The sequence below is a fragment of the Pleurodeles waltl genome, chromosome 12, assembly GCF_031143425.1.
Source record: "Pleurodeles waltl isolate 20211129_DDA chromosome 12, aPleWal1.hap1.20221129, whole genome shotgun sequence".
Taxonomy (NCBI): domain Eukaryota; kingdom Metazoa; phylum Chordata; class Amphibia; order Caudata; family Salamandridae; genus Pleurodeles; species Pleurodeles waltl.
Window position 1 is genome coordinate 122,785,739 of NC_090451.1, and position 70,809 is coordinate 122,856,547.

General features: G+C 47.4%; 8 non-coding genes across 8 annotated transcripts; all 8 read right to left on the reverse strand.

The window, feature by feature from the left end:
- Nucleotides 1–3,455: 3,455 nt before the first annotated feature.
- TRNAI-AAU (transfer RNA isoleucine (anticodon AAU)) lies at nucleotides 3,456–3,529 on the reverse strand. The gene has a single exon. It is a non-coding gene; the product is annotated as a tRNA-Ile (tRNA).
- A 6,958-nt stretch (nucleotides 3,530–10,487) lies between these two features.
- TRNAI-AAU (transfer RNA isoleucine (anticodon AAU)) lies at nucleotides 10,488–10,561 on the reverse strand. Its single transcript has one exon. It is a non-coding gene; the product is annotated as a tRNA-Ile (tRNA).
- A 6,948-nt stretch (nucleotides 10,562–17,509) lies between these two features.
- Nucleotides 17,510–17,583, reverse strand: TRNAI-AAU (transfer RNA isoleucine (anticodon AAU)). Its single transcript has one exon. It is a non-coding gene; the product is annotated as a tRNA-Ile (tRNA).
- A 6,950-nt stretch (nucleotides 17,584–24,533) lies between these two features.
- On the reverse strand, nucleotides 24,534–24,607 carry TRNAI-AAU (transfer RNA isoleucine (anticodon AAU)). The gene has a single exon. It is a non-coding gene; the product is annotated as a tRNA-Ile (tRNA).
- Nucleotides 24,608–31,562: 6,955 nt separating this feature from the next.
- Nucleotides 31,563–31,636, reverse strand: TRNAI-AAU (transfer RNA isoleucine (anticodon AAU)). Its single transcript has one exon. It is a non-coding gene; the product is annotated as a tRNA-Ile (tRNA).
- A 6,947-nt stretch (nucleotides 31,637–38,583) lies between these two features.
- On the reverse strand, nucleotides 38,584–38,657 carry TRNAI-AAU (transfer RNA isoleucine (anticodon AAU)). Its single transcript has one exon. It is a non-coding gene; the product is annotated as a tRNA-Ile (tRNA).
- Nucleotides 38,658–52,627: 13,970 nt separating this feature from the next.
- Nucleotides 52,628–52,701, reverse strand: TRNAI-AAU (transfer RNA isoleucine (anticodon AAU)). The gene has a single exon. It is a non-coding gene; the product is annotated as a tRNA-Ile (tRNA).
- Nucleotides 52,702–59,634: 6,933 nt separating this feature from the next.
- TRNAI-AAU (transfer RNA isoleucine (anticodon AAU)) lies at nucleotides 59,635–59,708 on the reverse strand. The gene has a single exon. It is a non-coding gene; the product is annotated as a tRNA-Ile (tRNA).
- Nucleotides 59,709–70,809: the final 11,101 nt, after the last annotated feature.

Genomic DNA, 70,809 nt, shown 5'->3' on the forward strand with positions numbered 1-70,809 from the left:
TTCATCCTGATGGTTGATGAGTTTGGATGGCATCTACCTGCTTTTCTTTCACCTGGACTGGACGCGTATTTGACGTAGCGGCCAGTGATTGTCCTCTTACTGCCGCCATGGCATCCGCCCGCACCGCTGATAGTTCGTGTGATCGTGCCAAAACCAAAATGTCATCAAGGGGCATGCCTTGCTGGCGTAGGATGAGTTTCCTTAGTGCGTTCGATCGGCATCCTTGAATGATCTGTGCCCTAATCTCCTCCTGTTGATTGAGGCCTATGCACGAGCTTGCTAGCTTTCTTAGTCGTGCATAGAACATGTCCATTGACTCAACATCCGTTTGCTGAGCCTGCCGGAGTTTGAAGCGTTCAAAGTCTGAGTTCAGCTGTGGGTCAAAATGCTTGTTCAAGGCTTCCACTGCCGTGTTGAAATCCGCACTATCACCTGTGTTTGGGAGTGCATCAATCAGCTCTTGCAGTTCGTCTCCCCCCATGAGCAGCATGAGAGATCTGCGCACGGCCCCATCTGTCTCTCTTGCGGCGCAGAAGTAGTTTTCTAATCGGTTTAACCATAGGCACCATCTTGGCGATGCTGTGGCCGGATCAACCAGTTGGCTGAATGGGGGCAGCGCAGTGACTGAGGAGTGAGCACTGGTGCCTGCTTGCACAGGCAGCTGGGGGTTTTCTTGTGGTGGAGCACTCATGATGTCCCTAGTTATGTAGGCGCTTTGCTGTTTTGTTATAAGTTCATCTCTTGTAGTTTCTATTTATCGGAAGTGGTATCTCTCTTTTTTTTTCCAGGGAGTGTTTTGTGTACTCCACGTGGTGTACCCCTTCTTCTGTCCTCCCTCTTCTTTTTTCTTTAGGTTCTCCCTTACTTATTGTAATATTTGTAACAATTTTTTTTCTTCTGCCTCTCTTTTTTTTCTTGGGGCTTCTACCCTTCTTCTTTCTGCTCCTTTATGGGTTTTTTCATCAATTTCCTTTGTTGTTTCTATTTTCAATGTCCATCAGGGTTCCCTGCCCTTCCTCCTTGCTTGCACGGGGCTCCAACTCCTCTGGCTCTTCTGCTGCGTTCCCCTCCCAGGGGAATACATCCTGAGCGTCACGTTGCTTGGCAACGTGCGCGTGAGTGTTCAGACGTGCACAGCCCCGCTTGGTGTTGCCGGACTCCTGATAAGAGCGCTGCGTTGGAGCAAGCACCGGAGGTGAGATTGCCTTAATTCTTTTGTTGCTGCGCGCTGTCCAGGCCACGGCAGGGCTCTGTGGGACACCGGGCACAGCCGGGGGACTCGCGCAGGAGGCGGGGCGTACCTTTTAACATAGGGCATGGCGCTCCTCTTCCATGCGCCGCCGGGTGCCCGCCTGGCCACACGTCCTTGGGTGCTCTTCTTACACGGCGCGAGGTCGTAGTGATGGTCACGGTTTCTTCTTTTTTAGGAACATACGTGCAGCCTGGTTGGGGTCTCAAGGGGAACTACGTCAGCGCATCCCCGACTTTATTACGTGACATCGGTTCTGCGCTACGTCAGGACGCGCGGAACGTGATACAAAACAAAGGAGAGCCTGGGTGGCTCTCTACATCGTGCAGGATGCCATACGGCAGGAGTGATACCCTGTCACTGTGGGTGAGAACTTGCAGCCTTTCTTTAAGTGGGGAGAGGCAGGGTGCTGGGAGGCGAGTGGTGTCTCTAGAGGTGAGTAGGTGCAGTGTCTCTGGACTGGAGGTTGTAAGCGTCCGGGGACCTTTGAGATGAGACCTTCACCTTGGGGTATGCAGTGTCGGAAAGGCCAGATCATCTATTGCTCAGTAAACGCTCACTTCTGGGTGTTTCATCATCGGACCAGAATCTGGGTATCGGCTCTACTCAGGCCACATCCGCATCACACACCATTCTCGCCTCAAGCCCCTGATTCATGTCACCTACGTTTATCACAAATTGCCTTAACTTTTACAACCTCATAATTTAGCTTCTTCCGCTAGTAGCACCTGCCCGTCAAACTGAAATTCTGTGAAACAACTCCCCTCCACGGGTCTCCTCACTCCTAACCTTTACTTGACCACAATAAAGCGCTTCGACGCTTCGTCAGGTTGCTAAACGCTATGCAAATGCAATTACAACAATACAAGACACCTTGCTCTCCGTCTTGAAGCCATCAGATTATTTGGTGCTCCCAGTTACTGCCGTTGTATTGAATGCAGTGCAAGAATGATTTGCAGATCACAACACTGCGAGGTTTCGGGCTGGTTGCCGCAGGTGTTAGGATCCGGAGGACTCCAAAACGGCCCACACTCCCCCCGCCAGGAATACACGAGACGACAAGCTTTACTCGTTGGAAGAAGTATCTTTTATTTTCAAAAAGACATAATTCAAAATAACTCATAACTTCAACAAGCCAAACATCAAATAGCAAGTATAGCAAGGTTAGTCAATAGGGAAAACATTTTTATGGAAATTCTTGTGACCATAACCAATCTGACAGGATCCCTTCCTGTCCTGAACCACCATTTGGACCACACAGGTGACCCATGTCTCACCTGTATCCATAGGGGGGACGGTTACCCTGACTACACGGTACCTTGTCCTCTAGTTTCAGGTTCCGCCCCCCCTCCAAACACCAATCAGCCCTGGGGTGTAATGGGGGGAGCCAAGAGCTGGAGCCCCATGCTCTCCCCCAGCGATCTGAGGTCTCTTACCCCCTGATCTGGTGTGTACATCCGCTGGTTGGCTCAGAACTTCAGGATCCTATCCCAGATGTCCTCCTGGGGGCCCCACCTTGGGGACCCCCTCCTATTGTTTCTAGTCACATTTTTTATCTCCATTTCCCAACTTCTTTCCAAACTACTAAACATAAAGGAGAAGGTGGGTGGGACAATCGCGGGCCGCACAGCAGGTCCCGCCGCCGCCGCACACAGGAAAAGAAGGTCTAGCCTTCTTGGGGGGGGCCTTTATATAGCCCCCCACCAGTATGCGGCGGCCGGAACCAGTGCACGGCGAACGCCGGCCCCCACGTCAAGCCCCCTGCAGGATTGACTTCCGCCCTAACGCCTCGCGAGGCGTCAGGGCGGAAATCCGGCCGAACTCCGGCACCCCCGGCAGAAGGAAAGGGGGGAGTGCCCCAGGGCCTTGGAGGCCCCGTCTCCTAACGGGACGCGCCCCCCCACTGCGGAGCGGGCGCTTTTCCCTTCTCTATTTTGCTCTCTGCGGATGTTCCTTTTCTCCCCATCCCAGTATTCAAAGCCCTGCACCCCACATATGTCTTTCAAAGGCACTCTCTACTTTCACCCCCTCACGTCCCGTTTTAAGCACGACTTGCATGTTCTTCTCTTTCTGTATTTCCATCCTCCTGTTTTGAAATGTGTGCCGTTCTGCATGGATATATGTTTATGGTAGTAAAACAACACGAATTAGGAGGCAATACATTAGTGGTAAAATGGCGTTAGAGCTTTTCCTAAAACGTAACCCTTGGCCCGTACGGGGATCGAACCCACGACCTTGGCGTTATTAGCACCACGCTCTATCCAACTGAGCTAACCGGCCAATGCGTAACCCTACAAAATGTTCACTTAAGTACGTGAGACACAGCTCAACACTTCCCTCTGTTCAGTAGTTTACAGTTGAAAAGTATACATTCATAAGCTTAACTGTGCCAAGAAGTTCAATTGCCTTGTCTACTACTCAAAAGCAGCGTGGAAGTCTGCTAGGGTCACCACTAAACACCAAACAATGCTGCTACCAAACCTGCAAGTACACAGACATACTCACCCACATTCTCTCATCAAAAAGAGGATTCTTTTTTTGTTTACATTCTTGATGATTTAGCATCATGTCGATGTCTCCAAAAATGACATCATGTGACCTTTGCCCCGTTTAGCTCATCACTGGCAATATCATCACCGTCATTCAGGAGGGGACTGTCGCCTGACCTCCCAATACATTTTCCAGGCTATAGTCAATACTAATGTACATGTCTGCAAACAGTTAATCTGGTTTATTGTGAAAAGGCACTACATCATACCACTGATAAACAAATGCTATTAGTGTAATAAGAGGCAAGTCACTTACCATCTAGACCTAAACATGGGCTCGATTCTTACTGCAAATGAAGGAACATTATAGTCCATCAAATGAAATACAAGAGATTTTTGTACAGTGTACACCCTCAACTCACATACTTGATGAAGTCTTTTGATGCGATAATGAAAAAAAGGGGTTCAGTGAAATAAAATATTTGCCTAAAATCACAATATTTGGTCAAGCCAGAAGCCATGACTGATCCCAAGATCTGTTTCACATGACATAATTCAGCCATTAAATGGATAGCTCTCCTTTTTAACAATAATGATTTATGCTTTCTTTTAATTCTTGACTTGTGAGGGAGAGCATGAATCAGACAAAAGCCATATGAATACCTGGCTCGTTTTGAGCTTGAGATTCCAAGAGCACCTTGAGCAGAGCCAGGCCTCTGGTTCGAAACTTCAGTGGCTCACCCAACCCCTGCAGACCACAGGCTTGCTTCCATCTAATTCTTCTGCACTCTGCAGAAGAGAGAAGAAATGTAATGTATATGCTATCCTTCCATGAAGCTCAGCAGTCTGGTCTGATATGGCAAGACGGTACTTACTGAACATTTGAAAGGGCTCAACTGGTGCTGAAATTGGAAAACATTTACTCCGGGAACCCATAACTTAGCAGTTATGGTCAGGCAAAGGAAAGGGGATAGAGTCACGAGGGGCGGAGTTTGAAAAGCAGAATCTGACAGTCAACGTATACATCTATTAAAAAACTTCTGCTACAAAGAGACTGGAAACAAGGACATGTGGGAAAGTATAGCTGTTCTGCATTACTTAATTGGTCACAGAGAGGCTGCATTTTAAAACATCTTGCAGGGTTAAGACGCATGCTATAGCAATCACTGTGTGCCCAGCAGTTCTGAGAGCATTATAATAGTAGTAAGATATCTTGCAATATTGGGAGAATTCTTTGTTTTATCCAGTCAATGTTTTGACTCATAGAGTAGCATAGAAGGTTAATGTGGCTGCTTCCAAGCACATTATGTAACATGCAGATCACAGATTTTTTTTTATTTTTGTTACATTTAGATAGGTAAGTGGGCTACTGCTTTGAGCACTGAGGTAATTTTGGTACTTCCTGTTCAAACGTTGCAAGCCTTCTAATCTAGCACCGTGTTCTATTTACCAGGATTGACTTGAGTTTAAATCCTTATTGGGTTTTTACCCACAATATGTTATTCTAACATTGCAAAGAAGAGTTTCTTTGGGAAGTACTAAAGAATTATTAGTATAAACAACTACAATCACAGTGTTTCTCCTGACTGTCACTCTTAACATAAAATGTCTACAAGTATTGGTGATATGTGATTCCTAAACCTCATAAGCAATAACCCTCACTGCTTTAGCCTGTACAATGAATTATACAGCTGTATAATTTATGCTGGGCCGGCTTTAGGGCGGTGTGGCCGCACCACATGCTGACCTGGATTGGGGGCGCTGACCTCAAGGGGCACTGTGTTTAGCAATGACTTATGAAACTTGTCATTTAAAACCACCTTCTGAAAAGTTCCTTGTGTTAGGGTCTCAAGGCGCTGGGGGGGGGGGAGCTACTGGTCATTTAAACAATGTCTTGAGGTGTTTCCTGAACGTCAAGAGGTCTTCAGTCTGGCGAAGATGGAGTGGTAGGGAGTTCCAGGTCTTGGCGGCTAGGTAAGAGAAGGATGTTCCTCCGGCGGTGGTGCGGAGGATGCGGGGGACGGAGGCGAGGACGAGGCTGGTGGAACGAAGATTGCGGGTGGGAGTGTGGAAGGTGAGTCTGTCATTTAGGTAGGCTGGACCTGTGTCGTGGAGGGCCTTGTGTGCGTGGATGAGGAGCATGAAGGTGATCCTTTTCGATTTTGTTAGCCAGTGTAGATCTCTGAGGTGGGGGGAGATGTGGTTGCGGCGTGGGACGTCAAGAATGAGGCGGGCAGATGCGTTCTGGATTCTTTGCAGCTTTGTTTGGAGTTTGGTTGTTGTTCCTGCATATGGGGCATTTCCATAATCCAACCGGCTGCTGACCAGGGCGTGGGTGACGGTTTTCCTGGTTTCGACGGGGATCCACATGAAGATCTTGCAGAGCATGCGGAGAGTGTTGTAGCAGGCAGAGGAGATGGCGTTGACCTGCTGAGTCATGCTGAGTGTGGGGTCCAAGATGAATCCCAGGTTGCGTGCGTGTGTGAGGGTGCGGATCCTAGGGAGGTGGGCCACCAGGAGTCGTTCCATGCTGAGGGGTTGGTGCCAAAGGTGAGGATTTCTGTTTTGTCTGTGTTTAACTTGAGGCGGCTTGATTCCATCCAGCTGGCGATGGTGTGAAGTCCGTTGTGGAGGTTGTTCTTTGCAGTTGTAGGGTCTTTTGTGAGGGAGAGGATGAGCTGAGTGTCGTCTGCGTAGAAAACCATGCTGATGTGGTGGATTTGTGCGATGTTGGCGAGGGGGGCCATGTAAACATTGAAGAGCGTGGGGCTGAGCGATGATCCTTGGGGGACGCCACAGATGATTCTGGAGGCTTCTGACAGGAACGGTGGGAGCCGGACTCTCTGGGTTCTGCCTGCGAGAAATGACGAGATCCGGTCGAGTGCCTTGTCGTGGATTCCAGTGTTGTGGAGGCGTGTGCGGAGAGTATGATTGAATACCGTGTCGAAGGCTGCGGAGAGGTCCAGGAGGATGAGTGCTGCTGTTTCTCCTTCGTCGAGCATGGTCCTGATCTCGTCTGTGGCAGCAATAAGTGTGGTCTCTGTGCTGTGGGTTTTGCGGAATCCGGATTGGGAGGTGTTGAGCACCTTGCTGTCTTCCAAGAACCGGGATAGTTGGCTGTTCACGTTTTTTTTTCGATGACCTTGGCTGGGAAGGGGAAGAGGGAGATCGGCCGGTAGTTCTTGGGGTCGTCTGGGTCTGCCTTTGGTTTCTTCAGCAGGACGTTGACTTCTGCGTGCTCCTATCTTTCTGGGAAGGTGGCTGACTCGAAGGAGCTGTTGATGGTGTTGCAGAGGTGGGGAGCAATGATGATGTTTGCTTTATTGAAGATGTTGTGTGGGCAGGGGTCCGATGGTGATACGGAGTGGATGGAGGCCATGGTGTTGGCGGTGTCTTCTATGTTGACAGGGGTCCAGGTGTGGAGGAGGTGGGTGTTGCTTTGGGCGTGGGGTCCGTGGGTGTTTGTAGTCAGCTGGTGGGTCTGGGGGTTGAAGCTGTTGTGGATTTCTTCTATCTTTCAACGGAAGTGGGTTGCAAGTGAGTTGCAGAACTCCTGTGATGGCGGGGGTTCGTTGGAGCAGGTTCTGGGAGTGGAGAGCTCTTTGATGATGCCGAAGAGCTCTTTACTGTTGTGAGCGTTGGTGTCAATGCGGTTTTTGAAGTGGGACCTTTTAGTGATGCGGACCAGTTGGTGGTGTTTGCGTATGGCATCTTTGAAAGCAATGTGGTTGGAGTTGGTAGGTTCAAGGTGCCAGGTTTTTTCCATTCTGCGACATAGCCGTTTGGATTCCTGTATGGCTGGGGTGAACCAGCTGTCCTTGATTCTGTGGAGGGTGTTTGGGGGTTCTTTGAGCGGTACGAGGGTGTTGCCGCAGTGTTCTATCCAGCGATGCAGGTTGGTGGTGGCTGTGTTGAGGTCCTGGGTCCCAGGGGGTGGGGCCCGGGCGAGGGTGGAAATCAGCTGATCCGTTGATATTTTGCTCCATTTGCTTCGGGGGGGTTGTGTGCGGTGGTTGTGAGTGACTTGCCATAAAGTAGCATAGAGGGTTAATATGCCTGCTGCAAAGAACAGAAATATATTTTATGTGGATAGCTTAGAGTGATAGTAACGCCAGCCTTTACCAGCACATTAAAACAAATGAATGCATGTAAAAGGGGGCTACGGAGAGATGAGGGTCACATTTGTGGGTGCTAGTGAGTGAATCCGAGGAGATGGTCATGGGGGGGGGATGCCAAAAAGGACTGCCGCACAGGGCACCACCAGCGATAAAGCCGACTCTGAATTTATTGTGCATGTGTGCTTGATGTAAACTGCTTTGTCAGCATACACTGGGACAAATAGTGCTATAAAAGAATAAAAATAAAAAAAAATGCCATTTATATCAATATTTGCGTAATTAGTCATACAGGCGGTTAAATCTTGCATTTTTACAGCGCTAACAGATCTCTTACATTTGGAGCTCAAAAAAGTTAAAAACTTGCTTCTAAATCCTAGCTTCTCTTAGGTACTTGCGAAGAGATAACATGGTGTGTTCCGTTGTTTTCTTCCATTGCTTCGGTGCCTAGGTGTTCAACTCCATTAACTTCCATCCAGTATTAAACTCAAACAAAAAGAGGGCTAATAGCGCTTTTAGTCGGCCTTTGTTTAAGCCTTGCTGAAGGAGTTAATAAGAAAGCCCACTTACAAGCTGCTGCACTGAACGTTTTCAAACGCTTAGAAAACGGGGACCACATCACCCAAGTCCGTGTTGCACCCTCAGTCCCACCCTTACTCTTCAATTATCAAGGGGCTGCAGAGGATGTTCCCCCTGCGCTAAACTCTCAAGCAAAACCCCAAACTACCGCCATCACGTTTAACAGCGACTGCTCCTGTGCAGCTATCTGGCACTTCACAAGGAATAAAGCCGACCTAAACCTAACATACTCTTTTGCCCAGCGAGTGCCAAAATAATTACACTTGGAAATGTACTATACAGGTGTAACTGTTATTTGGACAGATTAAAAAATATGGGCAATCTACTTCAACATGGATGGTTTAAGGGGAAAATAAGGAGGAGCAGAGGAAGGGCCATGCAAACCTACAAAAAACCTACAGAAGTGTAAGGTAAGCAAGAACAATAAATAAGTCAAGTAAAATAAGTAAGGTAGGTATGTAAGGTAAGTAAGTTATGTAAGTAAATAAGTAAGGGAAGTAAAGTAAATAAGTAAAGTATAACTTTTGTAAAGCACGCAATAGCCAAGGCGTCTTAGTGCGAATTAGCTTTAGGGTGTCATAGTGTCCCTGGTGGGGCAAAAGCCCAGGGTCTTTTGTCTTTGGAGGTGTGGGAGTGCAGGAGGTCCAAGGTCCACGGTGGTGGTGGTGGAGAGGAGGAGCAGGGTACCTGGAGAGAGGTTTAGGGTCTCTGAGGGTGAATGTTCTCAGGAATGAGACCTGTGCAAGGTTCCTCGGTATGCAGGATGCATAAAGGTCGGGATGCAAGACCTCTAGAGGTACGTGGTTCCTGTAGGAAGGGAACTTGAGAATCCCTGGGGTGTGGAAGGTGCAGGGTCCCTGAGAGATGGACTTCCTCTGAAGCTGATGAATGTGCAGGGTCCCTGTTGGTGACAGAGGTGTTGGGTGTCTATATATAAGAGAGGTACAGGGTCCATGAGGTGGGGAAGTGTAGTGTCTCTGAAGATAGGGGTTGAGGAGGTAAGCACGGGCGTGCGGGGTCCCTGGGATAGGAACTTTAGGGTCCCTGGAGGCAGAACTGGTGCATAATCCCCAGCCGTGGGGGAGTCATGCTTAGTCTCTGTGGATGGCTGGTGTGCAGGATGCCATACGGTAGGAGTGATGCCCTGTCCCTGTGGGTGAGAACTTGCAGCCTTTCTTTAAGTGGGGGAGAGGCAGGGTGCTGGGAGGCGAGTGGTGTCTCTAGAGGTGAGAAGGTGCAGTGTCTCTGGACTGGAGGTTGTAAGCGTCCAGGGACCTTTGAGATGAGACCTTCACCTTGAGGTATGCAGTGTCGGATCATCTATTGCTCAGTAAACGCTCACTTCTGGGTGTTTCATCATCGGACCAGAATCTGGGTATCGGCTTCACTCTGGCCACATCCGCATCACACACCATTCTCGCCTCAAGCCCCTGATTCCTGTCACCTACGTTTATCACAAATTGCCATAACTTTTACAACCTCATAATTTAGCTTCTTCCGCTAGTAGCACCTGCACGTCAAACTGAAATTCTGTGAAACAACCCCCCTCCACGGGTCTCCTCACTCCTAACCTTTACTTGACCACAATAAAGCGCTTCGTCAGGGTGCTAAACGCTATGTAAATGCAATTACAACAATACAATACACCTTGCTCTCCGTCTTGAAGCCATCAGATTATTTGGTGCTCCCAGTTACTGCCGTTGTATTGAATGCAGTGCAAGAATGATTTGCATATCACAACACTGCGAGGTTTCGGGCTGGTTGCCGCAGGTGTTTCTCTATTTTGCTCTCTGCGGATGTTCCTTCTCTCCCCATCCCAGTATTCAAAGCCCTGCACCCAACATATGTCTTTCAAAGGCACTCTCTACTTTCACCCCCTCACGTCCCGGTTTAAGCACGACTTGCATGTTCTTCTCTTTCTGTATTTCCACCCTCCTGTTTTGAAATGTGTGCCGTTCTGCATGGATATATGTTTACGGTAGTAAAACAACACGAATTAGGAGGCCATACATTAGTGGTAAAATGGCGTTAGAGCTTTTCCTAAAACGTAACCCTTGGCCCGTACGGGGATCGAACCCGCGACCTTGGCGTTATTAGCACCACGCTCTAACCAACTGAGCTAACCGGCCAATGCGTAACCCCACAAAATGTTCACTTAAGTACGTGAGACACGGCTCAACACTTCCCTCTGTTCAGTACTTTACAATTGATAAGTATACATTCATAAGCTTAACTGTGCCAAGAAGTTCAATTGCCTTGTCTACTACTCAAAAGCAGCGTGGAAGTCTGCTAGGGTCACCACTAAACACCAAACAATGCTGCTACCAAACCTGCAAGTACACAGACATACTCACCCACATTCTCTCATCAAAAAGAGGATTCTTTTTTTGTTTACATTCTTGATGATTTAGCATCATGTCGATGTCTCCAAAAATGACATCATGTGACCTTTGCCCCGTTTAGCTCATCACTGGCAATATCATCACCGTCATTCAGGAGGGGACTGTCGCCTGACCTCCCAATACATTTTCCAGGCTATAGTCACTACTAATGTACATGTCTGCAAACAGTTAATCTGGTTTATTGTGAAAAGGCACTACATCATCCCACTGATAAACAAATGCTATTAGTGTAATAAGAGGCAAGTCACTTACCATCTAGACCTAAACATGGGCTCGATTCTTACTGCAAATGAAGGAACATTATAGTCCATCAAATGAAATACAAGAGATTTTTGTACAGTGTACACCCTCAACTCACATACTTGATGAAGTCTTTTGATGCGATAATGAAAAAAAGGGGTTCAGTGAAATAAAATATTTGCCTAAAATCACAATATTTGGTCAAGCCAGAAGCCATGACTGATCCCAAGATCTGTTTCACATGACATAATTCAGCCATTAAATGGATAGCTCTCCTTTTTAACAATAATGATTTATGCTTTCTTTTAATTCTTGACTTGTGAGGGAGAGCATGAATCAAACAAAAGCCATATGAATACCTGGCTCGTTTTGAGCTTGAGATTCCAAGAGGACCTTGAGCAGAGCCAGGCCTCTGGTTCGAAACTTCAGTGGCTCACCCAACCCCTGCAGACCACAGGCTTGCTTCCATCTAATTCTTCTGCACTCTGCAGAAGAGAGAAGAAATGTAATTTATATGCTATCCTTCCATGAAGCTCAGCAGTCTGGTCTGATATGGCAAGACGGTACTTACTGAACATTTGAAAGGGCTCAACTGGTGCTGAAATTGGAAAACATTTACTCCGGGAACCCATAACTTAGCAGTTATGGTCAGGCAAAGGAAAGGGGATAGTCACGAGGGGCGGAGTTTGAAAAGCAGAGTCTGACAGTCAACGTATACATCTACTAAAAAACTTCTGCTACAAAGAGACTGGAAACAAGGACATATGTGAAAGTATAGCTGTTCTGCATTACTTAATTGGTCACAGAGAGGCTGCATTTTAAAACATCTTGCAGGGTTAAGACGCATGCTATAGCAATCACTGTGTGCCCAGCAGTTCTGAGAGCATTATAATAGTAGTAAGATATCTTGCAATCTTGGGAGAATTCTTTGTTTTATCCAGTCAATGTTTTGACTCATAGAGTAGCATAGAAGGTTAATGTGGCTGCTTCCAAGCACATTATGTAACATGCAGATCACAGATTTTTTTTTATTTTTGTTACATTTAGATAGGTAAGTGGGCTACTGCTTTGAGCACTGAGGTAATTTTGGTACTTCCTGTTCAAACGTTGCAAGCCTTCTAATCTAGCACTGTGTTCTATTTACCAGGATTGACTTGAGTTTAAATCCTTATTGGGTTTTTACCCACAATATGTTATTCTAACATTGCAAAGAAGAGTTTCTTTGGGAAGTACTAAAGACTTATTAGTATAAACAACCACAATCACAGTGTTTCTCCTGACTGTCACTCTTAACATAAAATGTCTACAAGTATTGGTGATATGTGATTCCTAAACCTCATAAGCAATAACCCTCACTGCTTTAGCCTGTACAATGAATTATACAGCTGTATAATTTATGCAGGGCCGGCTTTAGGGCGGTGCGGCCGCACCACATGCTGACCTGGATTGGGGGCGCTGACCTCAAGGGGCACTGTGTTTAGCAATGACTTATGAAACTTGTCATTTAAAACCACCTTCTGAAAAGTTACTTGTGTTAGGGTCTCAAGGCGCTGGGGTGGGGGAGCTACTGGTCATTTAAACAATGTCTTGAGGCGTTTTCTGAACGTCAAGAGGTCTTCAGTCTGGCGAAGATGGAGTGGTAGGGAGTTCCAGGTCTTGGCGGCTAGGTAAGAGAAGGATGTTCCTCCGGCGGTGGTGCGGAGGATGCGGGGGACGGAGGCGAGGACGAGGCTGGCGGAACGAAGATTGCGGGTGGGAGTGTGGAAGGTGAGTCTGTCATTTAGGTAGGCTGGACCTGTGTCGTGGAGGGCCTTGTGTGCGTGGATGAGGAGCATGAAGGTGATCCTTTTCGATTTTGTTAGCCAGTGTAGATCTCTGAGGTGGGGGGAGATGTGGTTGCAGCATGGGACGTCAAGAATGAGGCGGGCAGATGCGTTCTGGATTCTTTGCAGCTTTGTTTGGAGTTTGGTTGTTGTTCCTGCATATGGGGCATTTCCATAGTCCAACCGGCTGCTAACCAGGGCGTGGGTGACGGTTTTCCTGGTTTCGACGGGGATCCACATGAAGATCTTGCAGAGCATGCGGAGAGTGTTGTAGCAGGCAGAGGAGATGGCGTTGACCTGCTGAGTCATGCTGAGTGTGGGGTCCAAGATGAATCCCAGGTTGCGTGCGTGTGTGAGGGTGCGGATCCTAGGGAGGTGGGCCACCAGGAGTCGTTCCATGCTGAGGGGTTGGTGCCAAAGGTGAGGATTTCTGTTTTGTCTGTGTTTAACTTGAGGCGGCTTGATTCCATCCAGCTGGCGATGGTGTGAAGTCCGTTGTGGAGGTTGTTCTTTGCAGTTGTAGGGTCTTTTGTGAGGGAGAGGATGAGCTGAGTGTCGTCTGCGTAGAAAACCATGCTGATGTGGTGGATTTGTGCGATGTTGGCGAGGGGGGCCATGTAAACATTGAAGAGCGTGGGGCTGAGCGATGATCCTTGGGGGACGCCACAGATGATTCTGGAGGCTTCTGACAGGAACGGTGGGAGCCGGACTCTCTGGGTTCTGCCTGCGAGAAATGACGAGATCCGGTCGAGTGCCTTGTCGTGGATTCCAGTGTTTTGGAGGCGTGTGCGGAGAGTATGATGGCATACCGTGTCGAAGGCTGCGGAGAGGTCCAGGAGGATGAGTGCTGCTGTTTCTCCTTCGTCGAGCATAGTCCTGATGTCGTCTGTGGCAGCAATAAGTGTGGTCTCTGTGCTGTGGGTTTTGCGGAATCCGGATTGGGAGGTGTTGAGCACCTTGCTGTCTTCCAAGAACCGGGATAGTTGGCTGTTCACGTTTTTTTTTCGATGACCTTGGCTGGGAAGGGGAAGAGGGAGATCGGCCGGTAGTTCTTGGGGTCGTCTGGGTCTGCCTTTGGTTTCTTCAGCAGGACATTGACTTCTGCGTGCTCCTATCTTTCTGGGAAGGTGGCTGACTCGAAGGAGCTGTTGATGGTGTTGCAGAGGTGGGGAGCAATGATGATGTTTGCTTTATTGAAGATGTTGTGTGGGCAGGGGTCCGATGGTGATACGGAGTGGATGGAGGCCATGGTGTTGGCGGTGTCTTCTATGTTGACGGGGGTCCAGGTGTGGAGGAGGTGGGTGTTGCTTTGGGCGTGGGGTCCGTGGGTGTTTGTAGTCAGCTGGTGGGTCTGGGGGTTGAAGCTGTTGTGGATTTCTTCTATCTTTCAACGGAAGTGGGTTGCAAGTGAGTTGCAGAACTCCTGTGATGGCGGGGGTTCGTTGGAGCAGGTTCTGGGAGTGGAGAGCTCTTTGATGATGCCGAAGAGCTCTTTACTGTTGTGAGCGTTGGTGTCAATGCGGTTTTTGAAGTGGGACCTTTTAGTGATGCGGACCAGTTGGTGGTGTTTGCGTATGACATCTTTGAAAGCAATGTGGTTGGAGTTGGTAGGTTCAAGGTGCCAGGTTTTTTCCATTCTGCGACATAGCCGTTTGGATTCCTGTATGGCTGGGGTGAACCAGCTGTCCTTGATTCTGTGGAGGGTGTTTGGGGGTTCTTTGAGCGGTACGAGGGTGTTGCCGCAGTGTTCTATCCAGCGATGCAGGTTGGTGGTGGCTGTGTTGAGGTCCTGGGTCCCAGGGGGTGGGGCCCGGGCGAGGGTGGAAATCAGCTGATCCGTTGATATTTTGCTCCATTTGCTTCGGGGGGGTTGTGTGCGGTGGTTGTGAGTGACTTGCCATAAAGTAGCATAGAGGGTTAATATGCCTGCTGCAAAGAACAGAAATATATTTTATGTGGATAGCTTAGAGTGATAGTAACGCCAGCCTTTACCAGCACATTAAAACAAATGAATGCATGTAAAAGGGGGCTACGGAGAGATGAGAGTCACATTTGTGGGTGCTAGTGAGTGAATCCGAGGAGATGGTCATGGGGGGGGATGCCAAAAAGGACTGCCGCACAGGGCACCACCAGCGATAAACCGACTCTGAATTTATTGTGCATGTGTGCTTGATGTAAACTGCTTTGTCAGCATACACTGGGACAAATAGTGCTATAAAAGAATAAAAATTTAAAAAAATTCCATTTATATCAATATTTGCGTAATTAGTCATACAGGCGGTTAAATCTTGCATTTTTACAGCGCTAGCAGATCTCTTACATTTGGAGCTCAAAAAAGTTAAAAACTTGCTTCTAAATCCTAGCTTCTCTTAGGTACTTGCGAAGAGATAACATGGTGTGTCCCGTTGTTTTCTTCCATTGCTTCGGTGCCTAGGTGTTCAACTCCATTAACTTCCATCCAGTATTAAACTCAAACAAAAAGAGGGCTAATAGCGCTTTTAGTCGGCCTTTGTTTAAGCCTTGCTGAAGGAGTTAATAAGAAAGCCCACTTACAAGCTGCTGCACTGAACGTTTTCAAACGCTTAGAAAACGGGGACCACATCACCCAAGTCTGTGTTGCACCCTCAGTCCCACCCTTACTCTTCAATTATCAAGGGGCTGCAGAGGATGTTCCCCCTGCGCTAAACTCTCAAGCAAAACCCCAAACTACCGCCATCACGTTTAACAGCGACTGCTCCTGTGCAGCTATCTGGCACTTCACAAGGAATAAAGCCGACCTAAACCTAACATACTCTTTTGCCCAGCGAGTGCCAAAATAATTACACTTGGAAATGTACTATACAGGTGTAACTGTTATTTGGACAGATTAAAAAATATGGGCAATCTACTTCAACATGGATGGTTTAAGGGGAAAATAAGGAGGAGCAGAGGAAGGGCCATGCAAACCTACAAAAAACCTACAGAAGTGAAAGGTAAGCAAGAACAATAAATAAGTCAAGTAAAATAAGTAAGGTAGGTATGTAAGGTAAGTAAGTTATGTAAGTAAATAAGTAAGGGAAGTAAAGTAAATAAGTAAAGTATAACTTTTGTAAAGCACGCAATAGCCAAGGCGTCTTAGTGCGAATTAGCTTTAGGGTGTCATAGTGTCCCTGGTGGGGCAAAAGCCCAGGGTCTTTTGTCTTTGGAGGTGTGGGAGTGCAGGAGGTCCAAGGTCCACGGTGGTGGTGGTGGAGAGGAGGAGCAGGGTACCTGGAGAGAGGTTTAGGGTCTCTGAGGGTGAATGTTCTCAGGAATGAGACCTGTGCAAGGTTCCTCGGTATGCAGGATGCATAAAGGTCGGGATGCAAGACCTCTAGAGGTACGTGGTTCCTGTAGGAAGGGAACTTGAGAATCCCTGGGGTGTGGAAGGTGCAGGGTCCCTGAGAGATGGACTTCCTCTGAAGCTGCTGAATGTGCAGGGTCCCTGTTGGTGACAGAGGTGTTGGGTGTCTATATATAAGAGAGGTACAGGGTCCATGAGGTGGGGAAGTGTAGTGTCTCTGAAGATAGGGGTTGAGGAGGTAAGCACGGGCGTGCGGGGTCCCTGGGATAGGAACTGTAGGGTCCCTGGAGGCAGAACTGGTGCATAATCCCCAGCCGTGGGGGAGTCATGCTTAGTCTCTGTGGATGGCTGGTGTGCAGGATGCCATACGGTAGGAGTGATGCCCTGTCCCTGTGGGTGAGAACTTGCAGCCTTTCTTTAAGTGGGGGAGAGGCAGGGTGCTGGGAGGCGAGTGGTGTCTCTAGAGGTGAGAAGGTGCAGTGTCTCTGGACTGGAGGTTGTAAGCGTCCAGGGACCTTTGAGATGAGACCTTCACCTTGAGGTATGCAGTGTCGGATCATCTATTGCTCAGTAAACGCTCACTTCTGGGTGTTTCAAAATCGGACCAGAATCTGGGTATCGGCTTTACTCTGGCCACATCCGCATCACACACCATTCTCGCCTCAAGCCCCTGATTCCTGTCACCTACGTTTATCACAAATTGCCTTAACTTTTACAACCTCATAATTTAGCTTCTTCCGCTAGTAGCACCTGCACGTCAAACTGAAATTCTGTGAAACAACCCCCCTCCACGGGTCTCCTCACTCCTAACCTTTACTTGACCACAATAAAGCGCTTCGTCAGGGTGCTAAACGCTATGTAAATGCAATTACAACAATACAATACACCTTGCTCTCCGTCTTGAAGCCATCAGATTATTTGGTGCTCCCAGTTACTGCCGTTGTATTGAATGCAGTGCAAGAATGATTTGCATATCACAACACTGCGAGGTTTCGGGCTGGTTGCCGCAGGTGTTTCTCTATTTTGCTCTCTGCGGATGTTCCTTCTCTCCCCATCCCAGTATTCAAAGCCCTGCACCCAACATATGTCTTTCAAAGGCACTCTCTACTTTCACCCCCTCACGTCCCGGTTTAAGCACGATTTGCATGTTCTTTCTGTATTTCCATCCTCCTGTTTTGAAATGTGTGCCGTTCTGCATGGATATATGTTTACGGTAGTAAAACAACACGAATTAGGAGGCAATACATTAGTGGTAAAATGGCGTTAGAGCTTTTCCTAAAATGTAACCCTTGGCCCGTTCGGGGATCGAACCCGCGACCTTGGCGTTATTAGCACCACGCTCTAACCAACTGAGCTAACCGGCCAATGCGTGACCCCACAAAATGTTCACTTAAGTACGTGAGACACGGCTCAACACTTCCCTCTGTTCAGTGGTTTACAGTTGATAAGTATACATTCATAAGCTTAACTGTGCCAAGAAGTTCAATTGCCTTGTCTACTACTCAAAAGCAGCGTGGAAGTCTGCTAGGGTCACCACTAAACACCAAACAATGCTGCTACCAAACCTGCAAGGACACAGACATACTCACCCACATTCTCTCATCAAAAAGAGGATTCTTTTTTTGTTTACATTCTTGATGATTTAGCATCATGTCGATGTCTCCAAAAATGACATCATGTGACCTTTGCCCCGTTTAGCTCATCACTGGCAATATCATCACCGTCATTCAGGAGGGGACTGTCGCCTGACCTCCCAATACATTTTCCAGGCTATAGTCACTACTAATGTACATGTCTGCAAACAGTTAATCTGGTTTATTGTGAAAAGGCACTACATCATCCCACTGATAAACAAATGCTATTAGTGTAATAAGAGGCAAGTCACTTACCATCTAGACCTAAACATGGGCTCGATTCTTACTGCAAATGAAGGAACATTATAGTCCATCAAATGAAATACAAGAGATTTTTGTACAGTGTACACCCTCAACTCACATACTTGATGAAGTCTTTTGATGCGATAATGAAAAAAAGGGGTTCAGTGAAATAAAATATTTGCCTAAAATCACAATATTTGGTCAAGCCAGAAGCCATGACTGATCCCAAGATCTGTTTCACATGACATAATTCAGCCATTAAATGGATAGCTCTCCTTTTTAACAATAATGATTTATGCTTTCTTTTAATTCTTGACTTGTGAGGGAGAGCATGAATCAGACAAAAGCCATATGAATACCTGGCTCGTTTTGAGCTTGAGATTCCAAGAGGACCTTGAGCAGAGCCAGGCCTCTGGTTCGAAACTTCAGTGGCTCACCCAACCCCTGCAGACCACAGGCTTGCTTCCATCTAATTCTTCTGCACTCTGCAGAAGAGAGAAGAAATGTAATTTATATGCTATCCTTCCATGAAGCTCAGCAGTCTGGTCTGATATGGCAAGACGGTACTTACTGAACATTTGAAAGGGCTCAACTGGTGCTGAAATTGGAAAACATTTACTCCGGGAACCCATAACTTAGCAGTTATGGTCAGGCAAAGGAAAGGGGATAGTCACGAGGGGCGGAGTTTGAAAAGCAGAGTCTGACAGTCAACGTATACATCTACTAAAAAACTTCTGCTACAAAGAGACTGGAAACAAGGACATATGTGAAAGTATAGCTGTTCTGCATTACTTAATTGGTCACAGAGAGGCTGCATTTTAAAACATCTTGCAGGGTTAAGACGCATGCTATAGCAATCACTGTGTGCCCAGCAGTTCTGAGAGCATTATAATAGTAGTAAGATATCTTGCAATCTTGGGAGAATTCTTTGTTTTATCCAGTCAATGTTTTGACTCATAGAGTAGCATAGAAGGTTAATGTGGCTGCTTCCAAGCACATTATGTAACATGCAGATCACAGATTTTTTTTTATTTTTGTTACATTTAGATAGGTAAGTGGGCTACTGCTTTGAGCACTGAGGTAATTTTGGTACTTCCTGTTCAAACGTTGCAAGCCTTCTAATCTAGCACTGTGTTCTATTTACCAGGATTGACTTGAGTTTAAATCCTTATTGGGTTTTTACCCACAATATGTTATTCTAACATTGCAAAGAAGAGTTTCTTTGGGAAGTACTAAAGACTTATTAGTATAAACAACCACAATCACAGTGTTTCTCCTGACTGTCACTCTTAACATAAAATGTCTACAAGTATTGGTGATATGTGATTCCTAAACCTCATAAGCAATAACCCTCACTGCTTTAGCCTGTACAATGAATTATACAGCTGTATAATTTATGCAGGGCCGGCTTTAGGGCGGTGCGGCCGCACCACATGCTGACCTGGATTGGGGGCGCTGACCTCAAGGGGCACTGTGTTTAGCAATGACTTATGAAACTTGTCATTTAAAACCACCTTCTGAAAAGTTCCTTGTGTTAGGGTCTCAAGGCGCTGGTGTGGGGGAGCTACTGGTCATTTAAACAATGTCTTGAGGCGTTTTCTGAACGTCAAGAGGTCTTCAGTCTGGCGAAGATGGAGTGGTAGGGAGTTCCAGGTCTTGGCGGCTAGGTAAGAGAAGGATGTTCCTCCGGCGGTGGTGCGGAGGATGCGGGGGACGGAGGCGAGGACGAGGCTGGCGGAACGAAGATTGCGGGTGGGAGTGTGGAAGGTGAGTCTGTCATTTAGGTAGGCTGGACCTGTGTCGTGGAGGGCCTTGTGTGCGTGGATGAGGAGCATGAAGGTGATCCTTTTCGATTTTGTTAGCCAGTGTAGATCTCTGAGGTGGGGGGAGATGTGGTTGCGGCATGGGACGTCAAGAATGAGGCGGGCAGATGCGTTCTGGATTCTTTGCAGCTTTGTTTGGAGTTTGGTTGTTGTTCCTGCATATGGGGCATTTCCATAGTCCAACCGGCTGCTAACCAGGGCGTGGGTGACGGTTTTCCTGGTTTCGACGGGGATCCACATGAAGATCTTGCAGAGCATGCGGAGAGTGTTGTAGCAGGCAGAGGAGATGGCGTTGACCTGCTGAGTCATGCTGAGTGTGGGGTCCAAGATGAATCCCAGGTTGCGTGCGTGTGTGAGGGTGCGGATCCTAGGGAGGTGGGCCACCAGGAGTCGTTCCATGCTGAGGGGTTGGTGCCAAAGGTGAGGATTTCTGTTTTGTCTGTGTTTAACTTGAGGCAGCTTGATTCCATCCAGCTGGCGATGGTGTGAAGTCCGTTGTGGAGGTTGTTCTTTGCAGTTGTAGGGTCTTTTGTGAGGGAGAGGATGAGCTGAGTGTCGTCTGCGTAGAAAACCATGCTGATGTGGTGGATTTGTGCGATGTTGGCGAGGGGGGCCATGTAAACATTGAAGAGCGTGGGGCTGAGCGATGATCCTTGGGGGACGCCACAGATGATTCTGGAGGCTTCTGACAGGAACGGTGGGAGCCGGACTCTCTGGGTTCTGCCTGCGAGAAATGACGAGATCCGGTCGAGTGCCTTGTCGTGGATTCCAGTGTTGTGGAGGCGTGTGCGGAGAGTATGATGGCATACCGTGTCGAAGGCTGCGGAGAGGTCCAGGAGGATGAGTGCTGCTGTTTCTCCTTCGTCGAGCATAGTCCTGATGTCGTCTGTGGCAGCAATAAGTGTGGTCTCTGTGCTGTGGGTTTTGCGGAATCCGGATTGGGAGGTGTTGAGCACCTTGCTGTCTTCCAAGAACCGGGATAGTTGGCTGTTCACGTTTTTTTTTCGATGACCTTGGCTGGGAAGGGGAAGAGGGAGATCGGCCGGTAGTTCTTGGGGTCGTCTGGGTCTGCCTTTGGTTTCTTCAGCAGGACATTGACTTCTGCGTGCTCCTATCTTTCTGGGAAGGTGGCTGACTCGAAGGAGCTGTTGATGGTGTTGCAGAGGTGGGGAGCAATGATGATGTTTGCTTTATTGAAGATGTTGTGTGGGCAGGGGTCCGATGGTGATACGGAGTGGATGGAGGCCATGGTGTTGGCGGTGTCTTCTATGTTGACGGGGGTCCAGCTGTGGAGGAGGTGGGTGTTGCTTTGGGCGTGGGGTCTGTGGGTGTTTGTAGTCAGCTGGTGGGTCTGGGGGTTGAAGCTGTTGTGGATTTCTTCTATCTTTCAACGGAAGTGGGTTGCAAGTGAGTTGCAGAACTCCTGTGATGGCGGGGGTTCGTTGGAGCAGGTTCTGGGAGTGGAGAGCTCTTTGATGATGCCGAAGAGCTCTTTACTGTTGTGAGCGTTGGTGTCAATGCGGTTTTTGAAGTGGGACCTTTTAGTGATGCGGACCAGTTGGTGGTGTTTGCGTATGACATCTTTGAAAGCAATGTGGTTGGAGTTGGTAGGTTCAAGGTGCCAGGTTTTTTCCATTCTGCGACATAGCCGTTTGGATTCCTGTATGGCTGGGGTGAACCAGCTGTCCTTGATTCTGTGGAGGGTGTTTGGGGGTTCTTTGAGCGGTACGAGGGTGTTGCCGCAGTGTTCTATCCAGCGATGCAGGTTGGTGGTGGCTGTGTTGAGGTCCTGGGTCCCAGGGGGTGGGGCCCGGGCGAGGGTGGAAATCAGCTGATCCGTTGATATTTTGCTCCATTTGCTTCGGGGGGGTTGTGTGCGGTGGTTGTGAGTGACTTGCCATAAAGTAGCATAGAGGGTTAATATGCCTGCTGCAAAGAACAGAAATATATTTTATGTGGATAGCTTAGAGTGATAGTAACGCCAGCCTTTACCAGCACATTAAAACAAATGAATGCATGTAAAAGGGGGCTACGGAGAGATGAGGGTCACATTTGTGGGTGCTAGTGAGTGAATCCGAGGAGATGGTCATGGGGGGGGGATGCCAAAAAGGACTGCCGCACAGGGCACCACCAGCGATAAAGCCGACTCTGAATTTATTGTGCATGTGTGCTTGATGTAAACTGCTTTGTCAGCATACACTGGGACAAATAGTGCTATAAAAGAATAAAAATAAAAAAAAATGCCATTTATATCAATATTTGCGTAATTAGTCATACAGGCGGTTAAATCTTGCATTTTTACAGCGCTAACAGATCTCTTACATTTGGAGCTCAAAAAAGTTAAAAACTTGCTTCTAAATCCTAGCTTCTCTTAGGTACTTGCGAAGAGATAACATGGTGTGTTCCGTTGTTTTCTTCCATTGCTTCGGTGCCTAGGTGTTCAACTCCATTAACTTCCATCCAGTATTAAACTCAAACAAAAAGAGGGCTAATAGCGCTTTTAGTCGGCCTTTGTTTAAGCCTTGCTGAAGGAGTTAATAAGAAAGCCCACTTACAAGCTGCTGCACTGAACGTTTTCAAACGCTTAGAAAACGGGGACCACATCACCCAAGTCCGTGTTGCACCCTCAGTCCCACCCTTACTCTTCAATTATCAAGGGGCTGCAGAGGATGTTCCCCCTGCGCTAAACTCTCAAGCAAAACCCCAAACTACCGCCATCACGTTTAACAGCGACTGCTCCTGTGCAGCTATCTGGCACTTCACAAGGAATAAAGCCGACCTAAACCTAACATACTCTTTTGCCCAGCGAGTGCCAAAATAATTACACTTGGAAATGTACTATACAGGTGTAACTGTTATTTGGACAGATTAAAAAATATGGGCAATCTACTTCAACATGGATGGTTTAAGGGGAAAATAAGGAGGAGCAGAGGAAGGGCCATGCAAACCTACAAAAAACCTACAGAAGTGTAAGGTAAGCAAGAACAATAAATAAGTCAAGTAAAATAAGTAAGGTAGGTATGTAAGGTAAGTAAGTTATGTAAGTAAATAAGTAAGGGAAGTAAAGTAAATAAGTAAAGTATAACTTTTGTAAAGCACGCAATAGCCAAGGCGTCTTAGTGCGAATTAGCTTTAGGGTGTCATAGTGTCCCTGGTGGGGCAAAAGCCCAGGGTCTTTTGTCTTTGGAGGTGTGGGAGTGCAGGAGGTCCAAGGTCCACGGTGGTGGTGGTGGAGAGGAGGAGCAGGGTACCTGGAGAGAGGTTTAGGGTCTCTGAGGGTGAATGTTCTCAGGAATGAGACCTGTGCAAGGTTCCTCGGTATGCAGGATGCATAAAGGTCGGGATGCAAGACCTCTAGAGGTACGTGGTTCCTGTAGGAAGGGAACTTGAGAATCCCTGGGGTGTGGAAGGTGCAGGGTCCCTGAGAGATGGACTTCCTCTGAAGCTGATGAATGTGCAGGGTCCCTGTTGGTGACAGAGGTGTTGGGTGTCTATATATAAGAGAGGTACAGGGTCCATGAGGTGGGGAAGTGTAGTGTCTCTGAAGATAGGGGTTGAGGAGGTAAGCACGGGCGTGCGGGGTCCCTGGGATAGGAACTTTAGGGTCCCTGGAGGCAGAACTGGTGCATAATCCCCAGCCGTGGGGGAGTCATGCTTAGTCTCTGTGGATGGCTGGTGTGCAGGATGCCATACGGTAGGAGTGATGCCCTGTCCCTGTGGGTGAGAACTTGCAGCCTTTCTTTAAGTGGGGGAGAGGCAGGGTGCTGGGAGGCGAGTGGTGTCTCTAGAGGTGAGAAGGTGCAGTGTCTCTGGACTGGAGGTTGTAAGCGTCCAGGGACCTTTGAGATGAGACCTTCACCTTGAGGTATGCAGTGTCGGATCATCTATTGCTCAGTAAACGCTCACTTCTGGGTGTTTCATCATCGGACCAGAATCTGGGTATCGGCTTCACTCTGGCCACATCCGCATCACACACCATTCTCGCCTCAAGCCCCTGATTCCTGTCACCTACGTTTATCACAAATTGCCATAACTTTTACAACCTCATAATTTAGCTTCTTCCGCTAGTAGCACCTGCACGTCAAACTGAAATTCTGTGAAACAACCCCCCTCCACGGGTCTCCTCACTCCTAACCTTTACTTGACCACAATAAAGCGCTTCGTCAGGGTGCTAAACGCTATGTAAATGCAATTACAACAATACAATACACCTTGCTCTCCGTCTTGAAGCCATCAGATTATTTGGTGCTCCCAGTTACTGCCGTTGTATTGAATGCAGTGCAAGAATGATTTGCATATCACAACACTGCGAGGTTTCGGGCTGGTTGCCGCAGGTGTTTCTCTATTTTGCTCTCTGCGGATGTTCCTTCTCTCCCCATCCCAGTATTCAAAGCCCTGCACCCAACATATGTCTTTCAAAGGCACTCTCTACTTTCACCCCCTCACGTCCCGGTTTAAGCACGATTTGCATGTTCTTTCTGTATTTCCATCCTCCTGTTTTGAAATGTGTGCCGTTCTGCATGGATATATGTTTACGGTAGTAAAACAACACGAATTAGGAGGCAATACATTAGTGGTAAAATGGCGTTAGAGCTTTTCCTAAAATGTAACCCTTGGCCCGTTCGGGGATCGAACCCGCGACCTTGGCGTTATTAGCACCACGCTCTAACCAACTGAGCTAACCGGCCAATGCGTGACCCCACAAAATGTTCACTTAAGTACGTGAGACACGGCTCAACACTTCCCTCTGTTCAGTGGTTTACAGTTGATAAGTATACATTCATAAGCTTAACTGTGCCAAGAAGTTCAATTGCCTTGTCTACTACTCAAAAGCAGCGTGGAAGTCTGCTAGGGTCACCACTAAACACCAAACAATGCTGCTACCAAACCTGCAAGGACACAGACATACTCACCCACATTCTCTCATCAAAAAGAGGATTCTTTTTTTGTTTACATTCTTGATGATTTAGCATCATGTCGATGTCTCCAAAAATGACATCATGTGACCTTTGCCCCGTTTAGCTCATCACTGGCAATATCATCACCGTCATTCAGGAGGGGACTGTCGCCTGACCTCCCAATACATTTTCCAGGCTATAGTCACTACTAATGTACATGTCTGCAAACAGTTAATCTGGTTTATTGTGAAAAGGCACTACATCATCCCACTGATAAACAAATGCTATTAGTGTAATAAGAGGCAAGTCACTTACCATCTAGACCTAAACATGGGCTCGATTCTTACTGCAAATGAAGGAACATTATAGTCCATCAAATGAAATACAAGAGATTTTTGTACAGTGTACACCCTCAACTCACATACTTGATGAAGTCTTTTGATGCGATAATGAAAAAAAGGGGTTCAGTGAAATAAAATATTTGCCTAAAATCACAATATTTGGTCAAGCCAGAAGCCATGACTGATCCCAAGATCTGTTTCACATGACATAATTCAGCCATTAAATGGATAGCTCTCCTTTTTAACAATAATGATTTATGCTTTCTTTTAATTCTTGACTTGTGAGGGAGAGCATGAATCAGACAAAAGCCATATGAATACCTGGCTCGTTTTGAGCTTGAGATTCCAAGAGGACCTTGAGCAGAGCCAGGCCTCTGGTTCGAAACTTCAGTGGCTCACCCAACCCCTGCAGACCACAGGCTTGCTTCCATCTAATTCTTCTGCACTCTGCAGAAGAGAGAAGAAATGTAATTTATATGCTATCCTTCCATGAAGCTCAGCAGTCTGGTCTGATATGGCAAGACGGTACTTACTGAACATTTGAAAGGGCTCAACTGGTGCTGAAATTGGAAAACATTTACTCCGGGAACCCATAACTTAGCAGTTATGGTCAGGCAAAGGAAAGGGGATAGTCACGAGGGGCGGAGTTTGAAAAGCAGAGTCTGACAGTCAACGTATACATCTACTAAAAAACTTCTGCTACAAAGAGACTGGAAACAAGGACATATGTGAAAGTATAGCTGTTCTGCATTACTTAATTGGTCACAGAGAGGCTGCATTTTAAAACATCTTGCAGGGTTAAGACGCATGCTATAGCAATCACTGTGTGCCCAGCAGTTCTGAGAGCATTATAATAGTAGTAAGATATCTTGCAATCTTGGGAGAATTCTTTGTTTTATCCAGTCAATGTTTTGACTCATAGAGTAGCATAGAAGGTTAATGTGGCTGCTTCCAAGCACATTATGTAACATGCAGATCACAGATTTTTTTTTATTTTTGTTACATTTAGATAGGTAAGTGGGCTACTGCTTTGAGCACTGAGGTAATTTTGGTACTTCCTGTTCAAACGTTGCAAGCCTTCTAATCTAGCACTGTGTTCTATTTACCAGGATTGACTTGAGTTTAAATCCTTATTGGGTTTTTACCCACAATATGTTATTCTAACATTGCAAAGAAGAGTTTCTTTGGGAAGTACTAAAGACTTATTAGTATAAACAACCACAATCACAGTGTTTCTCCTGACTGTCACTCTTAACATAAAATGTCTACAAGTATTGGTGATATGTGATTCCTAAACCTCATAAGCAATAACCCTCACTGCTTTAGCCTGTACAATGAATTATACAGCTGTATAATTTATGCAGGGCCGGCTTTAGGGCGGTGCGGCCGCACCACATGCTGACCTGGATTGGGGGCGCTGACCTCAAGGGGCACTGTGTTTAGCAATGACTTATGAAACTTGTCATTTAAAACCACCTTCTGAAAAGTTCCTTGTGTTAGGGTCTCAAGGCGCTGGTGTGGGGGAGCTACTGGTCATTTAAACAATGTCTTGAGGCGTTTTCTGAACGTCAAGAGGTCTTCAGTCTGGCGAAGATGGAGTGGTAGGGAGTTCCAGGTCTTGGCGGCTAGGTAAGAGAAGGATGTTCCTCCGGCGGTGGTGCGGAGGATGCGGGGGACGGAGGCGAGGACGAGGCTGGCGGAACGAAGATTGCGGGTGGGAGTGTGGAAGGTGAGTCTGTCATTTAGGTAGGCTGGACCTGTGTCGTGGAGGGCCTTGTGTGCGTGGATGAGGAGCATGAAGGTGATCCTTTTCGATTTTGTTAGCCAGTGTAGATCTCTGAGGTGGGGGGAGATGTGGTTGCGGCATGGGACGTCAAGAATGAGGCGGGCAGATGCGTTCTGGATTCTTTGCAGCTTTGTTTGGAGTTTGGTTGTTGTTCCTGCATATGGGGCATTTCCATAGTCCAACCGGCTGCTAACCAGGGCGTGGGTGACGGTTTTCCTGGTTTCGACGGGGATCCACATGAAGATCTTGCAGAGCATGCGGAGAGTGTTGTAGCAGGCAGAGGAGATGGCGTTGACCTGCTGAGTCATGCTGAGTGTGGGGTCCAAGATGAATCCCAGGTTGCGTGCGTGTGTGAGGGTGCGGATCCTAGGGAGGTGGGCCACCAGGAGTCGTTCCATGCTGAGGGGTTGGTGCCAAAGGTGAGGATTTCTGTTTTGTCTGTGTTTAACTTGAGGCAGCTTGATTCCATCCAGCTGGCGATGGTGTGAAGTCCGTTGTGGAGGTTGTTCTTTGCAGTTGTAGGGTCTTTTGTGAGGGAGAGGATGAGCTGAGTGTCGTCTGCGTAGAAAACCATGCTGATGTGGTGGATTTGTGCGATGTTGGCGAGGGGGGCCATGTAAACATTGAAGAGCGTGGGGCTGAGCGATGATCCTTGGGGGACGCCACAGATGATTCTGGAGGCTTCTGACAGGAACGGTGGGAGCCGGACTCTCTGGGTTCTGCCTGCGAGAAATGACGAGATCCGGTCGAGTGCCTTGTCGTGGATTCCAGTGTTGTGGAGGCGTGTGCGGAGAGTATGATGGCATACCGTGTCGAAGGCTGCGGAGAGGTCCAGGAGGATGAGTGCTGCTGTTTCTCCTTCGTCGAGCATAGTCCTGATGTCGTCTGTGGCAGCAATAAGTGTGGTCTCTGTGCTGTGGGTTTTGCGGAATCCGGATTGGGAGGTGTTGAGCACCTTGCTGTCTTCCAAGAACCGGGATAGTTGGCTGTTCACGTTTTTTTTTCGATGACCTTGGCTGGGAAGGGGAAGAGGGAGATCGGCCGGTAGTTCTTGGGGTCGTCTGGGTCTGCCTTTGGTTTCTTCAGCAGGACATTGACTTCTGCGTGCTCCTATCTTTCTGGGAAGGTGGCTGACTCGAAGGAGCTGTTGATGGTGTTGCAGAGGTGGGGAGCAATGATGATGTTTGCTTTATTGAAGATGTTGTGTGGGCAGGGGTCCGATGGTGATACGGAGTGGATGGAGGCCATGGTGTTGGCGGTGTCTTCTATGTTGACGGGGGTCCAGCTGTGGAGGAGGTGGGTGTTGCTTTGGGCGTGGGGTCTGTGGGTGTTTGTAGTCAGCTGGTGGGTCTGGGGGTTGAAGCTGTTGTGGATTTCTTCTATCTTTCAACGGAAGTGGGTTGCAAGTGAGTTGCAGAACTCCTGTGATGGCGGGGGTTCGTTGGAGCAGGTTCTGGGAGTGGAGAGCTCTTTGATGATGCCGAAGAGCTCTTTACTGTTGTGAGCGTTGGTGTCAATGCGGTTTTTGAAGTGGGACCTTTTAGTGATGCGGACCAGTTGGTGGTGTTTGCGTATGACATCTTTGAAAGCAATGTGGTTGGAGTTGGTAGGTTCAAGGTGCCAGGTTTTTTCCATTCTGCGACATAGCCGTTTGGATTCCTGTATGGCTGGGGTGAACCAGCTGTCCTTGATTCTGTGGAGGGTGTTTGGGGGTTCTTTGAGCGGTACGAGGGTGTTGCCGCAGTGTTCTATCCAGCGATGCAGGTTGGTGGTGGCTGTGTTGAGGTCCTGGGTCCCAGGGGGTGGGGCCCGGGCGAGGGTGGAAATCAGCTGATCCGTTGATATTTTGCTCCATTTGCTTCGGGGGGGTTGTGTGCGGTGGTTGTGAGTGACTTGCCATAAAGTAGCATAGAGGGTTAATATGCCTGCTGCAAAGAACAGAAATATATTTTATGTGGATAGCTTAGAGTGATAGTAACGCCAGCCTTTACCAGCACATTAAAACAAATGAATGCATGTAAAAGGGGGCTACGGAGAGATGAGGGTCACATTTGTGGGTGCTAGTGAGTGAATCCGAGGAGATGGTCATGGGGGGGGGATGCCAAAAAGGACTGCCGCACAGGGCACCACCAGCGATAAAGCCGACTCTGAATTTATTGTGCATGTGTGCTTGATGTAAACTGCTTTGTCAGCATACACTGGGACAAATAGTGCTATAAAAGAATAAAAATAAAAAAAAATGCCATTTATATCAATATTTGCGTAATTAGTCATACAGGCGGTTAAATCTTGCATTTTTACAGCGCTAACAGATCTCTTACATTTGGAGCTCAAAAAAGTTAAAAACTTGCTTCTAAATCCTAGCTTCTCTTAGGTACTTGCGAAGAGATAACATGGTGTGTTCCGTTGTTTTCTTCCATTGCTTCGGTGCCTAGGTGTTCAACTCCATTAACTTCCATCCAGTATTAAACTCAAACAAAAAGAGGGCTAATAGCGCTTTTAGTCGGCCTTTGTTTAAGCCTTGCTGAAGGAGTTAATAAGAAAGCCCACTTACAAGCTGCTGCACTGAACGTTTTCAAACGCTTAGAAAACGGGGACCACATCACCCAAGTCCGTGTTGCACCCTCAGTCCCACCCTTACTCTTCAATTATCAAGGGGCTGCAGAGGATGTTCCCCCTGCGCTAAACTCTCAAGCAAAACCCCAAACTACCGCCATCACGTTTAACAGCGACTGCTCCTGTGCAGCTATCTGGCACTTCACAAGGAATAAAGCCGACCTAAACCTAACATACTCTTTTGCCCAGCGAGTGCCAAAATAATTACACTTGGAAATGTACTATACAGGTGTAACTGTTATTTGGACAGATTAAAAAATATGGGCAATCTACTTCAACATGGATGGTTTAAGGGGAAAATAAGGAGGAGCAGAGGAAGGGCCATGCAAACCTACAAAAAACCTACAGAAGTGTAAGGTAAGCAAGAACAATAAATAAGTCAAGTAAAATAAGTAAGGTAGGTATGTAAGGTAAGTAAGTTATGTAAGTAAATAAGTAAGGGAAGTAAAGTAAATAAGTAAAGTATAACTTTTGTAAAGCACGCAATAGCCAAGGCGTCTTAGTGCGAATTAGCTTTAGGGTGTCATAGTGTCCCTGGTGGGGCAAAAGCCCAGGGTCTTTTGTCTTTGGAGGTGTGGGAGTGCAGGAGGTCCAAGGTCCACGGTGGTGGTGGTGGAGAGGAGGAGCAGGGTACCTGGAGAGAGGTTTAGGGTCTCTGAGGGTGAATGTTCTCAGGAATGAGACCTGTGCAAGGTTCCTCGGTATGCAGGATGCATAAAGGTCGGGATGCAAGACCTCTAGAGGTACGTGGTTCCTGTAGGAAGGGAACTTGAGAATCCCTGGGGTGTGGAAGGTGCAGGGTCCCTGAGAGATGGACTTCCTCTGAAGCTGATGAATGTGCAGGGTCCCTGTTGGTGACAGAGGTGTTGGGTGTCTATATATAAGAGAGGTACAGGGTCCATGAGGTGGGGAAGTGTAGTGTCTCTGAAGATAGGGGTTGAGGAGGTAAGCACGGGCGTGCGGGGTCCCTGGGATAGGAACTTTAGGGTCCCTGGAGGCAGAACTGGTGCATAATCCCCAGCCGTGGGGGAGTCATGCTTAGTCTCTGTGGATGGCTGGTGTGCAGGATGCCATACGGTAGGAGTGATGCCCTGTCCCTGTGGGTGAGAACTTGCAGCCTTTCTTTAAGTGGGGGAGAGGCAGGGTGCTGGGAGGCGAGTGGTGTCTCTAGAGGTGAGAAGGTGCAGTGTCTCTGGACTGGAGGTTGTAAGCGTCCAGGGACCTTTGAGATGAGACCTTCACCTTGAGGTATGCAGTGTCGGATCATCTATTGCTCAGTAAACGCTCACTTCTGGGTGTTTCATCATCGGACCAGAATCTGGGTATCGGCTTCACTCTGGCCACATCCGCATCACACACCATTCTCGCCTCAAGCCCCTGATTCCTGTCACCTACGTTTATCACAAATTGCCATAACTTTTACAACCTCATAATTTAGCTTCTTCCGCTAGTAGCACCTGCACGTCAAACTGAAATTCTGTGAAACAACCCCCCTCCACGGGTCTCCTCACTCCTAACCTTTACTTGACCACAATAAAGCGCTTCGTCAGGGTGCTAAACGCTATGTAAATGCAATTACAACAATACAATACACCTTGCTCTCCGTCTTGAAGCCATCAGATTATTTGGTGCTCCCAGTTACTGCCGTTGTATTGAATGCAGTGCAAGAATGATTTGCATATCACAACACTGCGAGGTTTCGGGCTGGTTGCCGCAGGTGTTTCTCTATTTTGCTCTCTGCGGATGTTCCTTCTCTCCCCATCCCAGTATTCAAAGCCCTGCACCCAACATATGTCTTTCAAAGGCACTCTCTACTTTCACCCCCTCACGTCCCGGTTTAAGCACGACTTGCATGTTCTTCTCTTTCTGTATTTCCACCCTCCTGTTTTGAAATGTGTGCCGTTCTGCATGGATATATGTTTACGGTAGTAAAACAACACGAATTAGGAGGCCATACATTAGTGGTAAAATGGCGTTAGAGCTTTTCCTAAAACGTAACCCTTGGCCCGTACGGGGATCGAACCCGCGACCTTGGCGTTATTAGCACCACGCTCTAACCAACTGAGCTAACCGGCCAATGCGTAACCCCACAAAATGTTCACTTAAGTACGTGAGACACGGCTCAACACTTCCCTCTGTTCAGTACTTTACAATTGATAAGTATACATTCATAAGCTTAACTGTGCCAAGAAGTTCAATTGCCTTGTCTACTACTCAAAAGCAGCGTGGAAGTCTGCTAGGGTCACCACTAAACACCAAACAATGCTGCTACCAAACCTGCAAGTACACAGACATACTCACCCACATTCTCTCATCAAAAAGAGGATTCTTTTTTTGTTTACATTCTTGATGATTTAGCATCATGTCGATGTCTCCAAAAATGACATCATGTGACCTTTGCCCCGTTTAGCTCATCACTGGCAATATCATCACCGTCATTCAGGAGGGGACTGTCGCCTGACCTCCCAATACATTTTCCAGGCTATAGTCACTACTAATGTACATGTCTGCAAACAGTTAATCTGGTTTATTGTGAAAAGGCACTACATCATCCCACTGATAAACAAATGCTATTAGTGTAATAAGAGGCAAGTCACTTACCATCTAGACCTAAACATGGGCTCGATTCTTACTGCAAATGAAGGAACATTATAGTCCATCAAATGAAATACAAGAGATTTTTGTACAGTGTACACCCTCAACTCACATACTTGATGAAGTCTTTTGATGCGATAATGAAAAAAAGGGGTTCAGTGAAATAAAATATTTGCCTAAAATCACAATATTTGGTCAAGCCAGAAGCCATGACTGATCCCAAGATCTGTTTCACATGACATAATTCAGCCATTAAATGGATAGCTCTCCTTTTTAACAATAATGATTTATGCTTTCTTTTAATTCTTGACTTGTGAGGGAGAGCATGAATCAAACAAAAGCCATATGAATACCTGCTCGTTTTGAGCTTGAGATTCCAAGAGGACCTTGAGCAGAGCCAGGCCTCTGGTTCGAAACTTCAGTGGCTCACCCAACCCCTGCAGACCACAGGCTTGCTTCCATCTAATTCTTCTGCACTCTGCAGAAGAGAGAAGAAATGTAATTTATATGCTATCCTTCCATGAAGCTCAGCAGTCTGGTCTGATATGGCAAGACGGTACTTACTGAACATTTGAAAGGGCTCAACTGGTGCTGAAATTGGAAAACATTTACTCCGGGAACCCATAACTTAGCAGTTATGGTCAGGCAAAGGAAAGGGGATAGTCACGAGGGGCGGAGTTTGAAAAGCAGAGTCTGACAGTCAACGTATACATCTACTAAAAAACTTCTGCTACAAAGAGACTGGAAACAAGGACATATGTGAAAGTATAGCTGTTCTGCATTACTTAATTGGTCACAGAGAGGCTGCATTTTAAAACATCTTGCAGGGTTAAGACGCATGCTATAGCAATCACTGTGTGCCCAGCAGTTCTGAGAGCATTATAATAGTAGTAAGATATCTTGCAATCTTGGGAGAATTCTTTGTTTTATCCAGTCAATGTTTTGACTCATAGAGTAGCATAGAAGGTTAATGTGGCTGCTTCCAAGCACATTATGTAACATGCAGATCACAGATTTTTTTTTATTTTTGTTACATTTAGATAGGTAAGTGGGCTACTGCTTTGAGCACTGAGGTAATTTTGGTACTTCCTGTTCAAACGTTGCAAGCCTTCTAATCTAGCACTGTGTTCTATTTACCAGGATTGACTTGAGTTTAAATCCTTATTGGGTTTTTACCCACAATATGTTATTCTAACATTGCAAAGAAGAGTTTCTTTGGGAAGTACTAAAGACTTATTAGTATAAACAACCACAATCACAGTGTTTCTCCTGACTGTCACTCTTAACATAAAATGTCTACAAGTATTGGTGATATGTGATTCCTAAACCTCATAAGCAATAACCCTCACTGCTTTAGCCTGTACAATGAATTATACAGCTGTATAATTTATGCAGGGCCGGCTTTAGGGCGGTGCGGCCGCACCACATGCTGACCTGGATTGGGGGCGCTGACCTCAAGGGGCACAGTGTTTAGCAATGACTTATGAAACTTGTCATTTAAAACCACCTTCTGAAAAGTTCCTTGTGTTAGGGTCTCAAGGCGCTGGGGTGGGGGAGCTACTGGTCATTTAAACAATGTCTTGAGGCGTTTTCTGAACGTCAAGAGGTCTTCAGTCTGGCGAAGATGGAGTGGTAGGGAGTTCCAGGTCTTGGCGGCTAGGTAAGAGAAGGATGTTCCTCCGGCGGTGGTGCGGAGGATGCGGGGGACGGAGGCGAGGACGAGGCTGGCGGAACGAAGATTGCGGGTGGGAGTGTGGAAGGTGAGTCTGTCATTTAGGTAGGCTGGACCTGTGTCGTGGAGGGCCTTGTGTGCGTGGATGAGGAGCATGAAGGTGATCCTTTTCGATTTTGTTAGCCAGTGTAGATCTCTGAGGTGGGGGGAGATGTGGTTGCGGCATGGGACGTCAAGAATGAGGCGGGCAGATGCGTTCTGGATTCTTTGCAGCTTTGTTTGGAGTTTGGTTGTTGTTCCTGCATATGGGGCATTTCCATAGTCCAACCGGCTGCTAACCAGGGCGTGGGTGACGGTTTTCCTGGTTTCGACGGGGATCCACATGAAGATCTTGCAGAGCATGCGGAGAGTGTTGTAGCAGGCAGAGGAGATGGCGTTGACCTGCTGAGTCATGCTGAGTGTGGGGTCCAAGATGAATCCCAGGTTGCGTGCGTGTGTGAGGGTGCGGATCCTAGGGAGGTGGGCCACCAGGAGTCGTTCCATGCTGAGGGGTTGGTGCCAAAGGTGAGGATTTCTGTTTTGTCTGTGTTTAACTTGAGGCGGCTTGATTCCATCCAGCTGGCGATGGTGTGAAGTCCGTTGTGGAGGTTGTTCTTTGCAGTTGTAGGGTCTTTTGTGAGGGAGAGGATGAGCTGAGTGTCGTCTGCGTAGAAAACCATGCTGATGTGGTGGATTTGTGCGATGTTGGCGAGGGGGGCCATGTAAACATTGAAGAGCGTGGGGCTGAGCGATGATCCTTGGGGGACGCCACAGATGATTCTGGAGGCTTCTGACAGGAACGGTGGGAGCCGGACTCTCTGGGTTCTGCCTGCGAGAAATGACGAGATCCGGTCGAGTGCCTTGTCGTGGATTCCAGTGTTGTGGAGGCGTGTGCGGAGAGTATGATGGCATACCGTGTCGAAGGCTGCGGAGAGGTCCAGGAGGATGAGTGCTGCTGTTTCTCCTTCGTCGAGCATAGTCCTGATGTCGTCTGTGGCAGCAATAAGTGTGGTCTCTGTGCTGTGGGTTTTGCGGAATCCGGATTGGGAGGTGTTGAGCACCTTGCTGTCTTCCAAGAACCGGGATAGTTGGCTGTTCACGTTTTTTTTTCGATGACCTTGGCTGGGAAGGGGAAGAGGGAGATCGGCCGGTAGTTCTTGGGGTCGTCTGGGTCTGCCTTTGGTTTCTTCAGCAGGACATTGACTTCTGCGTGCTCCTATCTTTCTGGGAAGGTGGCTGACTCGAAGGAGCTGTTGATGGTGTTGCAGAGGTGGGGAGCAATGATGATGTTTGCTTTATTGAAGATGTTGTGTGGGCAGGGGTCCGATGGTGATACGGAGTGGATGGAGGCCATGGTGTTGGCGGTGTCTTCTATGTTGACGGGGGTCCAGCTGTGGAGGAGGTGGGTGTTGCTTTGGGCGTGGGGTCTGTGGGTGTTTGTAGTCAGCTGGTGGGTCTGGGGGTTGAAGCTGTTGTGGATTTCTTCTATCTTTCAACGGAAGTGGGTTGCAAGTGAGTTGCAGAACTCCTGTGATGGCGGGGGTTCGTTGGAGCAGGTTCTGGGAGTGGAGAGCTCTTTGATGATGCCGAAGAGCTCTTTACTGTTGTGAGCGTTGGTGTCAATGCGGTTTTTGAAGTGGGACCTTTTAGTGATGCGGACCAGTTGGTGGTGTTTGCGTATGACATCTTTGAAAGCAATGTGGTTGGAGTTGGTAGGTTCAAGGTGCCAGGTTTTTTCCATTCTGCGACATAGCCGTTTGGATTCCTGTATGGCTGGGGTGAACCAGCTGTCCTTGATTCTGTGGAGGGTGTTTGGGGGTTCTTTGAGCGGTACGAGGGTGTTGCCGCAGTGTTCTATCCAGCGATGCAGGTTGGTGGTGGCTGTGTTGAGGTCCTGGGTCCCAGGGGGTGGGGCCCGGGCGAGGGTGGAAATCAGCTGATCCGTTGATATTTTGCTCCATTTGCTTCGGGGGGGTTGTGTGCGGTGGTTGTGAGTGACTTGCCATAAAGTAGCATAGAGGGTTAATATGCCTGCTGCAAAGAACAGAAATATATTTTATGTGGATAGCTTAGAGTGATAGTAACGCCAGCCTTTACCAGCACATTAAAACAAATGAATGCATGTAAAAGGGGGCTACGGAGAGATGAGAGTCACATTTGTGGGTGCTAGTGAGTGAATCCGAGGAGATGGTCATGGGGGGGGATGCCAAAAAGGACTGCCGCACAGGGCACCACCAGCGATAAACCGACTCTGAATTTATTGTGCATGTGTGCTTGATGTAAACTGCTTTGTCAGCATACACTGGGACAAATAGTGCTATAAAAGAATAAAAATTAAAAAAAAATCCATTTATATCAATATTTGCGTAATTAGTCATACAGGCGGTTAAATCTTGCATTTTTACAGCGCTAGCAGATCTCTTACATTTGGAGCTCAAAAAAGTTAAAAACTTGCTTCTAAATCCTAGCTTCTCTTAGGTACTTGCGAAGAGATAACATGGTGTGTCCCGTTGTTTTCTTCCATTGCTTCGGTGCCTAGGTGTTCAACTCCATTAACTTCCATCCAGTATTAAACTCAAACAAAAAGAGGGCTAATAGCGCTTTTAGTCGGCCTTTGTTTAAGCCTTGCTGAAGGAGTTAATAAGAAAGCCCACTTACAAGCTGCTGCACTGAACGTTTTCAAACGCTTAGAAAACGGGGACCACATCACCCAAGTCTGTTTTGCACCCTCAGTCCCACCCTTACTCTTCACTTATCAAGGGGCTGCAGAGGATGTTCCCCCTGCGCTAAACTCTCAAGCAAAACCCCAAACTACCGCCATCACGTTTAACAGCGACTGCTCCTGTGCAGCTATCTGGCACTTCACAAGGAATAAAGCCGACCTAAACCTAACATACTCTTTTGCCCAGCGAGTGCCAAAATAATTACACTTGGAAATGTACTATACAGGTGTAACTGTTATTTGGACAGATTAAAAAATATGGGCAATCTACTTCAACATGGATGGTTTAAGGGGAAAATAAGGAGGAGCAGAGGAAGGGCCATGCAAACCTACAAAAAACCTACAGAAGTGTAAGGTAAGCAAGAACAATAAATAAGTCAAGTAAAATAAGTAAGGTAGGTATGTAAGGTAAGTAAGTTATGTAAGTAAATAAGTAAGGGAAGTAAAGTAAATAAGTAAAGTATAACTTTTGTAAAGCACGCAATAGCCAAGGCGTCTTAGTGCGAATTAGCTTTAGGGTGTCATAGTGTCCCTGGTGGGGCAAAAGCCCAGGGTCTTTTGTCTTTGGAGGTGTGGGAGTGCAGGAGGTCCAAGGTCCACGGTGGTGGTGGTGGAGAGGAGGAGCAGGGTACCTGGAGAGAGGTTTAGGGTCTCTGAGGGTGAATGTTCTCAGGAATGAGACCTGTGCAAGGTTCCTCGGTATGCAGGATGCATAAAGGTCGGGATGCAAGACCTCTAGAGGTACGTGGTTCCTGTAGGAAGGGAACTTGAGAATCCCTGGGGTGTGGAAGGTGCAGGGTCCCTGAGAGATGGACTTCCTCTGAAGCTGCTGAATGTGCAGGGTCCCTGTTGGTGACAGAGGTGTTGGGTGTCTATATATAAGAGAGGTACAGGGTCCATGAGGTGGGGAAGTGTAGTGTCTCTGAAGATAGGGGTTGAGGAGGTAAGCACGGGCGTGCGGGGTCCCTGGGATAGGAACTGTAGGGTCCCTGGAGGCAGAACTGGTGCATAATCCCCAGCCGTGGGGGAGTCATGCTTAGTCTCTGTGGATGGCTTGTGTGCAGGATGCCATACGGTAGGAGTGATGCCCTGTCCCTGTGGGTGAGAACTTGCAGCCTTTCTTTAAGTGGGGGAGAGGCAGGGTGCTGGGAGGCGAGTGGTGTCTCTAGAGGTGAGAAGGTGCAGTGTCTCTGGACTGGAGGTTGTAAGCGTCCAGGGACCTTTGAGATGAGACCTTCACCTTGAGGTATGCAGTGTCGGATCATCTATTGCTCAGTAAACGCTCACTTCTGGGTGTTTCATCATCGGACCAGAATCTGGGTATCGGCTTTACTCTGGCCACATCCGCATCACACACCATTCTCGCCTCAAGCCCCTGATTCCTGTCACCTACGTTTATCACAAATTGCCTTAACTTTTACAACCTCATAATTTAGCTTCTTCCGCTAGTAGCACCTGCACGTCAAACTGAAATTCTGTGAAACAACCCCCCTCCACGGGTCTCCTCACTCCTAACCTTTACTTGACCACAATAAAGCGCTTCGTCAGGGTGCTAAACGCTATGTAAATGCAATTACAACAATACAATACACCTTGCTCTCCGTCTTGAAGCCATCAGATTATTTGGTGCTCCCAGTTACTGCCGTTGTATTGAATGCAGTGCAAGAATGATTTGCATATCACAACACTGCGAGGTTTCGGGCTGGTTGCCGCAGGTGTTTCTCTATTTTGCTCTCTGCGGATGTTCCTTCTCTCCCCATCCCAGTATTCAAAGTCCTGCACCCAACATATGTCTTTCAAAGGCACTCTCTACTTTCACCCCCTCACGTCCCGGTTTAAGCACGACTTGCATGTTCTTTCTGTATTTCCATCCTCCTGTTTTGAAATGTGTGCCGTTCTGCATGGATATATGTTTACGGTAGTACAACAACACGAATTAGGAGGCAATACATTAGTGGTAAAATGGCGTTAGAGCTTTTCCTAAAATGTAACCCTTGGCCCGTACGGGGATCGAACCCGCGACCTTGGCGTTATTAGCACCACGCTCTAACCAACTGAGCTAACCGGCCAATGCGTGACCCCACAAAATGTTCACTTAAGTACGTGAGACAGGGACTGAACACTTCCCTGTGTTCAGTAGTTTACAGTTGAAAAGTATACATTCATAAGCTTAACTGTGCCAAGAAGTTCAATTGCCTTGTCTACTACTCAAAAGCAGCGTGGAAGTCTGCTAGGGTCACCACTAAACACCAAACAATGCTGCTACCAAACCTGCAAGTACACAGACATACTCACCCACATTCTCTCATCAAAAAGAGGATTCTTTTTTTGTTTACATTCTTGATGATTTAGCATCATGTCGATGTCTCCAAAAATGACATCATGTGACCTTTGCCCCGTTTAGCTCATCACTGGCAATATCATCACCGTCATTCAGGAGGGGACTGTCGCCTGACCTCCCAATACATTTTCCAGGCTATAGTCACTACTAACGTACATGTCTGGAAGCAGTTAATCTGGTTTATTGTGAAAAGGCACTACATCATCCCACTGATAAATAAATGCTATTAGTGTACTAAGAGGCAAGTCACTTACCATCTAGACCTAAACATGGGCTCGATTCTTACTGCAAATGAAGGAACATTATAGTCCATCAAATGAAATACAAGAGATTTTTGTACAGTGTACACCCTCAACTCACATACTTGATGAAGTCTTTTGATGCGATAATGAAAAAAAGGGGTTCAGTGAAATAAAATATTTGCCTAAAATCACAATATTTGGTCAAGCCAGAAGCCATGACTGATCCCAAGATCTGTTTCACATGACATAATTCAGCCATTAAATGGATAGCTCTCCTTTTTAACAATAATGATTTATGCTTTCTTTTAATTCTTGACTTGTGAGGGAGAACATGAATCAGACAAAAGCCATATGAATACCTGGCTCGTTTTGAGCTTGAGATTCCAAGAGGACCTTGAGCAGAGCCAGGCCTCTGGTTCGAAACTTCAGTGGCTCACCCAACCCCTGCAGACCACAGGCTTGCTTCCATCTAATTCTTCTGCACTCTGCAGAAGAGAGAAGAAATGTAATTTATATGCTATCCTTCCATGAAGCTCAGCAGTCTGGTCTGATATGGCAAGACGGTACTTACTGAACATTTGAAAGGGCTCAACTGGTGCTGAAATTGGAAAACATTTACTCCGGGAACCCATAACTTGGCAGTTATGGTCAGGCAAAGGAAAGGAGATAGTCACGAGGGGCGGAGTTTGAAAAGCAGAGTCTGACAGTCAAGGTATACATCTACTAAAAAACTTTTGCAACAAAGAGACTGGAAACAAGGACATATGTGAAAGTATAGCTGTTCTGCATTACTTAATTGGTCACAGAGAGGCTGCATTTTAAAACATCTTGCAGGGTTAAGACGCATGCTATAGCAATCACTGTGTGCCCAGCAGTTCTGAGAGCATTATAATAGTAGTAAGATATCTTGCAATCTTGGGAGAATTCTTTGTTTTATCCAGTCAATGTTTTGACTCATAGAGTAGCATAGAAGGTTAATGTGGCTGCTTCCAAGCACATTATGTAACATGCAGATCACAGATTTTTTTTTTTTTTTTGTTACATTTAGATAGGTAAGTGGGCTACTGCTTTGAGCACTGAGGTAATTTTGGTACTTCCTGTTCAAACGTTGCAAGCCTTCTAATCTAGCACTGTGTTCTATTTACCAGGATTGACTTGAGTTTAAATCCTTATTGGGTTTTTACCCACAATATGTTATTCTAACATTGCAAAGAAGAGTTTCTTTGGGAAGTACTAAAGACTTATTAGTATAAACAACCACAATCACAGTGTTTCTCCTGACTGTCACTCTTAACATAAAATGTCTACAAGTATTGGTGATATGTGATTCCTAAACCTCATAAGCAATAACCCTCACTGCTTTAGCCTGTACAATGAATTATACAGCTGTATAATTTATGCAGGGCCGGCTTTAGGGCGGTGCGGCCGCACCACATGCTGACCTGGATTGGGGGCGCTGACCTCAAGGGGCACTGTGTTTAGCAATGACTTATGAAACTTGTCATTTAAAACCACCTTCTGAAAAGTTCCTTGTGTTAGGGTCTCAAGGCGCTGGGGTGGGGGAGCTACTGGTCATTTAAACAATGTCTTGAGGCGTTTTCTGAACGTCAAGAGGTCTTCAGTCTGGCGAAGATGGAGTGGTAGGGAGTTCCAGGTCTTGGCGGCTAGGTAAGAGAAGGATGTTCCTCCGGCGGTGGTGCGGAGGATGCGGGGGACGGAGGCGAGGACGAGGCTGGCGGAACGAAGATTGCGGGTGGGAGTGTGGAAGGTGAGTCTGTCATTTAGGTAGGCTGGACCTGTGTCGTGGAGGGCCTTGTGTGCGTGGATGAGGAGCATGAAGGTGATCCTTTTCGATTTTGTTAGCCAGTGTAGATCTCTGAGGTGGGGGGAGATGTGGTTGCGGCGTGGGACGTCAAGAATGAGGCGGGCAGATGCGTTCTGGATTCTTTGCAGCTTTGTTTGGAGTTTGGTTGTTGTTCCTGCATATGGGGCATTTCCATAGTCCAACCGGCTGCTAACCAGGGTGTGGGTGACGGTTTTCCTGGTTTCGACGGGGATCCACATGAAGATCTTGCAGAGCATGCGGAGAGTGTTGTAGCAGGCAGAGGAGATGGCGTTGACCTGCTGAGTCATGCTGAGTGTGGGGTCCAAGATGAATCCCAGGTTGCGTGCGTGTGTGAGGGTGCGGATCCTAGGGAGGTGGGCCACCAGGAGTCGTTCCATGCTGAGGGGTTGGTGCCAAAGGTGAGGATTTCTGTTTTGTCTGTGTTTAACTTGAGGCGGCTTGATTCCATCCAGCTGGCGATGGTGTGAAGTCCGTTGTGGAGGTTGTTCTTTGCAGTTGTAGGGTCTTTTGTGAGGGAGAGGATGAGCTGAGTGTCGTCTGCGTAGAAAACCATGCTGATGTGGTGGATTTGTGCGATGTTGGCGAGGGGGGCCATGTAAACATTGAAGAGCGTGGGGCTGAGCGATGATCCTTGGGGGACGCCACAGATGATTCTGGAGGCTTCTGACAGGAACGGTGGGAGCCGGACTCTCTGGGTTCTGCCTGCGAGAAATGACGAGATCCGGTCGAGTGCCTTGTCGTGGATTCCAGTGTTGTGGAGGCGTGTGCGGAGAGTATGATGGCATACCGTGTCGAAGGCTGCGGAGAGGTCCAGGAGGATGAGTGCTGCTGTTTCTCCTTCGTCGAGCATGGTCCTGATGTCGTCTGTGGCAGCAATAAGTGTGGTCTCTGTGCTGTGGGTTTTGCGGAATCCGGATTGGGAGGTGTTGAGCACCTTGCTGTCTTCCAAGAACCGGGATAGTTGGCTGTTCACGTTTTTTTTTCGATGACCTTGGCTGGGAAGGGGAAGAGGGAGATCGGCCGGTAGTTCTTGGGGTCGTCTGGGTCTGCCTTTGGTTTCTTCAGCAGGACGTTGACTTCTGCGTGCTCCTATCTTTCTGGGAAGGTGGCTGACTCGAAGGAGCTGTTGATGGTGTTGCAGAGGTGGGGAGCAATGATGATGTTTGCTTTATTGAAGATGTTGTGTGGGCAGGGGTCCGATGGTGATACGGAGTGGATGGAGGCCATGGTGTTGGCGGTGTCTTCTATGTTGACGGGGGTCCAGGTGTGGAGGAGGTGGGTGTTGCTTTGGGCGTGGGGTCCGTGGGTGTTTGTAGTCAGCTGGTGGGTCTGGGGGTTGAAGCTGTTGTGGATTTCTTCTATCTTTCAACGGAAGTGGTTTGCAAGTGAGTTGCAGAACTCCTGTGATGGCGGGGGTTCGTTGGAGCAGGTTCTGGGAGTGGAGAGCTCTTTGATGATGCCGAAGAGCTCTTTACTGTTGTGAGCGTTGGTGTCAATGCGGTTTTTGAAGTGGGACCTTTTAGTGATGCGGACCAGTTGGTGGTGTTTGCGTATGGCATCTTTGAAAGCAATGTGGTTGGAGTTGGTAGGTTCAAGGTGCCAGGTTTTTTCCATTCTGCGACATAGCCGTTTGGATTCCTGTATGGCTGGGGTGAACCAGCTGTCCTTGATTCTGTGGAGGGTGTTTGGGGGTTCTTTGAGCGGTACGAGGGTGTTGCCGCAGTGTTCTATCCAGCGATGCAGGTTGGTGGTGGCTGTGTTGAGGTCCTGGGTCCCAGGGGGTGGGGCCCGGGCGAGGGTGGAAATCAGCTGATCCGTTGATATTTTGCTCCATTTGCTTCGGCGGGGGTTGTGTGCGGTGGTTGTGAGTGACTTGCCATAAAGTAGCATAGAGGGTTAATATGCCTGCTGCAAAGAACAGAAATATATTTTATGTGGATAGCTTAGAGTGATAGTAACGCCAGCCTTTACCAGCACATTAAAACAAATGAATGCATGTAAAAGGGGGCTACGGAGAGATGAGAGTCACATTTGTGGGTGCTAGTGAGTGAATCCGAGGAAATGGTCATGGGGGGGGATGCCAAAAAGGACTGCCGCACAGGGCACCACCAGCGATAAACCGACTCTGAATTTATTGTGCATGTGTGCTTGATGTAAACTGCTTTGTCAGCATACACTGGGACAAATAGTGCTATAAAAGAATAAAAATTAAAAAAAATGCCATTTATATCAATATTTGCGTAATTAGTCATACAGGCGGTTAAATCTTGCATTTTTACAGCGCTAGCAGATCTCTTACATTTGGAGCTCAAAAAAGTTAAAAACTTGCTTCTAAATCCTAGCTTCTCTTAGGTACTTGCGAAGAGATAACATGGTGTGTCCCGTTGTTTTCTTCCATTGCTTCGGTGCCTAGGTGTTCAACTCCATTAACTTCCATCCAGTATTAAACTCAAACAAAAAGAGGACTAATAGCGCTTTTAGTCGTCCTTTGTTTATGCCCTGCTGAACGAGTAAATAAGAAAGCCCACTTACAAGTTGCTGCACTGAACGTTTTCAAACGCTTAGAAAACGGGGACCACATCACCCAAGTCTGTGTTGCACCCTCAGTCCCACCCTTACTCTTCAATTATCAAGGGGCTGCAGAGGATGTTCCCCCTGCGCTAAACTCTCAAGCAAAACCCCAAACTACCGCCATCACGTTTAACAGCGACTGCTCCTGTGCAGCTATCTGGCACTTCACAAGGAATAAAGCCGACCTAAACCTAACATACTCTTTTGCCCAGCGAGTGCCAAAATAATTACACTTGGAAATGTACTATACAGGTGTAACTGTTATTTGGACAGATTAAAAAATATGGGCAATCTACTTCAACATGGATGGTTTAAGGGGAAAATAAGGAGGAGCAGAGGAAGGGCCATGCAAACCTACAAAAAACCTACAGAAGTGTAAGGTAAGCAAGAGCAATAAATAAGTCAAGTAAAATAAGTAAGGTAGGTATGTAAGGTAAGTAAGTTATGTAAGTAAATAAGTAAGGGAAGTAAAGTAAATAAGTAAAGTATAACTTTTGTAAAGCACGCAATAGCCAAGGCGTCTTAGTGCGAATTAGCTTTAGGGTGTCATAGTGTCCCTGGTGGGGCAAAAGCCCAGGGTCTTTTGTCTTTGGAGGTGTGGGAGTGCAGGAGGTCCAAGGTCCACGGTGGTGGTGGTGGAGAGGAGGAGCAGGGTACCTGGAGAGAGGTTTAGGGTCTCTGAGGGTGAATGTTCTCAGGAATGAGACCTGTGCAAGGTTCCTCGGTATGCAGGATGCATAAAGGTCGGGATGCAAGACCTCTAGAGGTACGTGGTTCCTGTAGGAAGGGAACTTGAGAATCCCTGGGGTGTGGAAGGTGCAGGGTCCCTGAGAGATGGACTTCCTCTGAAGCTGCTGAATGTGCAGGGTCCCTGTTGGTGACAGAGGTGTTGGGTGTCTATATATAAGAGAGGTACAGGGTCCATGAGGTGGGGAAGTGTAGTGTCTCTGAAGATAGGGGTTGAGGAGGTAAGCACGGGCGTGCGGGGTCCCTGGGATAGGAACTGTAGGGTCCCTGGAGGCAGAACTGGTGCATAATCCCTAGCCGTGGGGGAGTCATGCTTAGTCTCTGTGGATGGCTGGTGTGCGGGATGCCATACGGTAGGAGTGATGCCCTGTCCCTGTGGGTGAGAACTTGCAGCCTTTCTTTAAGTGGGGGAGAGGCAGGGTGCTGGGAGGCGAGTGGTGTCTCTAGAGGTGAGAAGGTGCAGTGTGCAGTGTCTCTGGACTGGAGGTTGTAAGCGTCCAGGGACCTTTGAGATGAGACCTTCACCTTGAGGTATGCAGTGTCGGATCATCTATTGCTCAGTAAACGCTCACTTCTGGGTGTTTCATCATCGGACCAGAATCTGGGTATCGGCTCTACTCTGGCCACATCCGCATCACACACCATTCTCGCCTCAAGCCCCTGATTCCTGTCACCTACGTTTATCACAAATTGCCATAACTTTTACAACCTCATAATTTAGCTTCTTCCGCTAGTAGCACCTGCACGTCAAACTGAAATTCTGTGAAACAACCCCCCTCCACGGGTCTCCTCACTCCTAACCTTTACTTGACCACAATAAAGCGCTTCGTCAGGGTGCTAAACGCTATGTAAATGCAATTACAACAATACAATACACCTTGCTCTCCGTCTTGAAGCCATCAGATTATTTGGTGCTCCCAGTTACTGCCGTTGTATTGAATGCAGTGCAAGAATGATTTGCATATCACAACACTGCGAGGTTTCGGGCTGGTTGCCGCAGGTGTTTCTCTATTTTGCTCTCTGCGGATGTTCCTTCTCTCCCCATCCCAGTATTCAAAGCCCTGCACCCAACATATGTCTTTCAAAGGCACTCTCTACTTTCACCCCCTCACGTCCCGGTTTAAGCACGACTTGCATGTTCTTCTCTTTCTGTATTTCCATCCTCCTGTTTTGAAATGTGTGCCGTTCTGCATGGATATATGTTTACGGTAGTAAAACAACACGAATTAGGAGGCCATACATTAGTGGTAAAATGGCGTTAGAGCTTTTCCTAAAACGTAACCCTTGGCCCGTACGGGGATCGAACCCGCAAACCGGGCGTTATTAGCACCACGCTCTAACCAACTGAGCTAACCGGCCAATGCGTAACCCCACAAAATGTTCACTTAAGTACGTGAGACACGGCTCAACACTTCCCTCTGTTCAGTAGTTCACAGTTGAAAAGTATACATTCATAAGCTTAACTGTGCCAAGAAGTTCAATTGCCTTGTCTACTACTCAAAAGCAGCGTGGAAGTCTGCTAGGGTCACCACTAAACACCAAACAATGCTGCTACCAAACCTGCAAGGACACAGACATACTCACCCACATTCTCTCATCAAAAAGAGGATTCTTTTTTTGTTTACATTCTTGATGATTTAGCATCATGTCGATGTCTCCAAAAATGACATCATGTGACCTTTGCCCCGTTTAGCTCATCACTGGCAATATCATCACCGTCATTCAGGAGGGGACTGTCGCCTGACCTCCCAATACATTTTCCAGGCTATAGTCGCTACTAACGTACATGTCTGGAAACAGTTAATCTGGTTTATTGTGAAAAGGCACTACATCATACCACTGATAAACAAATGCTATTAGTGTAATAAGAGGCAAGTCACTTACCATCTAGACCTAAACATGGGCTCGATTCTTACTGCAAATGAAGGAACATTATAGTCCATCAAATGAAATACAAGAGATTTTTGTACAGTGTACACCCTCAACTCACATACTTGATGAAGTCTTTTGATGCGATAATGAAAAAAAGGGGTTCAGTGAAATAAAATATTTGCCTAAAATCACAATATTTGGTCAAGCCAGAAGCCATGACTGATCCCAAGATCTGTTTCACATGACATAATTCAGCCATTAAATGGATAGCTCTCCTTTTTAACAATAATGATTTATGCTTTCTTTTAATTCTTGACTTGTGAGGGAGAGCATGAATCAGACAAAAGCCATATGAATACCTGGCTCGTTTTGAGCTTGAGATTCCAAGAGGACCTTGAGCAGAGCCAGGCCTCTGGTTCGAAACTTCAGTGGCTCACCCAACCCCTGCAGACCACAGGCTTGCTTCCATCTAATTCTTCTGCACTCTGCAGAAGAGAGAAGAAATGTAATTTATATGCTATCCTTCCATGAAGCTCAGCAGTCTGGTCTGATATGGCAAGACGGTACTTACTGAACATTTGAAAGGGCTCAACTGGTGCTGAAATTGGAAAACATTTACTCCGGGAACCCATAACTTAGCAGTTATGGTCAGGCAAAGGAAAGGAGATAGTCACGAGGGGCGGAGTTTGAAAAGCAGAGTCTGACAGTCAACGTATACATCTACTAAAAAACTTCTGCTACAAAGAGACTGGAAACAAGGACATATGTGAAAGTATAGCTGTTCTGCATTACTTAATTGGTCACAGAGAGGCTGCATTTTAAAACATCTTGCAGGGTTAAGACGCATGCTATAGCAATCACTGTGTGCCCAGCAGTTCTGAGAGCATTATAATAGTAGTAAGATATCTTGCAATCTTGGGAGAATTCTTTGTTTTATCCAGTCAATGTTTTGACTCATAGAGTAGCATAGAAGGTTAATGTGGCTGCTTCCAAGCACATTATGTAACATGCAGATCACAGATTTTTTTTAATTTTTGTTACATTTAGATAGGTAAGTGGGCTACTGCTTTGAGCACTGAGGTAATTTTGGTACTTCCTGTTCAAACGTTGCAAGCCTTCTAATCTAGCACTGTGTTCTATTTACCAGGATTGACTTGAGTTTAAATCCTTATTGGGTTTTTACCCACAATATGTTATTCTAACATTGCAAAGAAGAGTTTCTTTGGGAAATACTAAAGACTTATTAGTATAAACAACCACAATCACAGTGTTTCTCCTGACTGTCACTCTTAACATAAAATGTCTACAAGTATTGGTGATATGTGATTCCTAAACCTCATAAGCAATAACCCTCACTGCTTTAGCCTGTACAATGAATTATACAGCTGTATAATTTATGCAGGGCCGGCTTTAGGGCGGTGCGGCCGCACCACATGCTGACCTGGATTGGGGGCGCTGACCTCAAGGGGCACTGTGTTTAGCAATGACTTATGAAACTTGTCATTTAAAACCACCTTCTGAAAAGTTCCTTGTGTTAGGGTCTCAAGGCGCTGGGGTGGGGGAGCTACTGGTCATTTAAACAATGTCTTGAGGCATTTTCTGAACGTCAAGAGGTCTTCAGTCTGGCGAAGATGGAGTGGTAGGGAGTTCCAGGTCTTGGCGGCTAGGTAAGAGAAGGATGTTCCTCCGGCGGTGGTGCGGAGGATGCGGGGGACGGAGGCGAGGACGAGGCTGGCGGAACGAAGATTGCGGGTGGGAGTGTGGAAGGTGAGTCTGTCATTTAGGTAGGCTGGACCTGTGTCGTGGAGGGCCTTGTGTGCGTGGATGAGGAGCATGAAGGTGATCCTTTTCGATTTTGTTAGCCAGTGTAGATCTCTGAGGTGGGGGGAGATGTGGTTGCGGCGTGGGACGTCAAGAATGAGGCGGGCAGATGCGTTCTGGATTCTTTGCAGCTTTGTTTGGACTTTGGTTGTTGTTCCTGCATATGGGGCTGCTAACCAGGGCGTGGGTGACGGTTTCCCTGGTTTCGACGGGGATCCACATGAAGATCTTGCAGAGCATGCGGAGAGTGTTGTAGCAGGCAGAGGAGATGGCGTTGACCTGCTGAGTCATGCTGAGTGTGGGGTCCAAGATGAATCCCAGGTTGCGTGCGTGTGTGAGGGTGCGGATCCTAGGGAGGTGGGCCACCAGGAGTCGTTCCATGCTGAGGGGTTGGTGCCAAAGGTGAGGATTTCTGTTTTGTCTGTGTTTAACTTGAGGCGGCTTGATTCCATCCAGCTGGCGATGGTGTGAAGTCCGTTGTGGAGGTTGTTCTTTGCAGTTGTAGGGTCTTTTGTGAGGGAGAGGATGAGCTGAGTGTCGTCTGCGTAGAAAACCATGCTGATGTGGTGGATTTGTGCGATGTTGGCGAGGGGGGCCATGTAAACATTGAAGAGCGTGGGGCTGAGCGATGATCCTTGGGGGACGCCACAGATGATTCTGGAGGCTTCTGACAGGAACGGTGGGAGCCGGACTCTCTGGGTTCTGCCTGCGAGAAATGACGAGATCCGGTCGAGTGCCTTGTCGTGGATTCCAGTGTTGTGGAGGCGTGTGCGGAGAGTATGATGGCATACCGTGTCGAAGGCTGCGGACAGGTCCAGGAGGATGAGTGCTGCTGTTTCTCCTTCGTCGAGCATGGTCCTGATGTCGTCTGTGGCAGCAATAAGTGTGGTCTCTGTGCTGTGGGTTTTGCGGAATCCGGATTGGGAGGTGTTGAGCACCTTGCTGTCTTCCAAGAACCGGGATAGTTGGCTGTTCACGTTTTTTTTTCGATGACCTTGGCTGGGAAGGGGAAGAGGGAGATTGGCCGGTAGTTCTTGGGGTCGTCTGGGTCTGCCTTTGGTTTCTTCAGCAGGACGTTGACTTCTGCGTGCTCCTATCTTTCTGGGAAGGTGGCTGACTCGAAGGAGCTGTTGATGGTGTTGCAGAGGTGGGGAGCAATGATGATGTTTGCTTTATTGAAGATGTTGTGTGGGCAGGGGTCCGATGGTGATACGGAGTGGATGGAGGCCATGGTGTTGGTGGTGTCTTCTATGTTGACGGGGGTCCAGGTGTGGAGGAGGTGGGTGTTGCTTTGGGCGTGGGGTCCGTGGGTGTTTGTAGTCAGCTGGTGGGTCTGGGGGTTGAAGCTGTTGTGGATTTCTTCTATCTTTCAACGGAAGTGGGTTGCAAGTGAGTTGCAGAACTCCTGTGATGGCGGGGGTTCGTTGGAGCAGGTTCTGGGAGTGGAGAGCTCTTTGATGATGCCGAAGAGCTCTTTACTGTTGTGAGCGTTGGTGTCAATGCGGTTTTTGAAGTGGGACATTTTAGTGATGCGGACCAGTTGGTGGTGTTTGCGTATGGCATCTTTGAAAGCAATGTGGTTGGAGTTGGTAGGTTCAAGGTGCCAGGTTTTTTCCATTCTGCGACATAGCCGTTTGGATTCCTGTATGGCTGGGGTGAACCAGCTGTCCTTGATTCTGTGGAGGGTGTTTGGGGGTTCTTTGAGCGGTACGAGGGTGTTGCCGCAGTGTTCTATCCAGCGATGCAGGTTGGTGGTGGCTGTGTTGAGGTCCTGGGTCCCAGGGGGTGGGGCCCGGGCGAGGGTGGAAATCAGCTGATCCGTTGATATTTTGCTCCATTTGCTTCGGGGGGGTTGTGTGCGGTGGTTGTGAGTGACTTGCCATAAAGTAGCATAGAGGGTTAATATGCCTGCTGCAAAGAACAGAAATATATTTTATGTGGATAGCTTAGAGTGATAGTAACGCCAGCCTTTACCAGCACATTAAAACAAATGAATGCATGTAAAAGGGGGCTACGGAGAGATGAGAGTCACATTTGTGGGTGCTAGTGAGTGAATCCGAGGAGATGGTCATGGGGGGGGATGCCAAAAAGGACTGCCGCACAGGGCACCACCAGCGATAAACCGACTCTGAATTTATTGTGCATGTGTGCTTGATGTAAACTGCTTTGTCAGCATACACTGGGACAAATAGTGCTATAAAAGAATAAAAATTAAAAAAAATTCCATTTATATCAATATTTGCGTAATTAGTCATACAGGCGGTTAAATCTTGCATTTTTACAGTGCTAGCAGATCTCTTACATTTGGAGCTCAAAAAAGTTAAAAACTTGCTTCTAAATCCTAGCTTCTCTTAGGTACTTGCGAAGAGATAACATGGTGTGTCCCGTTGTTTTCTTCCATTGCTTCGGTGCCTAGGTGTTCAACTCCATTAACTTCCATCCAGTATTAAACTCAAACAAAAAGAGGGCTAATAGCGCTTTTAGTCGGCCGTTGTTTATGCCCTGCTGAAGGAGTTAATAAGAAAGCCCACTTACAAGCTGCTGCACTGAACGTTTTCAAACGCTTAGAAAACGGGGACCACATCACCCAAGTCTGTGTTGCACCCTCAGTCCCACCCTTACTCTTCAATTATCAAGGGGCTGCAGAGGATGTTCCCCCTGCGCTAAACTCTCAAGCAAAACCCCAAACTACCGCCATCACGTTTAACAGCGACTGCTCCTGTGCAGCTATCTGGCACTTCACAAGGAATAAAGCCGACCTAAACCTAACATACTCTTTTGCCCAGCGAGTGCCAAAATAATTACACTTGGAAATGTACTATACAGGTGTAACTGTTATTTGGACAGATTAAAAAATATGGGCAATCTACTTCAACATGGATGGTTTAAGGGGAAAATAAGGAGGAGCAGAGGAAGGGCCATGCAAACCTACAAAAAACCTACAGAAGTGTAAGGTAAGCAAGAACAATAAATAAGTCAAGTAAAATAAGTAAGGTAGGTATGTAAGGTAAGTAAGTTATGTAAGTAAATAAGTAAGGGAAGTAAAGTAAATAAGTAAAGTATAACTTTTGTAAAGCACGCAATAGCCAAGGCGTCTTAGTGCGAATTAGCTTTAGGGTGTCATAGTGTCCCTGGTGGGGCAAAAGCCCAGGGTCTTTTGTCTTTGGAGGTGTGGGAGTGCAGGAGGTCCAAGGTCCACGGTGGTGGTGGTGGAGAGGAGGAGCAGGGTACCTGGAGAGAGGTTTAGGGTCTCTGAGGGTGAATGTTCTCAGGAATGAGACCTGTGCAAGGTTCCTCGGTATGCAGGATGCATAAAGGTCGGGATGCAAGACCTCTAGAGGTACGTGGTTCCTGTAGGAAGGGAACTTGAGAATCCCTGGGGTGTGGAAGGTGCAGGGTCCCTGAGAGATGGACTTCCTCTGAAGCTGATGAATGTGCAGGGTCCCTGTTGGTGACAGAGGTGTTGGGTGTCTATATATAAGAGAGGTACAGGGTCCATGAGGTGGGGAAGTGTAGTGTCTCTGAAGATAGGGGTTGAGGAGGTAAGCACGGGCGTGCGGGGTCCCTGGGATAGGAACTGTAGGGTCCCTGGAGGCAGAACTGGTGCATAATCCCTAGCCGTGGGGGAGTCATGCTTAGTCTCTGTGGATGGCTGGTGTGCAGGATGCCATACGGTAGGAGTGATGCCCTGTCCCTGTGGGTGAGAACTTGCAGCCTTTCTTTAAGTGGGGGAGAGGCAGGGTGCTGGGAGGCGAGTGGTGTCTCTAGAGGTGAGAAGGTGCAGTGTCTCTGGACTGGAGGTTGTAAGCGTGCAGGGACCTTTGAGATGAGACCTTCACCTTGAGGTATGCAGTGTCGGATCATCTATTGCTCAGTAAACGCTCACTTCTGGGTGTTTCATCATCGGACCAGAATCTGGGTATCGGCTTCACTCTGGCCACATCCGCATCACACACCATTCTCGCCTCAAGCCCCTGATTCCTGTCACCTACGTTTATCACAAATTGCCTTAACTTTTACAACCTCATAATTTAGCTTCTTCCGCTAGTAGCACCTGCACGTCAAACTGAAATTCTGTGAAACAACCCCCCTCCACGGGTCTCCTCACTCCTAACCTTTACTTGACCACAATAAAGCGCTTCGTCAGGGTGCTAAACGCTATGTAAATGCAATTACAACAATACAATACACCTTGCTCTCCGTCTTGAAGCCATCAGATTATTTGGTGCTCCCAGTTACTGCCGTTGTATTGAATGCAGTGCAAGAATGATTTGCATATCACAACACTGCGAGGTTTCGGGCTGGTTGCCGCAGGTGTTTCTCTATTTTGCTCTCTGCGGATGTTCCTTCTCTCCCCATCCCAGTATTCAAAGCCCTGCACCCAACATATGTCTTTCAAAGGCACTCTCTACTTTCACCCCCTCACGTCCCGGTTTAAGCACGACTTGCATGTTCTTCTCTTTCTGTATTTCCATCCTCCTGTTTTGAAATGTGTGCCGTTCTGCATGGATATATGTTTACGGTAGTAAAACAACACGAATTAGGAGGCCATACATTAGTGGTAAAATGGCGTTAGAGCTTTTCCTAAAACGTAACCCTTGGCCCGTACGGGGATCGAACCCGCAAACCTGGCGTTATTAGCACCACGCTCTAACCAACTGAGCTAACCGGCCAATGCGTAACCCCACAAAATGTTCACTTAAGTACGTGAGACACGGCTCAACACTTCCCTCTGTTCAGTAGTTCACAGTTGAAAAGTATACATTCATAAGCTTAACTGTGCCAAAAAGTTCAATTGCCTTGTCTACTACTCAAAAGCAGCGTGGAAGTCTGCTAGGGTCACCACTAAACACCAAACAATGCTGCTACCAAACCTGCAAGGACACAGACATACTCACCCACATTCTCTCATCAAAAAGAGGATTCTTTTTTTGTTTACATTCTTGATGATTTAGCATCATGTCGATGTCTCCAAAAATGACATCATGTGACCTTTGCCCCGTTTAGCTCATCACTGGCAATATCATCACCGTCATTCAGGAGGGGACTGTCGCCTGACCTCCCAATACATTTTCCAGGCTATAGTCGCTACTAACGTACATGTCTGGAAACAGTTAATCTGGTTTATTGTGAAAAGGCACTACATCATACCACTGATAAACAAATGCTATTAGTGTAATAAGAGGCAAGTCACTTACCATCTAGACCTAAACATGGGCTCGATTCTTACTGCAAATGAAGGAACATTATAGTCCATCAAATGAAATACAAGAGATTTTTGTACAGTGTACACCCTCAACTCACATACTTGATGAAGTCTTTTGATGCGATAATGAAAAAAAGGGGTTCAGTGAAATAAAATATTTGCCTAAAATCACAATATTTGGTCAAGCCAGAAGCCATGACTGATCCCAAGATCTGTTTCACATGACATAATTCAGCCATTAAATGGATAGCTCTCCTTTTTAACAATAATGATTTATGCTTTCTTTTAATTCTTGACTTGTGAGGGAGAGCATGAATCAGACAAAAGCCATATGAATACCTGGCTCGTTTTGAGCTTGAGATTCCAAGAGGACCTTGAGCAGAGCCAGGCCTCTGGTTCGAAACTTCAGTGGCTCACCCAACCCCTGCAGACCACAGGCTTGCTTCCATCTAATTCTTCTGCACTCTGCAGAAGAGAGAAGAAATGTAATTTATATGCTATCCTTCCATGAAGCTCAGCAGTCTGGTCTGATATGGCAAGACGGTACTTACTGAACATTTGAAAGGGCTCAACTGGTGCTGAAATTGGAAAACATTTACTCCGGGAACCCATAACTTAGCAGTTATGGTCAGGCAAAGGAAAGGAGATAGTCACGAGGGGCGGAGTTTGAAAAGCAGAGTCTGACAGTCAACGTATACATCTACTAAAAAACTTCTGCTACAAAGAGACTGGAAACAAGGACATATGTGAAAGTATAGCTGTTCTGCATTACTTAATTGGTCACAGAGAGGCTGCATTTTAAAACATCTTGCATGGTTAAGACGCATGCTATAGCAATCACTGTGTGCCCAGCAGTTCTGAGAGCATTATAATAGTAGTAAGATATCTTGCAATCTTGGGAGAATTCTTTGTTTTATCCAGTCAATGTTTTGACTCATAGAGTAGCATAGAAGGTTAATGTGGCTGCTTCCAAGCACATTATGTAACATGCAGATCACAGATTTTTTTTAATTTTTGTTACATTTAGATAGGTAAGTGGGCTACTGCTTTGAGCACTGAGGTAATTTTGGTACTTCCTGTTCAAACGTTGCAAGCCTTCTAATCTAGCACTGTGTTCTATTTACCAGGATTGACTTGAGTTTAAATCCTTATTGGGTTTTTACCCACAATATGTTATTCTAACATTGCAAAGAAGAGTTTCTTTGGGAAATACTAAAGACTTATTAGTATAAACAACCACAATCACAGTGTTTCTCCTGACTGTCACTCTTAACATAAAATGTCTACAAGTATTGGTGATATGTGATTCCTAAACCTCATAAGCAATAACCCTCACTGCTTTAGCCTGTACAATGAATTATACAGCTGTATAATTTATGCAGGGCCGGCTTTAGGGCGGTGCGGCCGCACCACATGCTGACCTGGATTGGGGGCGCTGACCTCAAGGGGCACTGTGTTTAGCAATGACTTATGAAACTTGTCATTTAAAACCACCTTCTGAAAAGTTCCTTGTGTTAGGGTCTCAAGGCGCTGGGGTGGGGGAGCTACTGGTCATTTAAACAATGTCTTGAGGCGTTTTCTGAACGTCAAGAGGTCTTCAGTCTGGCGAAGATGGAGTGGTAGGGAGTTCCAGGTCTTGGCGGCTAGGTAAGAGAAGGATGTTCCTCCGGCGGTGGTGCGGAGGATGCGGGGGACGGAGGCGAGGACGAGGCTGGCGGAACGAAGATTGCGGGTGGGAGTGTGGAAGGTGAGTCTGTCATTTAGGTAGGCTGGACCTGTGTCGTGGAGGGCCTTGTGTGCGTGGATGAGGAGCATGAAGGTGATCCTTTTCGATTTTGTTAGCCAGTGTAGATCTCTGAGGTGGGGGGAGATGTGGTTGCGGCGTGGGACGTCAAGAATGAGGCGGGCAGATGCGTTCTGGATTCTTTGCAGCTTTGTTTGGAGTTTGGTTGTTGTTCCTGCATATGGGGCTGCTAACCAGGGCGTGGGTGACGGTTTTCCTGGTTTCGACGGGGATCCACATGAAGATCTTGCAGAGCATGCGGAGAGTGTTGTAGCAGGCAGAGGAGATGGCGTTGACCTGCTGAGTCATGCTGAGTGTGGGGTCCAAGATGAATCCCAGGTTGCGTGCGTGTGTGAGGGTGCGGATCCTAGGGAGGTGGGCCACCAGGAGTCGTTCCATGCTGAGGGGTTGGTGCCAAAGGTGAGGATTTCTGTTTTGTCTGTGTTTAACTTGAGGCGGCTTGATTCCATCCAGCTGGCGATGGTGTGAAGTCCGTTGTGGAGGTTGTTCTTTGCAGTTGTAGGGTCTTTTGTGAGGGAGAGGATGAGCTGAGTGTCGTCTGCGTAGAAAACCATGCTGATGTGGTGGATTTGTGCGATGTTGGCGAGGGGGGCCATGTAAACATTGAAGAGCGTGGGGCTGAGCGATGATCCTTGGGGGACGCCACAGATGATTCTGGAGGCTTCTGACAGGAACGGTGGGAGCCGGACTCTGTGGGTTCTGCCTGCGAGAAATGACGAGATCCGGTCGAGTGCCTTGTCGTGGATTCCAGTGTTGTGGAGGCGTGTGCGGAGAGTATGATGGCATACCGTGTCGAAGGCTGCGGACAGGTCCAGGAGGATGAGTGCTGCTGTTTCTCCTTCGTCGAGCATGGTCCTGATGTCGTCTGTGGCAGCAATAAGTGTGGTCTCTGTGCTGTGGGTTTTGCGGAATCCGGATTGGGAGGTGTTGAGCACCTTGCTGTCTTCCAAGAACCGGGATAGTTGGCTGTTCACGTTTTTTTTTCGATGACCTTGGCTGGGAAGGGGAAGAGGGAGATTGGCCGGTAGTTCTTGGGGTCGTCTGGGTCTGCCTTTGGTTTCTTCAGCAGGACGTTGACTTCTGCGTGCTCCTATCTTTCTGGGAAGGTGGCTGACTCGAAGGAGCTGTTGATGGTGTTGCAGAGGTGGGGAGCAATGATGATGTTTGCTTTATTGAAGATGTTGTGTGGGCAGGGGTCCGATGGTGATACGGAGTGGATGGAGGCCATGGTGTTGGTGGTGTCTTCTATGTTGACGGGGGTCCAGGTGTGGAGGAGGTGGGTGTTGCTTTGGGCGTGGGGTCCGTGGGTGTTTGTAGTCAGCTGGTGGGTCTGGGGGTTGAAGCTGTTGTGGATTTCTTCTATCTTTCAACGGAAGTGGGTTGCAAGTGAGTTGCAGAACTCCTGTGATGGCGGGGGTTCGTTGGAGCAGGTTCTGGGAGTGGAGAGCTCTTTGATGATGCCGAAGAGCTCTTTACTGTTGTGAGCGTTGGTGTCAATGCGGTTTTTGAAGTGGGACATTTTAGTGATGCGGACCAGTTGGTGGTGTTTGCGTATGGCATCTTTGAAAGCAATGTGGTTGGAGTTGGTAGGTTCAAGGTGCCAGGTTTTTTCCATTCTGCGACATAGCCGTTTGGATTCCTGTATGGCTGGGGTGAACCAGCTGTCCTTGATTCTGTGGAGGGTGTTTGGGGGTTCTTTGAGCGGTACGAGGGTGTTGCCGCAGTGTTCTATCCAGCGATGCAGGTTGGTGGTGGCTGTGTTGAGGTCCTGGGTCCCAGGGGGTGGGGCCCGGGCGAGGGTGGAAATCAGCTGATCCGTTGATATTTTGCTCCATTTGCTTCGGGGGGGTTGTGTGCGGTGGTTGTGAGTGACTTGCCATAAAGTAGCATAGAGGGTTAATATGCCTGCTGCAAAGAACAGAAATATATTTTATGTGGATAGCTTAGAGTGATAGTAACGCCAGCCTTTACCAGCACATTAAAACAAATGAATGCATGTAAAAGGGGGCTACGGAGAGATGAGAGTCACATTTGTGGGTGCTAGTGAGTGAATCCGAGGAGATGGTCATGGGGGGGGATGCCAAAAAGGACTGCCGCACAGGGCACCACCAGCGATAAACCGACTCTGAATTTATTGTGCATGTGTGCTTGATGTAAACTCCTTTGTCAGCATACACTGGGACAAATAGTGCTATAAAAGAATAAAAATTAAAAAAAATTCCATTTATATCAATATTTGCGTAATTAGTCATACAGGCGGTTAAATCTTGCATTTTTACAGCGCTAGCAGATCTCTTACATTTGGAGCTCAAAAAAGTTAAAAACTTGCTTCTAAATCCTAGCTTCTCTTAGGTACTTGCGAAGAGATAACATGGTGTGTCCCGTTGTTTTCTTCCATTGCTTCGGTGCCTAGGTGTTCAACTCCATTAACTTCCATCCAGTATTAAACTCAAACAAAAAGAGGGCTAATAGCGCTTTTAGTCGGCCTTTGTTTAAGCCTTGCTGAAGGAGTTAATAAGAAAGCCCACTTACAAGCTGCTGCACTGAACGTTTTCAAACGCTTAGAAAACGGGGACCACATCACCCAAGTCTGTGTTGCACCCTCAGTCCCACCCTTACTCTTCAATTATCAAGGGGCTGCAGAGGATGTTCCCCCTGCGCTAAACTCTCAAGCAAAACCCCAAACTACCGCCATCACGTTTAACAGCGACTGCTCCTGTGCAGCTATCTGGCACTTCACAAGGAATAAAGCCGACCTAAACCTAACATACTCTTTTGCCCAGCGAGTGCCAAAATAATTACACTTGGAAATGTACTATACAGGTGTAACTGTTATTTGGACAGATTAAAAAATATGGGCAATCTACTTCAACATGGATGGTTTAAGGGGAAAATAAGGAGGAGCAGAGGAAGGGCCATGCAAACCTACAAAAAACCTACAGAAGTGTAAGGTAAGCAAGAACAATAAATAAGTCAAGTAAAATAAGTAAGGTAGGTATGTAAGGTAAGTAAGTTATGTAAGTAAATAAGTAAGGGAAGTAAAGTAAATAAGTAAAGTATAACTTTTGTAAAGCACGCAATAGCCAAGGCGTCTTAGTGCGAATTAGCTTTAGGGTGTCATAGTGTCCCTGGTGGGGCAAAAGCCCAGGGTCTTTTGTCTTTGGAGGTGTGGGAGTGCAGGAGGTCCAAGGTCCACGGTGGTGGTGGTGGAGAGGAGGAGCAGGGTACCTGGAGAGAGGTTTAGGGTCTCTGAGGGTGAATGTTCTCAGGAATGAGACCTGTGCAAGGTTCCTCGGTATGCAGGATGCATAAAGGTCGGGATGCAAGACCTCTAGAGGTACGTGGTTCCTGTAGGAAGGGAACTTGAGAATCCCTGGGGTGTGGAAGGTGCAGGGTCCCTGAGAGATGGACTTCCTCTGAAGCTGATGAATGTGCAGGGTCCCTGTTGGTGACAGAGGTGTTGGGTGTCTATATATAAGAGAGGTACAGGGTCCATGAGGTGGGGAAGTGTAGTGTCTCTGAAGATAGGGGTTGAGGAGGTAAGCACGGGCGTGCGGGGTCCCTGGGATAGGAACTGTAGGGTCCCTGGAGGCAGAACTGGTGCATAATCCCTAGCCGTGGGGGAGTCATGCTTAGTCTCTGTGGATGGCTGGTGTGCAGGATGCCATACGGTAGGAGTGATGCCCTGTCCCTGTGGGTGAGAACTTGCAGCCTTTCTTTAAGTGGGGGAGAGGCAGGGTGCTGGGAGGCGAGTGGTGTCTCTAGAGGTGAGAAGGTGCAGTGTCTCTGGACTGGAGGTTGTAAGCGTCCAGGGACCTTTGAGATGAGACCTTCACCTTGAGGTATGCAGTGTCGGATCATCTATTGCTCAGTAAACGCTCACTTCTGGGTGTTTCATCATCGGACCAGAATCTGGGTATCGGCTCTACTCTGGCCACATCCGCATCACACACCATTCTCGCCTCAAGCCCCTGATTCCTGTCACCTACGTTTATCACAAATTGCCATAACTTTTACAACCTCATAATTTAGCTTCTTCCGCTAGTAGCACCTGCACGTCAAACTGAAATTCTGTGAAACAACCCCCCTCCACGGGTCTCCTCACTCCTAACCTTTACTTGACCACAATAAAGCGCTTCGTCAGGGTGCTAAACGCTATGTAAATGCAATTACAACAATACAATACACCTTGCTCTTCGTCTTGAAGCCAACAGATTATTTGGTGCTCCCAGTTACTGCCGTTGTATTGAATGCAGTGCAAGAATGATTTGCATATCACAACACTGCGAGGTTTCGGGCTGGTTGCCGCAGGTGTTTCTCTATTTTGCTCTCTGCGGATGTTCCTTCTCTCCCCATCCCAGTATTCAAAGCCCTGCACCCAACATATGTCTTTCAAAGGCACTCTCTACTTTCACCCCCTCACGTCCCGGTTTAAGCACGACTTGCATGTTCTTCTCTTTCTGTATTTCCATCCTCCTGTTTTGAAATGTGTGCCGTTCTGCATGGATATATGTTTACGGTAGTAAAACAACACGAATTAGGAGGCCATACATTAGTGGTAAAATGGCGTTAGAGCTTTTCCTAAAATGTAACCCTTGGCCCGTACGGGGATCGAACCCGCGACCTTGGCGTTATTAGCACCACGCTCTAACCAACTGAGCTAACCGGCCAATGCGTGACCCCACAAAATGTTCACTTAAGTACGTGAGACACGGCTCAACACTTCCCTCTGTTCAGTAGTTTACAGTTGAAAAGTATACATTCATAAGCTTAACTGTGCCAAGAAGTTCAATTGCCTTGTCTACTACTCAAAAGCAGCGTGGAAGTCTGCTAGGGTCACCACTAAACACCAAACAATGCTGCTACCAAACCTGCAAGGACACAGACATACTCACCCACATTCTCTCATCAAAAAGAGGATTCTTTTTTTGTTTACATTCTTGATGATTTAGCATCATGTCGATGTCTCCAAAAATGACATCATGTGACCTTTGCCCCGTTTAGCTCATCACTGGCAATATCATCACCGTCATTCAGGAGGGGACTGTCGCCTGACCTCCCAATACATTTTCCAGGCTATAGTCGCTACTAACGTACATGTCTGGAAACAGTTAATCTGGTTTATTGTGAAAAGGCACTACATCATACCACTGATAAACAAATGCTATTAGTGTAATAAGAGGCAAGTCACTTACCATCTAGACCTAAACATGGGCTCGATTCTTACTGCAAATGAAGGAACATTATAGTCCATCAAATGAAATACAAGAGATTTTTGTACAGTGTACACCCTCAACTCACATACTTGATGAAGTCTTTTGATGCGATAATGAAAAAAAGGGGTTCAGTGAAATAAAATATTTGCCTAAAATCACAATATTTGGTCAAGCTAGAAGCCATGACTGATCCCAAGATCTGTTTCACATGACATAATTCAGCCATTAAATGGATAGCTCTCCTTTTTAACAATAATGATTTATGCTTTCTTTTAATTCTTGACTTGTGAGGGAGAGCATGAATCAGACAAAAGCCATATGAATACCTGGCTCGTTTTGAGCTTGAGATTCCAAGAGGACCTTGAGCAGAGCCAGGCCTCTGGTTCGAAACTTCAGTGGCTCAACCAACCCCTGCAGACCACAGGCTTGCTTCCATCTAATTCTTCTGCACTCTGCAGAAGAGAGAAGAAATGTAATTTATATGCTATCCTTCCATGAAGCTCAGCAGTCTGGTCTGATATGGCAAGACGGTACTTACTGAACATTTGAAAGGGCTCAACTGGTGCTGAAATTGGAAAACATTTACTCCGGGAACCCATAACTTAGCAGTTATGGTCAGGCAAAGGAAAGGAGATAGTCACAAGGGGCGGAGTTTGAAAAGCAGAGTCTGACAGTCAACGTATACATCTACTAAAAAACTTCTGCTACAAAGAGACTGGAAACAAGGACATATGTGAAAGTATAGCTGTTCTGCATTACTTAATTGGTCACAGAGAGGCTGCATTTTAAAACATCTTGAAGGGTTAAGACGCATGCTATAGCAATCACTGTGTGCCCAGCAGTTCTGAGAGCATTATAATAGTAGTAAGATATCTTGCAATCTTGGGAGAATTCTTTGTTTTATCCAGTCAATGTTTTGACTCATAGAGTAGCATAGAAGGTTAATGTGGCTGCTTCCAAGCACATTATGTAACATGCAGATCACAGATTTTTTTTAATTTTTGTTACATTTAGATAGGTAAGTGGGCTACTGCTTTGAGCACTGAGGTAATTTTGGTACTTCCTGTTCAAACGTTGCAAGCCTTCTAATCTAGCACTGTGTTCTATTTACCAGGATTGACTTGAGTTTAAATCCTTATTGGGTTTTTACCCACAATATGTTATTCTAACATTGCAAAGAAGAGTTTCTTTGGGAAGTACTAAAGACTTATTAGTATAAACAACCACAATCACAGTGTTTCTCCTGACTGTCACTCTTAACATAAAATGTCTACAAGTATTGGTGATATGTGATTCCTAAACCTCATAAGCAATAACCCTCACTGCTTTAGCCTGTACAATGAATTATACAGCTGTATAATTTATGCAGGGCCGGCTTTAGGGCGGTGCGGCCGCACCACATGCTGACCTGGATTGGGGGCGCTGACCTCAAGGGGCACTGTGTTTAGCAATGACTTATGAAACTTGTCATTTAAAACCACCTTCTGAAAAGTTCCTTGTGTTAGGGTCTCAAGGCGCTGGGGTGGGGGAGCTACTGGTCATTTAAACAATGTCTTGAGGCGTTTTCTGAACGTCAAGAGGTCTTCAGTCTGGCGAAGATGGAGTGGTAGGGAGTTCCAGGTCTTGGCGGCTAGGTAAGAGAAGGATGTTCCTCCGGCGGTGGTGCGGAGGATGCGGGGGACGGAGGCGAGGACGAGGCTGGCGGAGCGAAGATTGCGGGTGGGAGTGTGGAAGGTGAGTCTGTCATTTAGGTAGGCTGGACCTGTGTCGTGGAGGGCCTTGTGTGCGTGGATGAGGAGCATGAAGGTGATCCTTTTCGATTTTGTTAGCCAGTGTAGATCTCTGAGGTGGGGGGAGATGTGGTTGCGGCGTGGGACGTCAAGAATGAGGCGGGCAGATGCGTTCTGGATTCTTTGCAGCTTTGTTTGGAGTTTGGTTGTTGTTCCTGCATATGGGGCTGCTAACCAGGGCGTGGGTGACGGTTTTCCTGGTTTCGACGGGGATCCACATGAAGATCTTGCAGAGCATGCGGAGAGTGTTGTAGCAGGCAGAGGAGATGGCGTTGACCTGCTGAGTCATGCTGAGTGTGGGGTCCAAGATGAATCCCAGGTTGCATGCGTGTGTGAGGGTGCGGATCCTAGGGAGGTGGGCCACCAGGAGTCGTTCCATGCTGAGGGGTTGGTGCCAAAGGTGAGGATTTCTGTTTTGTCTGTGTTTAACTTGAGGCGGCTTGATTCCATCCAGCTGGCGATGGTGTGAAGTCCGTTGTGGAGGTTGTTCTTTGCAGTTGTAGGGTCTTTTGTGAGGGAGAGGATGAGCTGAGTGTCGTCTGCGTAGAAAACCATGCTGATGTGGTGGATTTGTGCGATGTTGGCGAGGGGGGCCATGTAAACATTGAAGAGCGTGGGGCTGAGCGATGATCCTTGGGGGACGCCACAGATGATTCTGGAGGCTTCTGACAGGAACGGTGGGAGCCGGACTCTCTGGGTTCTGCCTGCGAGAAATGACGAGATCCGGTCGAGTGCCTTGTCGTGGATTCCAGTGTTGTGGAGGCGTGTGCGGAGAGTATGATGGCATACCGTGTCGAAGGCTGCGGACAGGTCCAGGAGGATGAGTGCTGCTGTTTCTCCTTCGTCGAGCATGGTCCTGATGTCGTCTGTGGCAGCAATAAGTGTGGTCTCTGTGCTGTGGGTTTTGCGGAATCCGGATTGGGAGGTGTTGAGCACCTTGCTGTCTTCCAAGAACCGGGATAGTTGGCTGTTCACGTTTTTTTTTCGATGACCTTGGCTGGGAAGGGGAAGAGGGAGATTGGCCGGTAGTTCTTGGGGTCGTCTGGGTCTGCCTTTGGTTTCTTCAGCAGGACGTTGACTTCTGCGTGCTCCTATCTTTCTGGGAAGGTGGCTGACTCGAAGGAGCTGTTGATGGTGTTGCAGAGGTGGGGCGCAATGATGATGTTTGCTTTATTGAAGATGTTGTGTGGGCAGGGGTCCGATGGTGATACGGAGTGGATGGAGGCCATGGTGTTGGTGGTGTCTTCTATGTTGACGGGGGTCCAGGTGTGGAGGAGGTGGGTGTTGCTTTGGGCGTGGGGTCCGTGGGTGTTTGTAGTCAGCTGGTGGGTCTGGGGGTTGAAGCTGTTGTGGATTTCTTCTATCTTTCAACGGAAGTGGGTTGCAAGTGAGTTGCAGAACTCCTGTGATGGCGGGGGTTCGTTGGAGCAGGTTCTGGGAGTGGAGAGCTCTTTGATGATGCCGAAGAGCTCTTTACTGTTGTGAGCGTTGGTGTCAATGCGGTTTTTGAAGTGGGACATTTTAGTGATGCGGACCAGTTGGTGGTGTTTGCGTATGGCATCTTTGAAAGCAATGTGGTTGGAGTTGGTAGGTTCAAGGTGCCAGGTTTTTTCCATTCTGCGACATAGCCGTTTGGATTCCTGTATGGCTGGGGTGAACCAGCTGTCCTTGATTCTGTGGAGGGTGTTTGGGGGTTCTTTGAGCGGTACGAGGGTGTTGCCGCAGTGTTCTATCCAGCGATGCAGGTTGGTGGTGGCTGTGTTGAGGTCCTGGGTCCCAGGGGGTGGGGCCCGGGCGAGGGTGGAAATCAGCTGATCCGTTGATATTTTGCTCCATTTGCTTCGGGGGGGTTGTGTGCGGTGGTTGTGAGTGACTTGCCATAAAGTAGCATAGAGGGTTAATATGCCTGCTGCAAAGAACAGAAATATATTTTATGTGGATAGCTTAGAGTGATAGTAACGCCAGCCTTTACCAGCACATTAAAACAAATGAATGCATGTAAAAGGGGGCTACGGAGAGATGAGAGTCACATTTGTGGGTGCTAGTGAGTGAATCCGAGGAGATGGTCATGGGGGGGGATGCCAAAAAGGACTGCCGCACAGGGCACCACCAGCGATAAACCGACTCTGAATTTATTGTGCATGTGTGCTTGATGTAAACTGCTTTGTCAGCATACACTGGGACAAATAGTGCTATAAAAGAATAAAAATTAAAAAAAATTCCATTTATATCAATATTTGCGTAATTAGTCATACAGGCGGTTAAATCTTGCATTTTTACAGCGCTAGCAGATCTCTTACATTTGGAGCTCAAAAAAGTTAAAAACTTGCTTCTAAATCCTAGCTTCTCTTAGGTACTTGCGAAGAGATAACATGGTGTGTCCCGTTGTTTTCTTCCATTGCTTCGGTGCCTAGGTGTTCAACTCCATTAACTTCCATCCAGTATTAAACTCAAACAAAAAGAGGGCTAATAGCGCTTTTAGTCGGCCTTTGTTTAAGCCTTGCTGAAGGAGTTAATAAGAAAGCCCACTTACAAGCTGCTGCACTGAACGTTTTCAAACGCTTAGAAAACGGGGACCACATCACCCAAGTCTGTGTTGCACCCTCAGTCCCACCCTTACTCTTCAATTATCAAGGGGCTGCAGAGGATGTTCCCCCTGCGCTAAACTCTCAAGCAAAACCCCAAACTACCGCCATCACGTTTAACAGCGACTGCTCCTGTGCAGCTATCTGGCACTTCACAAGGAATAAAGCCGACCTAAACCTAACATACTCTTTTGCCCAGCGAGTGCCAAAATAATTACACTTGGAAATGTACTATACAGGTGTAACTGTTATTTGGACAGATTAAAAAATATGGGCAATCTACTTCAACATGGATGGTTTAAGGGGAAAATAAGGAGGAGCAGAGGAAGGGCCATGCAAACCTACAAAAAACCTACAGAAGTGTAAGGTAAGCAAGAACAATAAATAAGTCAAGTAAAATAAGTAAGGTAGATATGTAAGGTAAGTAAGTTATGTAAGTAAATAAGTAAGGGAAGTAAAGTAAATAAGTAAAGTATAACTTTTGTAAAGCACGCAATAGCCAAGGCGTCTTAGTGCGAATTAGCTTTAGGGTGTCATAGTGTCCCTGGTGGGGCAAAAGCCCAGGGTCTTTTGTCTTTGGAGGTGTGGGAGTGCAGGAGGTCCAAGGTCCACGGTGGTGGTGGTGGAGAGGAGGAGCAGGGTACCTGGAGAGAGGTTTAGGGTCTCTGAGGGTGAATGTTCTCAGGAATGAGACCTGTGCAAGGTTCCTCGGTATGCAGGATGCATAAAGGTCGGGATGCAAGACCTCTAGAGGTACGTGGTTCCTGTAGGAAGGGAACTTGAGAATCCCTGGGGTGTGGAAGGTGCAGGGTCCCTGAGAGATGGACTTCCTCTGAAGCTGATGAATGTGCAGGGTCCCTGTTGGTGACAGAGGTGTTGGGTGTCTATATATAAGAGAGGTACAGGGTCCATGAGGTGGGGAAGTGTAGTGTCTCTGAAGATAGGGGTTGAGGAGGTAAGCACGGGCGTGCGGGGTCCCTGGGATAGGAACTGTAGGGTCCCTGGAGGCAGAACTGGAGCATAATCCCTAGCCGTGGGGGAGTCATGCTTAGTCTCTGTGGATGGCTGGTGTGCAGGATGCCATACGGTAGGAGTGATGCCCTGTCCCTGTGGGTGAGAACTTGCAGCCTTTCTTTAAGTGGGGGAGAGGCAGGGTGCTGGGAGGCGAGTGGTGTCTCTAGAGGTGAGAAGGTGCAGTGTGCAGTGTCTCTGGACTGGAGGTTGTAAGCGTCCAGGGACCTTTGAGATGAGACCTTCACCTTGAGGTATGCAGTGTCGGATCATCTATTGCTCAGTAAACGCTCACTTCTGGGTGTTTCATCATCGGACCAGAATCTGGGTATCGGCTCTACTCTGGCCACATCCGCATCACACACCATTCTCGCCTCAAGCCCCTGATTCCTGTCACCTACGTTTATCACAAATTGCCATAACTTTTACAACCTCATAATTTAGCTTCTTCCGCTAGTAGCACCTGCACGTCAAACTGAAATTCTGTGAAACAACCCCCCTCCACGGGTCTCCTCACTCCTAACCTTTACTTGACCACAATAAAGCGCTTCGTCAGGGTGCTAAACGCTATGTAAATGCAATTACAACAATACAATACACCTTGCTCTCCGTCTTGAAGCCATCAGATTATTTGGTGCTCCCAGTTACTGCCGTTGTATTGAATGCAGTGCAAGAATGATTTGCATATCACAACACTGCGAGGTTTCGGGCTGGTTGCCGCAGGTGTTTCTCTATTTTGCTCTCTGCGGATGTTCCTTCTCTCCCCATCCCAGTATTCAAAGCCCTGCACCCAACATATGTCTTTCAAAGGCACTCTCTACTTTCACCCCCTCACGTCCCGGTTTAAGCACGACTTGCATGTTCTTCTCTTTCTGTATTTCCATCCTCCTGTTTTGAAATGTGTGCCGTTCTGCATGGATATATGTTTACGGTAGTAAAACAACACGAATTAGGAGGCCATACATTAGTGGTAAAATGGCGTTAGAGCTTTTCCTAAAACGTAACCCTTGGCCCGTACGGGGATCGAACCCGCAAACCGGGCGTTATTAGCACCACGCTCTAACCAACTGAGCTAACCGGCCAATGCGTAACCCCACAAAATGTTCACTTAAGTACGTGAGACACGGCTCAACACTTCCCTCTGTTCAGTAGTTCACAGTTGAAAAGTATACATTCATAAGCTTAACTGTGCCAAGAAGTTCAATTGCCTTGTCTACTACTCAAAAGCAGCGTGGAAGTCTGCTAGGGTCACCACTAAACACCAAACAATGCTGCTACCAAACCTGCAAGGACACAGACATACTCACCCACATTCTCTCATCAAAAAGAGGATTCTTTTTTTGTTTACATTCTTGATGATTTAGCATCATGTCGATGTCTCCAAAAATGACATCATGTGACCTTTGCCCCGTTTAGCTCATCACTGGCAATATCATCACCGTCATTCAGGAGGGGACTGTCGCCTGACCTCCCAATACATTTTCCAGGCTATAGTCGCTACTAACGTACATGTCTGGAAACAGTTAATCTGGTTTATTGTGAAAAGGCACTACATCATACCACTGATAAACAAATGCTATTAGTGTAATAAGAGGCAAGTCACTTACCATCTAGACCTAAACATGGGCTCGATTCTTACTGCAAATGAAGGAACATTATAGTCCATCAAATGAAATACAAGAGATTTTTGTACAGTGTACACCCTCAACTCACATACTTGATGAAGTCTTTTGATGCGATAATGAAAAAAAGGGGTTCAGTGAAATAAAATATTTGCCTAAAATCACAATATTTGGTCAAGCCAGAAGCCATGACTGATCCCAAGATCTGTTTCACATGACATAATTCAGCCATTAAATGGATAGCTCTCCTTTTTAACAATAATGATTTATGCTTTCTTTTAATTCTTGACTTGTGAGGGAGAGCATGAATCAGACAAAAGCCATATGAATACCTGGCTCGTTTTGAGCTTGAGATTCCAAGAGGACCTTGAGCAGAGCCAGGCCTCTGGTTCGAAACTTCAGTGGCTCACCCAACCCCTGCAGACCACAGGCTTGCTTCCATCTAATTCTTCTGCACTCTGCAGAAGAGAGAAGAAATGTAATTTATATGCTATCCTTCCATGAAGCTCAGCAGTCTGGTCTGATATGGCAAGACGGTACTTACTGAACATTTGAAAGGGCTCAACTGGTGCTGAAATTGGAAAACATTTACTCCGGGAACCCATAACTTAGCAGTTATGGTCAGGCAAAGGAAAGGAGATAGTCACGAGGGGCGGAGTTTGAAAAGCAGAGTCTGACAGTCAACGTATACATCTACTAAAAAACTTCTGCTACAAAGAGACTGGAAACAAGGACATATGTGAAAGTATAGCTGTTCTGCATTACTTAATTGGTCACAGAGAGGCTGCATTTTAAAACATCTTGCAGGGTTAAGACGCATGCTATAGCAATCACTGTGTGCCCAGCAGTTCTGAGAGCATTATAATAGTAGTAAGATATCTTGCAATCTTGGGAGAATTCTTTGTTTTATCCAGTCAATGTTTTGACTCATAGAGTAGCATAGAAGGTTAATGTGGCTGCTTCCAAGCACATTATGTAACATGCAGATCACAGATTTTTTTTAATTTTTGTTACATTTAGATAGGTAAGTGGGCTACTGCTTTGAGCACTGAGGTAATTTTGGTACTTCCTGTTCAAACGTTGCAAGCCTTCTAATCTAGCACTGTGTTCTATTTACCAGGATTGACTTGAGTTTAAATCCTTATTGGGTTTTTACCCACAATATGTTATTCTAACATTGCAAAGAAGAGTTTCTTTGGGAAATACTAAAGACTTATTAGTATAAACAACCACAATCACAGTGTTTCTCCTGACTGTCACTCTTAACATAAAATGTCTACAAGTATTGGTGATATGTGATTCCTAAACCTCATAAGCAATAACCCTCACTGCTTTAGCCTGTACAATGAATTATACAGCTGTATAATTTATGCAGGGCCGGCTTTAGGGCGGTGCGGCCGCACCACATGCTGACCTGGATTGGGGGCGCTGACCTCAAGGGGCACTGTGTTTAGCAATGACTTATGAAACTTGTCATTTAAAACCACCTTCTGAAAAGTTCCTTGTGTTAGGGTCTCAAGGCGCTGGGGTGGGGGAGCTACTGGTCATTTAAACAATGTCTTGAGGCATTTTCTGAACGTCAAGAGGTCTTCAGTCTGGCGAAGATGGAGTGGTAGGGAGTTCCAGGTCTTGGCGGCTAGGTAAGAGAAGGATGTTCCTCCGGCGGTGGTGCGGAGGATGCGGGGGACGGAGGCGAGGACGAGGCTGGCGGAACGAAGATTGCGGGTGGGAGTGTGGAAGGTGAGTCTGTCATTTAGGTAGGCTGGACCTGTGTCGTGGAGGGCCTTGTGTGCGTGGATGAGGAGCATGAAGGTGATCCTTTTCGATTTTGTTAGCCAGTGTAGATCTCTGAGGTGGGGGGAGATGTGGTTGCGGCGTGGGACGTCAAGAATGAGGCGGGCAGATGCGTTCTGGATTCTTTGCAGCTTTGTTTGGACTTTGGTTGTTGTTCCTGCATATGGGGCTGCTAACCAGGGCGTGGGTGACGGTTTCCCTGGTTTCGACGGGGATCCACATGAAGATCTTGCAGAGCATGCGGAGAGTGTTGTAGCAGGCAGAGGAGATGGCGTTGACCTGCTGAGTCATGCTGAGTGTGGGGTCCAAGATGAATCCCAGGTTGCGTGCGTGTGTGAGGGTGCGGATCCTAGGGAGGTGGGCCACCAGGAGTCGTTCCATGCTGAGGGGTTGGTGCCAAAGGTGAGGATTTCTGTTTTGTCTGTGTTTAACTTGAGGCGGCTTGATTCCATCCAGCTGGCGATGGTGTGAAGTCCGTTGTGGAGGTTGTTCTTTGCAGTTGTAGGGTCTTTTGTGAGGGAGAGGATGAGCTGAGTGTCGTCTGCGTAGAAAACCATGCTGATGTGGTGGATTTGTGCGATGTTGGCGAGGGGGGCCATGTAAACATTGAAGAGCGTGGGGCTGAGCGATGATCCTTGGGGGACGCCACAGATGATTCTGGAGGCTTCTGACAGGAACGGTGGGAGCCGGACTCTCTGGGTTCTGCCTGCGAGAAATGACGAGATCCGGTCGAGTGCCTTGTCGTGGATTCCAGTGTTGTGGAGGCGTGTGCGGAGAGTATGATGGCATACCGTGTCGAAGGCTGCGGACAGGTCCAGGAGGATGAGTGCTGCTGTTTCTCCTTCGTCGAGCATGGTCCTGATGTCGTCTGTGGCAGCAATAAGTGTGGTCTCTGTGCTGTGGGTTTTGCGGAATCCGGATTGGGAGGTGTTGAGCACCTTGCTGTCTTCCAAGAACCGGGATAGTTGGCTGTTCACGTTTTTTTTTCGATGACCTTGGCTGGGAAGGGGAAGAGGGAGATTGGCCGGTAGTTCTTGGGGTCGTCTGGGTCTGCCTTTGGTTTCTTCAGCAGGACGTTGACTTCTGCGTGCTCCTATCTTTCTGGGAAGGTGGCTGACTCGAAGGAGCTGTTGATGGTGTTGCAGAGGTGGGGAGCAATGATGATGTTTGCTTTATTGAAGATGTTGTGTGGGCAGGGGTCCGATGGTGATACGGAGTGGATGGAGGCCATGGTGTTGGTGGTGTCTTCTATGTTGACGGGGGTCCAGGTGTGGAGGAGGTGGGTGTTGCTTTGGGCGTGGGGTCCGTGGGTGTTTGTAGTCAGCTGGTGGGTCTGGGGGTTGAAGCTGTTGTGGATTTCTTCTATCTTTCAACGGAAGTGGGTTGCAAGTGAGTTGCAGAACTCCTGTGATGGCGGGGGTTCGTTGGAGCAGGTTCTGGGAGTGGAGAGCTCTTTGATGATGCCGAAGAGCTCTTTACTGTTGTGAGCGTTGGTGTCAATGCGGTTTTTGAAGTGGGACATTTTAGTGATGCGGACCAGTTGGTGGTGTTTGCGTATGGCATCTTTGAAAGCAATGTGGTTGGAGTTGGTAGGTTCAAGGTGCCAGGTTTTTTCCATTCTGCGACATAGCCGTTTGGATTCCTGTATGGCTGGGGTGAACCAGCTGTCCTTGATTCTGTGGAGGGTGTTTGGGGGTTCTTTGAGCGGTACGAGGGTGTTGCCGCAGTGTTCTATCCAGCGATGCAGGTTGGT